We start from the raw sequence: 72,089 nt of genomic DNA, 5'->3' as shown, positions 1-72,089 counted from the left end.
CTGCCTGTAGTCCAGACATTGAAAATGTGTGCAGGCTAAAATATGAGGCAGGAGACTGTTGAACAACTTAAGCTGTACATCAAGCAAGAATGGGAAAGAATTCCACTACAAAAATGTGTCTCCTCACTTCCCAAACCTGCACTGAGTGTTGTTCAAAGGAAAGGCCATGTAACACACTGGTAAAAATGCCGTCTTTGCAATGTGTTGCAGGCATCAGATTCCAAATGAGCTAATATTTGCAAAGAATACCAAAGTTTGTCAGTGTGAAGATGAAATATCTTGTCTTTGCAGTCTATTCAATTGAATATAAGTTGAAAAGGATTTGTTGTATTCTCTTTTTATTTAGCATTTACACAAGGTGACAACTTCACTGCTTTTAGCTTGTAGTAAAACCTATTGGAAATGCCGTTTCACACGCCCGCAGCTTTAAAAGTGTATTTTCCACATTCAGTATGTTCTTGTGGTCCACAGAACATGTCATGGTGGTTCTTTTGTCCAAATTTTGCACGGATCATTTTTTACAGACCACCTTCAAGCAGCTCCCTGACCATCTCACCAGGACGCACACTTTTGTGGCTGCTCTTTCTTACGTGCCTCCACTTTGAATGCATCTTCTCCCCCGTCAGCCATGTTGTAGTTTTAGTGCTTTCATGCGGATAAAAGTTAAGAACTTGGCGCTAATTTCACATTAGAAACGGCAACGGCGGAGGGAAAACAAGAATCTTTTTGAATGCAAAGGTAGACTCACGCAAAGCTCTTTGGGTAAAATGTGGCCTTATATGGAGATATTTGATGACATCACAAATTGGGCAAATTCCAAATGGCTTGTTTGAAAAAAGTATGAAAGAGGCAAGATTGTTTTATAAGTATTGTTTTACCATGATTCATTTCCAAATGTTGGGAAGAGGTGTGAGGAAAATTGATTCGAATACGATTCTAATTTTTAAAAAAAAATCGATTTTTTTTAAAGATTTTAATTCTTTCTTTTTTTTTAACCAGTCCAACAAAACACTACACAGCAATACCATAACAATGCAATCCAATTCCAAAAGCAAAGCTGAGCCAGCAACACTCAGAACTGCAATAAACAGAACAATTGAGAGGAGACACAAACACCACACAGAACAAAACAAAAGTAGTGAATATTATCAACAACGGTATCAATATTAGTTATCATTTCAGCATAGCAGTGATTAAAAATCCCTCATTGACATTATCATTAGACATTTATAAAAATAATCAAAAAGAACAATAGTGTCACAGTGGCTTACACTTGCATGGCATCTCATAAGCTGGACAACACACTGTGTCCAATGTTTTCACAAAGATAAAATAAGTCATGTTTTTGCTTCCTTTAATACATTATTGCAATCAGTTGATAAAACATTGTCCTTTACAATTATAAAAGCTTTTTTTTTTTTTAAATCTACTCCTCTGCTAGCATGTGATCAGACTGGGGTAGATCCTGCTGAAATCTATGTATTGAATGAATACACAATCCTTTTGAATCGGGAAAATATCCTTTTTGAATCGAGAATTGAATCGAATCGAAAAAATTGATATATCATCGAATCGTGACCCTAGAATCAATATTAAATCAAATCGTGGGACACCCAAAGATTCACAGCCCTACTTATGTGTCCCAAATACACAACAACATAAGTAAGATTTGTTGGTTTTGCATAGCAGGTTTAAAGTGTGTTAGTCTGCGAGAAGTAGGAGTGTGGACAACTCTGCACGTGTCTAAAGGTAGCATTAAGAAGCCGGAGAGGAGACAAACAGTAGCAACACAGGCATAGCTCTGGGAGCTAGCGTGCTAACATGACACTCACATTGCAACATCCGTGGTTTGTTAGCCTATTTGCTGAAAAGTAATATATATCAAACTTGCAGCTTCAAGGAGAGTTGGCTGAGCTCCTGGCTTCATTTTAAGATGTGTAGTGAAGTATATTTGTTTCTCTCTTTTTTGGAAGATGTGTGTTTATACATGTAGAGGTGAAAGTAAAACAAATATCTATGATATCGTGAGCAGGGTACAAGGTGAGACTAATACCACATAACATGCAACTCAAGATATTTCAAGCCTTCTTTGGATATGATTTTGATGATCCTGGCTCAACAACATAGAATTATATCTCAGAGAATTTGGGGTTTTCAAAAATTGTAACAAATAAATCTCACTTTGCAAGTATTGTAATGACTTTATGTCACATATTAGTTGAATTACTGACATAAATTAACTTTTGCACGATTACATTTTTTTTTACTTCTCATGAGTGTATATATATATATATATACACACAAATATATATGTATGTATGTATGTATGTATATATATGTGTGTGTATATATACATGTATATGTATTTATGTATACTTGTATGTGTGTGTATATGCACTATATTGCCAAAAGTATTTGGCCACCTGCCTAGACTCACACAGGAAGTTGAAGTTCCTAACCCATAGGGCTCAATATGACCTTTTGCAGCTATTACAGCTTCAACTCTTCTGGGAAGGCTGTCCACAAGGTTGCAGAGTGTGTTTATAGCAATTTTCCACCATTCTTCCAAAAGTGCATTGGTGAGGTCACACAGAAGGCCTGGTTCTCAGTCTCCCTTCTAATTCATCCTGAAGGGGTTTTATCAGGTTCAGGTCAAGACTCTGTGCAGGCCAGTCAAGTTCATCCACACCAGACTCTGTCATCTATGTCTTTATGGACCTTGCTTTGTGCACTGGTGGACAGTCATGTTAGAAGAGGAAGGGGCCCGCTCCAAACTGTTCCCACAAGGTTGGGAGCATGGAATTGTCAAAATGTTTTAGTATCCTGGAGCATTCAATGTTCCTTTCACTGGAACTAAGGGGCCTGAAAACAACCCCACACCATAATTCCTCCTCCACCAAATTTCACACTCGGCACAATGCAGTTTGAAATGTAGCGTTCTCCTGGCAACCTCCAAACCCAGACTGGTCCATCAGATTGCCAGATGGAAAAGTGTGATTCATCAGTCCAGAGAAGGCGTCTCCCCTGCTCTAGAGTCCCGTGGTGATGTCCTTTACGCTTTGCATTGGACTTGCTGATGTATGGCTTAGATGCAGCTGCTCGGCCATGGAAACCCATTCCATGAAGCTCTCTGCGTACTGTACGTGGGCTAATTGGAAGGTGACATGAAGTTTGGAGCTGTGTAGCAAGTGACTGTGCAGAAAGTCTTTGCACTATGCTGACCTCTCTGTCACTTTACCTGGCCTACCACTTGCTGGCTGATCTTCCATTTTCTTATAATAAAGTTGACTTTGGAATATTTAGAAGGGAGGAAATGTCAGGACTGGATTTGTTGCAGAGGTGGCATCTCATGACAGTTGCAGCCTACCACTTGCTGGCTGATCTTCCATTTTCTTATAATAAAGTTGACTTTGGAATATTTAGAAGGGAGGAAATGTCAGGACTGGATTTGTTGCAGAGGTGGCATCTCATGACAGTTGCATGCTGGAAATCACTGAGAGCGGCCCATTCTTTCACAAATGTTTGTAGAAACAGTCTCCGTGCCTAAGTGCTGGATTTGATACACCGGGCCAAGTGATTAGAGCACCTGGTTCTCATCATTTGGATGGATGGCCACCATACTTTTGGCAATATAGTGTACGTGTGTGTATGTATTTGTGTGCAATGTACTGTATATGTATGTGTGTGTATGTATGTATGTATGTACATATATGTGTGTATACATAAATATGTATATGTGTGTATATATGTATATATATTTATTATAAATACATATATATGTGTGTGTGTGTGTGTATGCATAGACATATATGTATGTCTGGGGTGTATATATAGACATATTCACACACATATATATATGCTAATCTATCTCAAAGCAGAGGTTATTTTCTTCCTGACGTCATGAAAACCCAGGAGCTCAAATGCAAGCGGCAGAAGTGGAGCAAACACGTGAGATAGTTTATGTTTGGTTCCCATAAACACGGCGTATGGACACATTACTTTTAGAGCATCCTTCAAAACCTCCATTTCTGTCCAACAGGGGGACATGTCAATATTAGAATGTAGAATGTCAACTTGACCTTCCTCCTCTTCCGCGTGTGCAGTCCCACTTTGTTTCTCAAAGACTTTGCTGGCCAAATAAGACTATTGACTTATTTCAAGGAACAAGCTGCAGTTGTTGAGAAAGTGTAGACAATGGCCAGCATTCTCCTTGAAGCTTGAGAGAGGAAGCAATGGAGTCTTTCTTTTTTTTTTTCTGGATATAACCATGAAGGCACAGGGACTGCAGGTCAGCTCCATTTATGTGTGCTGCTCTTCACTTTTGTGAATGGAACACACACACACACACACACACACACACACACACACACACACACACACACACACACACACACACACACACACACACACCTGCACTTGTCACACAGAGATGTGCCCCATCCACAGCCCAAAAGTGTTATTTCATAGAGAAAGGTGGGATACTAAATCATGTTGAGCATTTATTGTTACTGTATTAGCTTCAAACTTACTGACTGATGTGTGTGTGTGTGTGTGTGTGTGTGTGTGTGTGTGTGTGTGTGTGTGTGTGTGTGTGTGTGTGTGTGTGTGTGTTGTTTTTGGCAACTAGGGTTGCAAACTTTCGAGGAATATTCAAAGTTGGAAACTTTCCATGGGAATAAACATTGAATGCAACATGCTAGCTCTTGCAGCAATATTATTAGCTAAAACAAGCTGATTTCATGCACATTCAGTAGAATTTCAACCCTTCACTGTGCATTCCTCATCCTCACCATCACATGTGCAGATCATTCCCAGCATGCTACACACTACAATTTTCTCTATGTTAAATCCCATTCATTTATGCTAACAACGTTAGCGATCCAAATTGACCTTGTTTGTGATGTGTAAAGTTGAAGTAGCAAATAATAAAAGAAAAGTTGTACTTTCCTCTGCCTTCTGTCCTGCTAGCCATTCTGTTGGCAGACAAGAATGTAGCTTATAGTTGGATTTAGCATGCTGATTGACTCTTCATTTATTTATCTAGCCTATTTCTCTTCATTTGTCCATCAGTCAAATATTTTTAAAGACTAATCCCATTGTTCAGCTGACTATTTATATCTGTGTGGCATTGCATTAGTCTTTTACAAGAATAAATAAACACAAAGAGAATAATGCCACGTACGCCATCTGATGTGTGGAGACATTTCCCCCCCACCAAAGTAGGCAGAAAGGTGGTGTACATTTGCACATAGTGTGCAAAGAGCTACGTCAGGTATGCTACAAAGATGCAGCAGCATATAGACAAGTGCACAATAATATATCAGTATTGTCATTCCACACCCATTCCCATATATTCCCATTAATTCACATTAATTCCATATATTACCATTAATTTCCATATATTCCAATTTATTCTCATTAATTCCCAAAAAATCACATATATTCCCATTAATTCTCATATATTCCAATTTATTCCCCATTAATTCCCATATATTTCCATCAACTCCCATTAACTCCCATATATTCCCATTCATTCCCATGGATGATGTCCAACTTTGAATAATCCAAAAAATGGTCAGTATTTCCTAACTTCCCGTGGTAAATTTCCGGAAAGTTTCTGGAAATTTGCTGTAAACTTTTCACCCCTTTGTGACCCTATTGGGAACAATCACAAGTCTTAAGAGTTGTTTTGCATTTGTTTCCTCTCTGCAATGCCCGCTCTTTCTCTGTGGGTTCAGTATTTGTGCCATTACCTCTTTTTCTTTGCTAATGGACACACACACACACACACACAGACACACTCACACACACACACACACACACACACACACACACACACAGGCAGGTATTAGGAAGCATTGTCCAGCTATGGTTTCACCACAAACGTGTACAAAAACAAAGAGAACTTCTTTACCTCATTGTTTGTATTAATTTCAAATTACGGCGACGTTGGCCCGCTCTTAGTTTGTTTTTTGCCTCAACGGGATGTCGACACACACCACCAGCCTGTGACCGTAGGACGTTATTTATCACTCAATAAAATGAAGAAACTGAACTGATGGACTTTGCCGTGTCATTGTTCTCACACTCTCATCTGATAGCGGTCACCCCCCCCCCCCCCCCCCCCCCCCCCCACACACACACACCCACACCCACCCTCCATTGTGACTGTGTCAGGTTCAAACACCAAACTATTTCTTAAACGAGACAAGAAACAAGGAATCGGGCAGAGACAGAGTTCATTTTTGTTTATGAGGAGAAACGCATTGGGCTCCAGTCTCCCACTACGCTCTAAGGTACAGCCCACGCGCTCCTCTATTTATTCACAACAGCCGAGTTGTGAGCGTTCCAGCTGTGGTAGTCACCTGCCAAAGCTATTTTTGCGCTTGCTTTTTCTGAATATAAACAGCTTCATGGGGGAAAAATGCACTTTTTCTGCAGACTTCAAATACGGCAAAGGAAGAGGAAACAGACACTATTGCTAGCGATGAAGAATGTATAACCCACATGAAATAAATGCGGTTTACACTAAAGTGAAGTCATTTACATATATATATATATATATATATATTATAACCACCAGGTTTAGTGGCCTAGTGGTTAGAGAGTGTCCGCCCTGAGATGGGTCGGTCGTGAGTTCAAACCCCCGCCGAATCATACCAAAGACTATAAAAATGGGAGCCATTACCCCCCTGCTTGCCACTCTGCATCACGGGTTGGAATTGGGGGTTAAATCACCCAAAATTATTCCCAGTCGCAACCACTGCTACCGCTCACTACTCCCCTCACCTCCCAGGGGGTGATCAAGGGTGATGGGTCAAATGCAGAGAATAATTTTGCCACACCTTAACTTATATATATATATATATATATATATATATATATATATATATACATATATATATTAGGGATGCACCGAAATGAAAATTTGTGGCCGAAGCCGAATAAAATTTAAACGCTTGGCCGAAGATCGAATACCGAATAATGAATGCAGTTTTTCACAAATTTTTTTATATTGCATAAATAGCCTAGAATAAATATTTAGACATGTTTTTCAAATAAAGTAATTTTTTATTGAATATTGACATTTTTTTAATATTCCAGTAGCCTTTGCTTTTCAAAAAAAGCACAGTTTTTCATTTATATTAGGCCTTCAAACAAAACATGCATTCCCCCCAAAAAATAAAGTGCATTAAAGTGGATAAACCCACAACAAATGAATTCTTGTCCTTTTGGCAAAAGTCTGCTTAGCCACAGTAGATATGCTAATAATGTAAACAGAAGGCTCAAGTAAATCTCAATAAGTGTGTGCTTGTAACCTCATACACTTATACAGGTACACAACATTGTAACCTCATACACTTATACAGGTACACAACATTGTAACCTCATACACTTATACAGGTAGCCTACACAACAGGCTAATAATGTAAACAGAGGCCCCACTAAATCTCAATAAGTGTGTGCATGTAACCTCATACACTTATACAGGTACACAACATATCCCAACGTCACCGCGTCACCGCGTCAAAAAATTGCGTCACACGCCACTATTCGGCCTTGTTTTTAACTCATTCCACCGAAGGCCGAATGTGGCTTTTTTTGCCATATTCGGCCAAATATATTCGGTGACCGATTAATCGGTGCATCCCTAATATATATATAGATATATATATATCTATATATATATATATAGATATATATATATATAGATATATATATATATACACACACACACACACACACACACACACACACACACACATCCCCAGCGGACATTTTGAATATCTCCCTAACTCTGAGATCTGAAGGTTGGCAAGCATGGCTACCAGGGCCTTGAGAGATTTGTTTGAAATGACATACATCTAACTTTTGGTCTTTTTGGTACTTATTTTGCAAGAGTCCACACATCGAGCTACATCCATCCCTGTCAAGGTAAGCTAGCCAAACAAATATAAAAGTGTTGGTCCTGGACTCTGCATGAAGTCAGGTGGGGTTTATTTGATGTGATAATACTGTCATGACTGCTGTGTGTGGGAGACTTGAATAGTTCCCCTTCTTTATTAATATTATTTTGCTACGCCGCCCTCCACCCACACCCTGCGGTATCTGACTATATTCTAATCTGAAGGATGTATTGCATCAATGTAGCCAAATAGGGGCATCTTGATATTTGAAACGCCACCACAACGTTTTAATACACAAAGCAGATTATTATGAGTATTATTCAAAAAGACAATCCTATTAATCCAGTTTGCTTTAGAGCTCAATGTGTATTGTTGTTATCTGGCGCCCTCTGCTGGATGGTCACATGTGATGCAAGTGTTTATGTTGCACAATATGGCAGTAGAATTGTCAACTTCTATATATCAATATGATATTAACACATATGCATATATTAGTAGATATACAGACACAAATGTGATATACAACTAAATAGTTTTCATAAAAAATGCATATTTGTAAATATATTTTTGTAATATGAATATAAACATGCTTGATTTTGTATTTGTATTGAATTTGCGTTTGTGGATCGCTTATTTGCTTTTGTGTCACATTTATTTTGTGCACAATCAAATGTGAGCTACACACTCCCCTGAACAACCAGCAGAGGGCACTGCAGCCAGAGCGGTCTGGGTCACAGACATGGTCAGACATCGGTGAGCCAATCAGAGGCACACGAAGGCGGGGTCATATGATGATTGATATGTGAAGATGATTTGACACACATTGCACTGATAAGAGCTCAGTATCTTCATCGGGACAAGGTCATTAAACGGCATTGATACAATAAAATAAGAAGCTAACACCTTTTTTTTTTTAGATTAACTAAATGAATTATCATTAGCTATTACAACGCTAACGTTAGCAAGCTCAGGCCTGTCGTGCGTTCTTTCTGTAAAGACGTGGATTGTTTTTGTGTGCAGAGAACTCCGGGGCATTTTGCATAAAATGCTGTGTGACCCAGACCGCTCTGGCTGCAGTGCCCTCTGCTGGTTGTTCAGGGGAGTGTGTAGCTCACATTTATTTGTGCATCTGCTTTGTGGGAGGAATGTCTCACCCACACAAAAGCAAAAAAAAAAAGCGATCCACATATGCAAATTCAATACAAATACAAAATCAAGCATATTTATATTCCAATCTCAAAAATATATTTACAAATGCACGTTTATTCGCATAGCTCGGTTGGTAAAGTGGCCATGTCAGTGACTTGAGGGTTGCCTGTTCAATTCCCGCCTGTGCCATCCTAGTTACTGCCGTTGTGTCCTTGGGCAAGACACTTGACCCACCTGCTCCCAGTGCCACCCACACAGCTTTAAATGGAACTTAGATATTGGGTTTCACTATGTAAAGCACTTTGAGTCACTTGAGAAAAGTGCTATATAAATATAGTTCACTTCACTATTTATACTAATGCTTGATTTATTCGTATGTCACATTATTTATTTTTATACATTTTATTTGTATATTGTTTCAAATCTTAAAAATATATTTCCAAATACGCGTTTATTTATACAAATTATGTATTTATTTGTATGTTTATTAATATATGCATATGTATTGATGTCATATTGATGTATAAAAGCTGATGTGAGACATTTCTACTTCCATACAGGTGGGCCGACGTCTCCCTGGAGACTGATGAACGTGCAAAAGTAACATTTATTGGTCAAATGTCATCCATCCAGCACTAAATGTGTTGTCTCCTAAATAAAAGAAGATGCTTGTGATTCCAAGTTTGCAGAGGATGAGTCTCCTGCCTGCCAGGTGTCATGTCCCAGGTGTCAATGTTGCGTTATTTCACCTGCAAGACCAGCTCTTTTTTTTTTTTCCAGTCATCTTTTTCCCCCTGCAGAAATCAGCCCCATCAAAGAGGTTGCGCGTTGTTTTCATGCATTACGGTCGCAGGGCTTCCAGCTGGAGGTGCAGGTATTGTGCAGGTGAGATGTGAAAGACAACTGCACCAGGATGTAAGCGGCGGGACGACAGCTCGGTAAGTTCATCTGTAAATAAAGGTTTTCTGTACTTTTAGTAATTATTCAACTTGGATGTTTTGGTAGAATTTTAAGTCAAATTAGTCTAATTAAATGTTATTATAACGTCAGCACACTTGCTTATCTTTTGCATTGTTTTTAATAGAGTGGATGTTTTATTTTATTGGATTATTCCAATTATTGTCCTTATAGACCGGGGGTCGGCAACATGGGGCTCTTTAGCGCCGCCCTAGTGGCTCTATGGAGCTTTTTCAAAAATGTATGAAAAATGGAAAAACAAGGGAAAAAAATACATTTTTTGTTCTAATATAGTTGGTGTAGGAGGACAAACATGACACAAAGCTCCCTAATTGTTATAAAGCACACTGTTTGTATTAAACATACTTCACTGATTCCAGTATTTGGCGAGCGCCGTTTTGTCCTACTAATTTTGGCGGTCCTTGAACTCACCCTAGTTTGTTTACATGTACAACTTTCTCCGACTTTCTAAGACGTGTTTTATGCCACTTCTTTTTCCGTCTCATTTCGTCCACCAAACTTTTAATGTTGTGCCTGAATGCACAAAGGTGAGTTTTGTTGATGTTATTGACTTGTGTGGAGTGCTAATCAGACATATTTGGTCACTGCAAGCTAATCGATGCTAACATGCTAATTAGGCTAGCTATATGTACATATTGCATCATTATGTCTCATTTGTAGCTATATTTGAGCTCATTTAGTTTCCTTTAAGTCCTCTTAATTCAATTTATATCTCATGACATGTAATATGTCTGTAATATGGCTTTTAATTTTTTGAAGCTCCAGACAGATTTGTTTTTGTAATTTTGGTCCAATATGGCTCTTTCAACATTTTGAGTTGCCGACCCCTGCTGTAGACACTTGTCAGGCCATATCTCCCTATTAGGCTTGTCCCGATAACACCATTTTTGTATGGGTACCAAAATGTGTTGCGATGCTTTTCTAAACAACAGGCTCCACAAAAAAACATAATTTTTAGCTTTATTATGGAGAAAAAAAATGTTAGTGTACATGAAACATATGTTTATTATTGCAATTTAGTCTTGAAATAAAATGTTGAACATACTAGACAACTTGTCTTTTAGTAGTAAGTAAACAAACAAAGATTCCTAATTAGTCTGCACTATCATATTGTGTACTTTATACACCTATTATTTTCAACACATTATGAGGGACAAACTCTAAAAATGATTCTAAATCTACTTGTTCATTTACTGTTAATATCTTCTTATTTTCTGTTTGAACATGTTCTATCTACACTTCTGTTCAAATGTAATAATCACTTATTCTTCTCTTCTTTGATACCACACATTAGTTTTGGATGATACCACACATTTAGGTATGGATGCGATACCAAGTAGTTACAGGTTCATACAATAAAATACAATACCTAATAAACCAGAAGTAATATGGTTGAGAAATACCGATGTAAAGGGTAGGTGTCTCACAGTTTTCAGTTTTAACATGTTCTATCTACACTTCTGTTCGAATGTAATAATCACTTATTCTTCTCTTCTTTGATACCACACATTAGTTTTGGATGATACCACACATTTAAGTATGGATGCGATACCAAGTAGTTACAGGTTCATACAATAAAATACAATACCTAATAAACCACTACTGATGAAGAAATACTGATGTACAGGGTAGGTGTCGCGCTATTTTCTGTTTTAACATGTTCTATCTACACTTCTTGTGAGGCTTGTCCGTGACAATGTGGCCATGTTCTAGTTTTTCCTGCCTGTTTCCTGTCAGCGCTCTTATTTTGTCTGTTTCCTGTTTTTTTCCCTCAGCGCTGTTTCCCCTCAGCTGCGGCTGATTGGCTCCTGGCCACACCTGGTGTCAATCAGCTCGCTCCTATTTAGACCTTTTTTCTCCTTCAGTCTGTGCTGGATTATTGTGACTTCTGTCTTGTTGCTTCTGTCGTGTCGTGTCTTTGTAGCGTAGCGATAAGCTATATTCGTTAGATGTTTGTAGCTTACTGTTTTTTCTTCCCTGCTTCCAGTTTGTTTTCATATTACAAGTATGACTTCTGTTTTCCTGCTCGCTACTTGCTAGCTTCCACGCTAGGCCCTTTTGTTTTTGCTAGCTTCCATGCTAAGCTCCTTTTGTTTTCTAGCTCCAACGCTAGCTCTTTTAGTTTGTTATGTGCCTCGGGCACGCTTTTTGTTTGTACCCTTTTGGTTTGTTCTTATTTTAGTGTTTTATTAAATCATGTTTTACCACGCAATGCCTGCCTCCATCTCTACATCTTGGGGTTCGTCACAAAGTAACTGAGACTTCTGTTAAAATGTAATAATCACTTATTCTTCTCTTCTTTGATACTTGACATTAGTTTTGGATGATACCACTCATTTAGGTATTGATCTGATATCAAGTAGTTACAGGATCATACAATAAAATATGATACCTAATATACCAATACTGATGAAGAAATATTGATGTAAAGGGTAGGTGTCGCGCTATTTTCTGTTTTAACATGTTCTGTCTACACTTCTGTTCAAATGTAATAATCACTTATTTTTCTCTTCTTTCATACCACACATTACTTTTGAATGATACCACACATTTAGGTATCGATCTGATATCAAGTAGTTACAGGATCATACAATAAAATATGATACCTAATAAACCAATACTGATGAAGAAATATTGATGTAAAGGGTAGGTGTCGCGCTATTTTCTGTTTTAACATGTTCTATCTACACTTCTGTTCAAATGTAATAAACACTTATTCTTCTGTTTTGATACCACACATTAGTTTTGGATGATACCACACATTTAGGTATGGATCAGATACCAAGTAGTTACAGGTTCATACATTGGTCATATTCAAAGTCCTCATGTATTTCCTGACTTTATAAAGATACTGTAAATAAAAACAAAAATGGAAAAATATTTTGTGTCGCTAAAACTATATTGATGTAATCATTGTAGTATCGACTACATACGCTCCTGCACTTGGTATCATTTCAGTGGATGTCAGGTGTACTAGTTTTTGTAGAGAACAGGGACTCGTGTTTATTGATAATTGGCCCTCTTTCAAGCGCCATCACTCTTTGCACACAGCATTTCTGGTAGAATAATCCATAACTCACATGAAAGTGAAACTGACCAACATTATTGTTGAACATAATGCTGTTGATGAGAGAATATTATTGCTATTAAGTAGGAACATGGAAGGTGAAAGTATGCTTGATCCATCTTGTGTTTCTATTCCAACACCTGCAGGGCGTCCACGATGCAGCTGTGTGGCCCCAACAGCAGTGAGCGTGGAGGCTCCTCCTACCAGCTGCGGCAGCTTCGCCGCCATGTTGTCTCACATTGCCGCCTTCAGGCCGGCGGGCCACCTCCTTCCCCTCGCACCCGGTCCCAGTCCTCTTGGGTCCACCAAGCGTCCTCCTCTCCGCCACCCCGGCTAAATGTCGCCCTGAGCCCAGAGCGTGTGGCCTCCTCTGCAGGGAAGGTTCTGGTCACAGGAGGCGGGGGATACTTTGGCTTCAGGCTAGGGAGGACACTGGCCGGTCAGGGCATGTCTGTCATCCTCCTGGACCTCAGGAAGCCTCCACACGACATCCCTGACGGAGCCATCTTCTATCAGGTACAGCTCACAAAATGCTTCATTCAGTACTGTACTTTTGGACCATAGGGCACGCAGGACTATGAGGCTCACTGCACATGAGGGGGTCTATTCAGCTCTGTTTCCATAGGACATGGGCACCGTGTTAAAGGCCTCATATTAGGATTGTTTTTATTTCTACACTTCTTTGTGGTCTACATCAGGGTTCCCCAACCAGGGACCGGTTTAATGTATGCGGTGGCAGAGGGGTTAGTGCATGTGCCTCACACTACCAAGGTCCTGGGTTAGATCCCGGTCTCAGGATCTTCCTGTGTGGAGTTTGCATGTTCTCCCCGTGACTGCGTGGGTTCTACTTCAGCTTCCTCCCACCTCCAAAGACATGCACCTGGAGATAGGCCCCTCCCACCTCCATAGACATGCACCCGGGGTTAGGCCCCTCCCACTTCCAAAACATGCACCTGGGGATAGGCCCCTCCCACCTCCAAAGACATGCACCTGGGGATAGGTCCCTCCCACCTCCAAAACATGCACCTGGGGATAGGCCCCTCCCTCCTCCAAAGACGTGCACCTGGGGATAGGCCCCTCCCACCTCCACAGAAATGCACCTGGAGATAGGCCCCTCCCACCTCCAAAGACATGCACCTGGGGAGAGGCCCCTCCCACCTCCGAAGACATGCACCTGGGTATAAGCCCCTCCCACCTCCACAGACTTGCACCTGGGGATAGGCCCCTCCCACCTCCACAGACGTGGACCTGGGGATAGGCCCCTCCCACCTCCAAAGACATGCACCTGGGGATAGGCCCCTCCCACCTCCATAGACATGCACCGGGGTTAGGCCCCTCCCACCTCCAAAGACATGCACCTGGGGAGAGGCCCCTCCCACCTCCGAAGACATGCACCTGGGTATAAGCCCCTCCCACCTCCACAGACTTGCACCTGGGGATAGGCCCCTCCCACCTCCACAGACGTGGACCTGGGGATAGGCCCCTCCCACTTCCAAAGACATGCACCTGGGGATAGGCCCCTCCCACCTCCATAGACATGCACCCGGGGTTAGGCCCCTCCCACTTCCAAAACATGCACCTGGGGATAGGCCCCTCCCACCTCCAAAGACATGCACCTGGGGATAGGTCCCTCCCACCTCCAAAACATGCACCTGGGGATAGGCCCCTCCCTCCTCCAAAGACGTGCACCTGGGGATAGGCCCCTCCCACCTCCAAAGACATGCACCTGGGGGTAGGCCCCTCCCACCTCCAAAGACATGCACCTGGGGATAGGCCCCTCCCACCTCCAAAGACATGCACCTGGGGATAGGCCCCTCTCACCTCCAAAGACATGCACCTGGGGATAGGCCCCTCCCACCTCCAAAAACATGCACCTGGGGATAGGCCCCTCCCACCTCCAAAGACATGCACCTGGGGATAGGCCCCTCCCACCTCCAAAGACATGCACCTGGGATAGGTCCCTCCCACCTCCAAAGACATGCACCTGGGGATAGGCCCCTCCCACCTCCAAAACATGCACCTGGGAATAGGCCCCTCCCACCTCCAAAGACATGCACCTGGGGATAGGCCCCTCCCTCCTCCAAAGACGTGCACCTGGGGATAGGCCCCTCCCACCTCCAAAGACATGCACCTGGGGATAGGCCCCTCCCACCTCCAAAGACATGCACCTGGGGAGAGGCCCCTCCCACCTCCGAAGACATGCACCTGGGTATAAGCCCCTCCCACCTCCACAGACGTGGACCTGGGGATAGGCCCCTCCCACCTCCAAAGACGTGCACCTGGAATATAGACTGATTGGCAACACTAAAATTGGCCCTTAAATGTTTTATGGTGATTTTCTGCCTACACAGCTGCCAGTATAGTACAGTACTTAACAGTACTGTACAGTAAGTTAACCTGTACAGGTTAATTATGCATCAATTTTTTATAGTCATTTGCCACAGGCCAAAACAGTTCTCAACTGTAAAATTCAGTCATTCATCAACATCAACATATCTTAGTGTCTTATACATCGTGACTGTATTTTTCTACGGAATCTCGCATTTAATATGGGATTATCTGATATTATCAATCAATCAATGTTTATTTATATAGCCCCAAATCACAAATGTCTCAAAGGACTGCACAAATCATTACGACTACAACATCCTCGGAAGAACCCACAAAAGGGCAAGGAAAACTCACACCCAGTGGGCAGGGAGAATTCACATCCAGTGGGACGCCAGTGACAATGCTGACTATGAGAAACCTTGGAGAGGACCTCAGATGTGGGCAACCCCCCCCCCCCCCCCCCCCCCCCCCCTCTAGGGGACCGAAAGCAATGGATGTGGAGCGGGTCTAACATGATACTGTGAAAGTTCAATCCATAGTGGCTCCAACACAGCCGTGAGAGTTCAGTTCAAAGCGGATCCAACACAGCAGCGAGAGTCCCGTCCACAGGAAACCATCTCAAGCGGAGGCGGATCAGCAGCGTAGAGATGTCCCCAACCGATACACAGGCGAGCGGTCCATCCTGGGTCCCGACGAGCGGTCCATCCTGGGTCTCGACTCTGGACAGCCAGTACTTCATCCATGGTCATCGGACCGGACCCCCTCCACAAGGGAGGGGGGGACTTAGGAGAATCATTTAATAATCACAGGGATTTTTTTCAAACAAAATGTTGAATGTTTAATTATTGGATTCAAGTAAATTTAGGTTCCATGGATCGGTGATGATAACAAATAGAATACAAAAGTGCCTAAAAATGACCGAGGCCTCATTGTAAGCAAGTAGAAGCGTGCAGCCAATCACTTAGCAAATGTATGGCTAATATTATATTTACAGAAGCTGTAATTCAATATTTTAAACGAAATGTATGTTTTACAGACATGTTTGGGATCTTTTTTTGTTTAAGTTATGTTCTGTTTAGTTTTTGGACTCTTTTTAGTTCCTGCTTTTTCACTCTCTAGTCTAGTTTTCATGGTTACCCATTAGTTTCACCTGTTCCACACACCTGTCACCAATCATGTCACTGTTAATTAAAGCCTGTCTTTTTCTGTTGGTGGTGTTGGACTTCTGCTACCCGTGCTACTGTAGTTCCATGCCAAGGGAGTTTTGTCTATTTTCCTGTCACTGGAAGTGTTTTCCTTTTAACGTCCAAAGTTTTTGCCCAAGTGCTAGTTTATTGTTTTCAAAGCCAAGTTTGTTCTCTGCCTTGTGTGCGCCTTTTGTTTGCACTTTTGTTCCTTTGTTATGGTAAAATTGAATGATGTCCACTTCTACTCTTGCATCTGCGGGAAACAAACACCCCATAGTCCATGTCCGGACACATATATTATTAGTAGAAACCCTGCAATGTTCTACAACCCTTTCCCATGTTTCAAATGTGGAATTAAGCTATATAAACTAAAAGTTAGCTACGCCCTCCGTTAAGGATATTCTACAATGAGAACATGACACCAGTTTCCTTTTCATTTCCTCTTTCTGCTTTGGCCGACAGCAAAGAATGCATTTGTGTTGTGTGTTTAGTGCATGAACTTGTGAACATCAAGCCCACTTAGTAAGTTGTTCCTTGCATGGAGATGTGGTCGGCCTGGACAGACATGCATCTGCCTTGTGAGCGTCACCAAGGTCTGAGACATGATCCGGCTTTCAGTCTCAGTTTCATTTGACGCCCCAGGCCAGAGTCTACTCCCGCTCCCCTGCCACCCACAAAAGTTTCCCCGCCCAATCCTCGGGAGAAATGTCTATATGCAGTAATTATTTATTCCACATGTTAAGACAAAGAAATATAAGCCATTTAAATAATTTCCCTGTGAATAAAACATTAATTTACCACCTACACACCCTGTTTCCATATGAGTTGGGAAATGGTGTTAGATGTAAATATAAACACAATACAATTATTTGCAAATCCTTTTCAACCCATATTCAGTTGAATATGCTACAAAGACAACATATTTGATGTTCAAACTCATAAACCTTATTTTTTTTGCAAATAATAATTAACTTAGAATTTCATGGCTGCAACACGTGCCAAAGTAGTTCAATCTCTCTCCTGTGCTTATTTGAAGCTGACATGACAAATGGACACAGAGGAGATCATGTTGGAAAATAAGTGACATTTTTTACCCAACTTTTGTATTGAAACTTCCTGTTTAGTTTATCTGGGTGTTGTCAGTGTATGAAATATAGGTCTAAGTGAGACCTACATAGAGGTTTTTTGTTTCATGTGTCTACGACATTCCTACTGGGAGTTAGAGGCAGTTGTGTCTGTGTTTTCTTCCGAGGGGGCGCTAAAGCGCAATTTTGAGTTTTGGGGTTTGGTTTTTTCGATTAGATTGTAATTTTCCCCAGTCGTGATGTGTGTGTCCAATTTGGTGAGTTTTGAAGCATGTTAAGGGGGTCAAATTTCAGCTCAAAAAGGCGGCGGTATACTAATAAAGAATAATAATAAAATGCTAGAAATTCAATAGGGTCCTCTGTCACTAATTACAAACTAAATGTGGGATATACATAATAATGGAAGTATAATTGTTGGCATATAATTGGTACAAAGGTTTAACTAAGACGTGTACAAGGATATTTCACATGTCTTTACTGCGTATATAACTGAACAGTGTTTATGTTGTGTATTTATAATATGTTGTGTACAAGGTGTATTTCTAATATGTTGTGTACAAGGTGTATTTATAATATGTTGTGTACAAGGTGTATTTATAATATGTTGTGTACAAGGTGTATTTCTAATATGTTGTGTACAAGGTGTATTTATAATATGTTGTGTACAAGGTGTATTTATAATATGTTGTGCAAAGGAAATGTCATCATTTTTGGAAGCTCATCTTGTATTTGACATTGTTTATATAGTTAAGTCCAATACGTATTCAACTTCAGCCTAAACCCTTTCGCTCTGCAACATTTTCCATTTATGAATGTAATGTCTGTTTATTTTGTTGACCACTGACTGTAGAAATAATAATAAACCCAACTAAATTATGATCATGTCTTTTTGCAGCATAGTCCCTGAATGGAGTGTTAAAATGTGTCTTCTTTTGTTCTTGCAGAGCGACATCCGGGATTACTCTTCTCTCTTTGACTTGTGTGACGGCGTGGACTGCATCTTCCACGCCGCGGCTTACGGCATGTCCGGCCCAGAGCAGGTGACTTGACACGTCAACATCACTCTTTTCATGTGTCATTATGGAGAAATAAACACACCTCCTTACCATTCTTTTTTTTCAACTCTAAACATGATAACACACACAGAGGGCTTGAAAGTGTGACGTGGAAACACAATGCATCATGGGTTTTACTGCATCGTGACCGCCTCTTTACGTTGGCTTCAATGCAAGACTGTCATGCAGTTGATCCAAAGAGGGGAACACAGTTGTTAGCGCTCCTGCCTCACAGCGAAAAGGTCCTGGGTTTTATTCCCAGGCTTTTTTGCATGTTCTCTCTGGGTACTTCAGCGTCCTCCCACCTCCAAAGACATGCACCTGGGGATAGGCCCCTCCCACCTCCAAAGACATGCACCTGGGAATAGGCCCCTCCCACCTCCAAAGACATGCACCTGGGGATAGGCCCCTCCCACCTCCAAAGACATGAACCAGGAAGGCACTATCCTCTTGTCTCGGAACATAGATTTTGCATTGAGCCACATTTGACTAACTGCACTAGAGCAAGCCCGGTCACAGGCAATTACAGAGCCTGCTAGGCTGGGTATGGAGTCAGTTAAGCTAGAACTAGCCAGCGCCAGGCTGGATAATCCCTGTACACATAGCAATTTTATTAGAATAATACACAACTCACATAATGTTTTTTCTGCTATGACTATGACTACGTCTGAGTTAGACATGCGTTCTACTGAGGTGGCAAATTATGATGCGTTCAGTTTATCGCAGCACCAAGTAGACAATCTGAAAATTCCCGTCATATCAATTCCTAGATATGGTCGTAATTATTTTAAGTACACTGCGCATAATAAACGCAACATTATTGATATTGCTACTACGGATAATTTGATCAAAAACTCCTTAAAACAGCCCACTACCTATAATATGGGCTTTCTAAACATCAGGTCATTGTCTCCCAAGACGTTATTAGTTAATGAAGTTGTTAGAGACAACAATCTTAACGTCATCGGTCTTAGCGAAATCTGGCTTAAACCAGACGACTTTTTTGCGACAAATGAGGCATCTCCTCCTAACTATACGAATGCGCATATTGCCCATTCCCTTAAAAGGGGTGGGGGGGGTCGCACTAATATACAACGAAAACTTTAACTTTATTCCTAACTTAAATAATAAATATAAATCGTTTGAACTGCTTTCTATGAAGTCTCCCACACTGCTGCCTCTTTGCCTGGCTGTTATCTACCGCCCCCCAGGGCCCTATTCAGACTTTATCAGTGAATTCAGTTTGTTGCTGATCTAGTGACGCACGCCGATGATATAATTATAATGGGGGACTTTAATATCCATATGAATACCCCATCGGACCCACTGTGCATAGCGCTCCAGACTATAATTGATAGCTGTGGTCTTACACAAATAATAAATGAACCGACGCATCGCAGCGGTAATACGATAGACCTAGTGCTTGTCAGAGGTATCAGCCGCAACATTAATGCTGCCACAACGACGACTCTTGCTGGCCTACTGCCCTCGGTAATGGCACCATTCCCAAAGTATGTGGGCTCTATTGAAAACCTCACTAACAACTTTAACGACGCCCTGCGCGAAACCATTGATAACATAGCACCGCTAAAGTTAAAAAAGGCTCCAAAAAAGCGCACCCCGTGGTTTACAGAAGAAAGTAGAGCTCAGAAATTATTATGTAGAAAGCTGGAACGCAAATGGCGCACGACTAAACTTGAGGTGCACCATCAAGCATGGAGTGATAGTTTAATAACTTATAAACGCATGCTTACCTTAGCTAAAACTAATTATTACTCAAATCTCATCCACCGTAATAAAAACAATCCAAAATTTTTGTTTAGTACGGTAGCATCGCTAACCCAACAAGGGACTCCTTCCAGTAGCTCCACCCACTCAGCTGATGACTTTATGCAATTCTTTAGTAAGAAAATTGAAGTAATTAGAAAGGAGATTAAAGACAATGCGTCCCAGCTACAACGGGGTTCTATTAACACTGACACGATTGTATATACGGCGGATACTGCCCTCCAAAATAGTTTCTCTCGTTTTGAGGAAATAACATTAGAGGAATTGTTACAACGTGTAAATGGAATAAAACAAACAACATGTTTACTTGACCCACTTCCTGGGAAACTTATCAAGGAGCTTTTTGTATTATTAGGTCCATCAGTGCTAAATATTATAAACGTATCACTTTCCTCGGGCACTGTTCCCCTAGCATTCCAAAAAGCGGTTATTCATCCTCTCCTTAAAAGACCTAACCTCGATCCTGACCTCATGGTAAACTACCGACCGGTGTCTCACCTTCCCTTTATTTCGAAAATCCTCGAAAAAATTGTTGCAGAGCAGCTAAATGAACACTTAGCGTTTAACAAGCTATGTCAGTGGTAGGGAACCTATGGCTCTAGAGCCAGATGTGGCTCTTTTGATGACTGCATATGGCTCTCAGATAAATCTTTGCTGACATTGCTTAACACAATAGGTTATGAATAATTTTGCTGGTAATCATAGTGTTAAAAATAATGTTCCAAATATAAAACATTTTCCTGCATTTTAATCTATCCATCCATTTTCTACCGCAACTGTTCAAGAAGTCGCATTATTGGTAAGAAGTATTTTATTTATTATTGGTTAACTTCAGAATAAAAATATTAAAAATAATAAGAGACTAAAATGCATGCATTTAGTTGTATTCAGTGTTAAAAAATATTGTATGGCTCTCACAGAAATACATTTTGAAATATTTGGCTTTCATGGCTCTCTCAGCCAAAAAGGTTCCCGACCCCTGATCTATGTGAAACCTTTCAATCCGGTTTCAGGGCAAATCACTCCACGGAGACAGCCCTCGCAAAAATGACTAATGATCTATTGCTAACGATGGATTCTGATGCGTCATCTATGTTGCTGCTCCTCCATCTTAGCGCTGCTTTCGATACCGTCGATCATAATATTTTATTAGAGCGTATCAAAACACGAATTGGTATGTCAGACTCAGCCCTGTCTTGGTTTAACTCTTATCTTACTGATAGGATGCAGTGCGTCTCCCATAACAATGTGACCTCGGACTACGTTAAGGTAACGTGTGGAGTTCCCCAGGGTTCGGTCCTTGGCCCTGCACTCTTCAGCATCTACATGCTGCCGCTAGGTGACATCATACGCAAATACGGTATTAGCTTTCACTGTTATGCTGATGACACCCAACTCTACATGCCCCTAAAGCTGACCAACACGCCGGATTGTAGTCAGCTGGAGGCGTGTCTTAATGAAATTAAACAATGGATGTCCGCTAACTTTTTGCAACTCAACGCCAAATAAAACGGAAATGCTGATTATCGGTCCTGCTAGACACCAAACTCTATTTAATAATACAACTTTAACATTTGACAACCAAACAATTAAACAAGGCGACACAGTAAAGAATCTGGGTATTATCTTCCACCCAACTCTCTCCTTTAAGTCACACATTAAAAGCGTTACTAAAACGGCCTTCTTTCATCTCCGTAATATCGCTAAAATTCGCTCCATTTTGCCCACTAAAGACGCCGAGATCATTATCCATGCGTTTGTTACGTCTCGTCTCGATTACTGTAACGTATTATTTTCGGGTCTCCTCATGTCTAGCATTAAAAGATTACAGTTGGTACAAAATGCGGCTGCTAGACTTTTGACAAGAACAAGAATGTTTGATCACATTACGCCTGTACTGTATATACCTTTATATACATATATACATACATATATACCTATACTGTATATACCTTTATATACATATATACATACATATATACTGTATATACCTTTATATACATATATACATACATATATACTGTATATACCTTTATATACATATATACATACATATATACTGTATATACCTTTATATACATATATACATACATATATACCTATACTGTATATACCTTTATATACATATATACATACATATATACCTATACTGTATATACCTTTATATACATATATACATACATATATACCTATACTGTATATACCTTTATATACATATATACATACATATATACCTATACTGTATATACCTTTATATACATATATACATACATATATACCTATACTGTAATCAGAGGTGGGACCAAGTCATTGTTTTGCAAGTCACAAGTAAGTCTCAAGTCTTTCACCTCGAGTCTCGAGTCAAGTCCCAAGTCAAGACAGGCAAGTCCCGAGTCAAGTCCCAAGTCCTGCATTTTGAGTTTTGAGTCATTTCAAGTCCTTTTAACCACAGACTAATACATTTACACAGATTGTGTATGCTTTTAAAATGCTGTATGTATTTACAGTATAATAAAAAAATTGTACTATTAACCAGTTATTTTAAACATTTAACTCATTCCTTTACAGAATGAACACATTTGAAAAAACAAGTGCAACTGTACTTATTTGCACAAAGGTGTTAACATTGTATTTCCATGGAATATAGCATTGTAACTTGTTCCACAGCACTTTCTATCCTGTTCTTACCTTATCTCATTGATCTCATCTCATACTGTATGTGTGTTTATGTGTGCGTACACATGGAAAACATAACAAATACATGAACATAACAAGGAACAGAGTTGTACTTTTTAGAATTCACGGCCCTATGGAAATTTAACCAGCCGCCACTGATTATGATGCATTCCCATTTTAGGCAAAATATAAGACAATACTTTCTTAACAGTATAACTGTAATCAGGAATAAGTCTTCTAGTAACAATATTCAAATACTAACTTTGTTGGGTAAGACAGAATTTGCTGTTATTCTGAATCCAGGGAAACAGATTACTGGTTTTATATACGTTTATGTTTAAGTTGGCAGACACTTTTATCCAAAGCAACATACATGAAAAATACATTTAAAACAATCACTGTAAAAATGATCATTTAAGGGAAGAATGTAATAGAAAATATTAATACAAAGTGTCAAGACAGAATAAACTCTCTGCTGTTGCAGCAACAGAAATACAATCTATAAGCTATATAGATATCTAATGTATTCATACATTGTTAATGTATGATATACGCATGTATATATAACACAATCATATTGTTTCTTCAACTTAGAAATAGCTGACCGTTATTTTTCCCCCTTTTTGGGATTATTATTCCAAGTTTTGATCTTGGACGTCTGGCTACTTATAGCATGTGAGAATATTCTATTACTGTTAAGCAAACTTTGAACACGCCCAAAAAATTGTCCTATCATAGTTACACGTATGACAAAAAGCGCGTAAATATATCGGTGGTATTCAGTGAGGTAAAATGAACTAAATGCACTGACAGTTCATTGCTCCTGCCAAATGAATTGCACTGAGTGGAGCGGATCACCACTCCAAGATGGCGGCCCCGCGTCATGTCAGCGGCAATAGGCAGTAGCGCTCGATGCTGCGTCTACTTAAAATATGTCTATGGTTCTAATGTTGGCAGTGAGTTTACAGCCTCACTGATTTAACTACACAGCAAATAAAAGTCACGTTACTCAGCCAATAAACGTTAGCTTACATTCAAAACTTACCCTTCTTTGTGCATCTTCAAATGTCGAACGAAGTTGGAAGTTGTTGCGTCTCCGTCTGTAATCTTCCAACAAACCGCAGGCTTTGCATACGGCAATTCGTTTTTTGTTGACCAAGTCATTGTTTTTATACCCGAACCAAACAATTTTTGGCATAGCTTTTCCTCACTGGCGTGTTGTTTGAGAGCTTTTTCGTTGGTTTTCCTGCAATTTGATTGGCTGAATGCTGTGTGACGAAAATAACGTGGTTGTAATTTGATTGGTGGTTGTTCTGACAGGTAGCGCACACACTGTCATCGCACACACGCTGACAGATACGGAGCGCTCTCGAATAACTTTTTAATCGTTGGGTTTTGGGGAAAGTAGCAAGTCATGTCAAGTCAAAAGGCTCAAGTCCAAGTCAAGTCACAAGTCATTGATGTTAAAGTCAAAGTCGAGTCGCAAGTCTTTTTACATTTTGTCAAGTCGAGTCTAAAGTCATCAAATTCATGACTCGAGTCTGACTCGAGTCCAAGTCATGTGACTAGAGTCCACACCTCTGCTGTATATACCTTTATATACATACATATATACCTATACTGTATATACCTTTATATACATATATACATACATATATATACCTATACTGGCTCACCTGCACTGGTTTCCTGTGCACTTAAGATGTGACTTTAAGGTTTTACTACTTACGTATAAAATACTACACGGTCTAGCTCCATCCTATCTTGCCGATTGTATTGTACCATATGTCCCGGCAAGAAATCTGCCTTCAAAGGACTCCGGCTTATTAGTGATTCGCAAAGCCCAAAAAAAGTCTACGGTCTATAGAGCGTTTTCCGTTCGGGCTCCAGTACTCTGGAATGCCCTCCCGGTAACAGTTGGAGATGCTACCTCAGTAGAAGCATTTAAGTCTCACCTTAAAACTCATCTGTATACTCTAGCTTTTAACCCAGGATGGACCGCTCGCCTGTGTATCGGTCGGGGACATCTCTACGATGCTGATCCGACTGCGCTTGGGATGGTTTCCTGTGGACGGGACTCTCGCTGCTGTCTTGGATCCGCTTGAACTGAACTCTCGCGGTTGTGTTGGATCCATTGTGGATTGAACTTTCACAGTATCATGTTAGACCCGCTCGACATCCATTGCTTTCGGTCCCCTAGAGGGGGGGGGGGGTTGCCCACATTTGAAGTCCTCTCCAAGGTTTCTCATAGTCAGCATTGTCCCTGGCGTCCCACTGGGTGTGAATTCTCCCTGCCCACTGGGTGTGAGTTTTCCTTGCCCTTTTGTGGGTTCTTCCGAGGATGTCGTAGTCGTAGTGGTTTTTGCAGTCCTTTGAGACATTTGTGATTTAGGGCTATGTAAATAAACATTGATTGATTAATTGATTGAACTTTCACAGTATCATGTTAGACCCGCTCGACACTGGTTCAAACGACCAGTGTGTGTGTGTGTGTGTGTGTGTGGACGCTGATATGGTTAGGTGGGATTTACCTTGGATAAGCTTATCCGCCTAAGGTTTCCTATTTCACAATTCTAGCTAAAAAAAAAAGTTTTTCTCAAGCTGCTGCACCACTCGTGATAAACTTTCTGAGCAATTATCCCTGGGTGAGCCACCATCTGAGAATCACTGTTCTGCCAGTCTACTGATGACGCTCTTCTTCCTTTTTGGTGGCAGCTGAGGAAAAAGCAGGTGGAGTCAGTCAATGTGGGCGGGACCAACAATGTCATAACTGGTAAGAAGAGCTGCAGTGTCTTCTTGTTCCCCAAGTGGAGTAACGCTTGTCTGTGTCAGTGTGCAAAGAAAGGAGCGTCCCCCGCCTGGTCTACACCAGCACCATCAACGCCGTCTTTGCAGGACAGCCCATTGAGGACGGAGACGAGGCGTCCGTCCCCCCTGTGCCGCCCCACATGGTCAGACTTCACCTCCAGTGTCGTCCAACTGTGTGTGATCACCACTTTGTCTCCTCCAGCACATGGATCACTACTCCAGGACCAAAGCCATCGCCGAGCAGATGGTGCTGTCGGCCAACAGGTGCGCCCTCAAAGGTGCGGAAGGTCGCAAGTTAGTCAAAGTCTTGTGGTGCAGTTGTAGCCACAATATTAAATGACACCTTGTATTGGATGTCCTGACTTCTGCACCACAAAGAGACTTTAGTTACATTATTTTTACATCCACAGGTGTAAAGCCTCCCCTTTCCTTGCCACGCAACACTACACCTTATCAGCACTCGCCTCCTTATAAATTCAATCAAGCTTAGAGCCTTCAGGTTAAAGATCATGTGGCCGCCTCAGAGGCTCGAGTGCTTCAACCTGTTCTTGGCTACATTAGGAGGCTTTTGCACCCAATGTAGAAAATGGATGGAAAGGTGGATGCTTCAATTGGATTGTCGATTTTGTGGCAAATTTGGCATTTTTCTTATTATTCATGTTTTCAAAGCAATACTGAGGTCATAATCCCCTCTATTTCCCCCCAAAAATGGATGAAATGGCTGCAATATAAAGACAATATAACATACATCCATAAACCTGGATGCATATGCAAAAGTGCAATATTTTATCCTGCACTGCTATTGGCTAATGCAACCAATTGTCATTCTTATTAGGGACCGAATGTCCCTTTGGGACAGAGGACCCTATTGAACGTTTTATTCATTCTTCAATATTATTCTGCAGCTTTGAGCTGTAATTTGACCCCCTTAACATGCTTCAAAACTCACCAAATTTGACACACACATCAGGACTGGCAAACATTGCGATTTAATAAAATAAACCTAACCCCAAAAATAAAAATTGCGCTTTAGCGCCCCCTAGGAAGAAAACAGACAAAACTGCCTGTAACTTCCAGTAGGAATGTCGAAGCGACATGAAACAAAAACTTCTATGTAGGTCTCACTTAGACCTATATTTCATACACTAACATCAACAGGAATTTTACAATTCTCCCTTCAAAACAAAAGTTTTGTAAAAACACTCACCTTTGCCTCTTTGAGTTGTAATTTGACCCCCTTAACATGCTTCAAAACTAACCAAACTGGACACACACATCAGGACTGGCAAAAATTGTTATCTAATCAAAAAAAACCTAACCCCAAAACTCAAAATTGCGCTCTAGCGCCCCCTAGGAATAAAACACAGAAAAAACTGCTCCTAGGAAGAAAACACAGACAAAACTGCCTGTAACTTCCAGTAGGAAGGTTGTAGAGTCATGAAACAAAAACCTCTATGTAGGTCTCACTTAGACCTACATTTCATATATTAAATAGGTCGAGCAAAAATTAAAAGGAAGTTTGCAATTCCCCCTTCAAAACTAAAGTTTTGAAAAACCAGTCACCTTCTTTCAAACATTATCTCCTCTGAGCGCGTTTGTCGTGTCGGCTTCAAACTACCACAGGATTGAACCCTTCTGATTAAAAGTTGATGAAAGAGTTTTTATTACTGCTACAGTTTTGATTTTATCAGCCTTCAAAGAACAGCTGCGCTGAAAACCATTTCAAAGATGGCCGCCGTGCGCAGACGCAGTGAGGGAGACGTTTTTTTTTGTGTTTTTTTTTCCCGTACCGTCTGCTGCTGGTGCGCACGCACCAATATTCCTGAGGGAGGGGCTGTGATCGTCTATACCAAGATGGCTGCCAGGTGCCGTAGCTAAGCTGGTATGTTTTAAAGTTGTCGTTTGCCTGCATATCGTAAAAACAACCGTCCGACATTTTACAACTAATTGTAAACTTCTAGGTGCCGACCATCAGGGCCGAGTTGCGACGAGAGAGTGTGTCGATGTTAAGATATTACGCCAACTTGGTAAGTCTATCTGTTTGCGAATAGTAGCTACTAGCCGTACCCATGTATTTTCAATGGGCGGTTAGCATCAGGTTTTAATCCCGTTTCCTCCTATGTTTCTGCTCCGATTGAATTTCTTTGTATGTCGAGTCTTTATTTTGGGTACTTGCATATGGTGCCTGACTGTTGTGGCGTATCTGCACTTTTTATGCGCGAGTTGGTAGGTCTATCTGTTTGCTAATAGTAGCTACTAGCCGTACCCATGTATTTTCAATGGGCGGTTAGCATCGGGTTTTTGTAACTTATATCTGTCAGTAGACACGTTACGGAAGGTAAAAATTACAATATAATACAAAGTAGTGTGTTGTTCTAACTTATATCTGGTAAGCCCAGACTTCCCTCTCCTCAGCCACTTCCATATATACTCGGTCCCGTCCATCACTTCTTGCAGCTTTAATTTGTACTGTTTTTCAATTTTGAATGACAATAAAAAGAAAGTTTAAGTCTAAGTCTAAATTTGATGTGGAAAACTAAACTCTTATTTACATTTAAAGCTCTCTTATGTGTCCTTATTTTCCCTGACATTTGCTGTAGACAGACTTCATACTTTTCTGTACTAAATAATACATATATTTAAATCAGGTGTCTCACACTGCAAACTATGTCTTAGATCACAGGTGTCAAACTCAAAGCCCGGGTACCAAATATGGCCCACCGCGTTATTTGATGTATAAAGTTGTAGACACGTGTATTATACATCAGTCTCTTAGATTCGTTATAAACTCTTTCATCATCTTTTAATCAGAAGGGTTCAATCTGTCTCCTGTGCTTATTTGAAGCCGACACGACAAACGGCCTCAGAGGAGATCATGTTTGAAAAAAAGTGAAATTTTTTTACCCAACTTTTGTATTGAAGGGGGAATTACAAACTTCCTGTTGATTTTAGCTGGGTGTTGTCAGTGTATGAAATATAGGTCTAAGTGAGACCTACATAGAAGATTTTGTTTCGTGTGTCTACGACATTTCTACTGGGAGTTAGAGGCAGTTTTGTGTGTGTTTTCTTCCTAGGGGGCGCTAGAGCGCAGTTTTGGGGTTTGGTTTTTTTGATTAGATCGCAATTTTTGCCAGTCCTAATGTGTGTGTCCAATTTGGTGAGTTTTGAACCATGTTAAGGAGGTCAAATTACAACTCAAAGAGGCGGCGGTATAATAAAGAATAAATGATAATAATAAAACGCTAGAAATTCAATAGGGTCCTCTGTCCCAAAGGGACATTGGTCCCTAAAAACATTAAACAACAAGATTTTATGGTAAAAACTAACAACTCCGTTGCTTGAATTTTACCACCAAAAACTGTGGTTTTGTTTCTCCATTCCAGTCCATTTTTTTTATGCTGTAAAAAACACACCGTAAAATTCTGGTGACTGAGCTGACAGTTTTTAAGTATGATTTAAATATATTTTTTGCACTTTATGTAAAAAAATATATTGTTACTGTATTATTAATATGCATGTATATTCATATATTTCTCATTGTTAAAAGTGGCCCTCTGAGGGCAACCAAACCTGCCATTGTGGCCCTCAATGAAAACCACTTTGACAGCCCTGTCTGCAATCATTCCTTTTTTTAATCCAAATGTTATAAATCCTTGATCTCTTCTGCTATTTCTTACTATTTCTATCTCACAGATGTAATAGGGTTGTGTTTCCCGCTTCTTCTGACTCAAAAAGGAGTAGGAAGAAGCAGATCTTATTTAAGATGACTGCTTTTTTTACATTTTCCAGCAATAACTTCAACCAGCGTTCACTTCTTGTACTCAATGTGGAACACAAACAACAATTTAATAAGGAAGTCTAAACAATACACTGTATTAAATCTAAAAATATAGATTGTTACAAGCAAGCCATCTGCACTTTCTCTCCAGCCCAAATACACGCACTGTGGTGTAGGCTTCTACGCTATACCACCATCAGTATAGTACCGCCAGACTAATCAATCATTTTTTTGGTACTATACTGTCTCTGAAACATACCGGTCCCGCCACCCGCCACGCCCATGTCGGAGTCACGTGGTCACATTGCTGGTTTTAGGAGCAGAGGAGCATGTTCGGCAGCGCACACACACAGAGTACTTACAAGCAGAGACAGTGTGTAGACAGAAAAAGGAGAGCGGACGCATTTTGGTGTAAAAAAGTCAAGATAAAAGTGAAGTTATAACACTGAAACACCCTCAGGAAGAGCTGCTTTAAGACCAGCGGCTAACATCCATCCACAGTGTTTTAGCTACTTCTAAATCACTAATCCTTTTCTCCATGGCAACAAATAAAGTAAGTTTCTCACAAGTAGTATTATCACTGGAGGATGAGGAACAGCTATGCATGCTTCACTACACACCGTAACTCACCCGCATCAAAATGTAAACAAACGCCATGGGCGGATCTATCCCTGACATCCACTGTAATGATATCAAGTACAGGCACATATCTAGTCGATATTACTATGATTACGTTGTAATTTTTTGGCATCACAACATCTTCTTTAGTTATTTTTTAAATTTATATTATGTTCATAAAGTCAGTAAATATGTCCCCGGACACATGAGGACTTTGAATATGACCAATGTATGATCCTGGAACTACTTGGTATCGGATTGATTGATTAAAACTTTTATTAGTAGATTGCTAAGTACAGTACATATTCTGTACAATTGACCACTAAATAGTTACATCGCAATAAGTTTTTCAACTTGTTTAAGTCAGGGTCCACCTTCATCAATTCATGGTATCGGATCCATACCTAAATGTGTGGTATCATCCAAAACTAATGTGTGGTATCAAAAAAGAGAAGAATAAGTGATTATTACATTTGAACAGAAGTGTAGGTAGAACATGTTAAAACTGAAATTGTGAGACACCTACCCTTTACATCGGTATTTCTTAACCATATTACTTCTGGTTTATTAAGTATTCTGTTTTATTGTACGATCCTGTAACTACTTGGTATCACATTGATTGATTAAAACTTGTATTAGTAGATTGCACAGTACAGTACATATTCCGTACAATTGACCACTAAATAGTTACATCGCAATAAGTTGTTCAACTTGTTTAAGTCGGGGTCCACCTTCATCAATTCATGGTATCGGATCCATACCTAAATGTGTGGTATCATCCAAAACTAATGTGTGGTATCAAAAAAGAGAAGAATAAGTGATTATTACATTTGAACAGAAGTGTAGATAGAACATGTTAAAACTGAAATTGTGAGACACCTACCCTTTACATCGGTATTTCTTAACCATATTACTTCTGGTTTATTAAGTATTCTGTTTTATTGTACGATCCTGTAACTACTTGGTATCACATTGATTGATTAAAACTTGTATTAGTAGATTGCACAGTACAGTACATATTCCGTACAATTGACCACTAAATAGTTACATCGCAATAAGTTGTTCAACTTGTTTAAGTCGGGGTCCACCTTCATCAATTCATGGTATCGGATCCATACCTAAATGTGTGGTATCATCCAAAACTAATGTGTGGTATCAAAAAAGAGAAGAATAAGTGATTATTACATTTGAACAGAAGTGTAGGTAGAACATGTTAAAACTGAAAACTGTGAGACACCTACCCTTTACATCGGTATTTCTCAACCATATTACTTCTGGTTTATTAGGTATTATATTTTATTGTATGAACCTGTAACTACTTGGTATCGGATCCATACTTAAATGTGTGGTATCATCCAAAACTAATGTGTGGTATCATCCAAAACTAATGTGTGGTATCAAAGAAGAGAAGAATAAGTGATTATTACATTTGAACAGCAGTGTAGATAGAACATGTTAAAACAGAAAATAAGCAGATATTAACACTAAATGTACGAGTAGATTAATAATCCATTTTTACAGTTTGTCCCTCTTAATGTGTAGAAAATAGTAGGTGTATAAATGACACAATATGTTAGTGCAGACTAATTAGGAGTCTTTGTTTACTTCCTACTAAAAGACAAGTTGTCTAGTATGTTCAACATTTTATTGAAGGACAAAATGACAATAATAAACATATTTTTCATCTACACTAACATTTTTTGTTCAAATAAAGCCAATAATTTCATTTTTTTGTGGTGCCCTTTATTTTAGAAAAATACCGAAAAGTATGGAAATAATTTTAGTAGCGGTATCAAAATATTGGTGTGTTTCCAACACTGCTGTGATGACTTGATGACTAGAAGCTGTCTAAACCTTCTTTGCTGCCCACAAAGGTGGAGGTCTGTTGAGGACCTGCGTCCTGCGCCCTTGCGGCATTTACGGCCCCGAGGAGCGGAGACACCTGCACAGAGTGATGGTGAACAACACACACACACACACACACACACACACACACTCCTGTGTTACCGCCCTAAAGGTTTGCATTATTGATGGCGCTCTCCTCCAGGTGTCCAGTTACACTCCGCCTTTCTTGCAGCGTTACCTGCGGGGCGCAGTGGGGATGCACGCCACCTTCATGGTTGCTGAGAGAGGCTCCCAACACAACAATAGATTGGATGTGAACTGCACATAAGATGGCAGTAGGGCAGGGTTTTGCAAACTTTTTTGAGCAAAGGCATATTTTTGCATTGAAAAAATGCGGAGGCAGACCAGCAGCAGAAATCATTAAACAAAAGGAAACTCAGTTGACAGTAAAAAGTGGTCGTGGCGATTGTTGGATATGACTTTAAAGCATAAGCAAGCATGCAGGACTATAGCTCTTGTCTCAAAGTAGGTGTACTGTCACCACCTGTCACATCACACCCTGATGCATCTGCACTTTTTTGCTCTTTTCCTGTGTGTAGTCTTTTACTTCTTGTCTTGCGCTCCTGTTTTGTTGCCTTTTTCTCTTTTTTTTGGTATTTTCCTGTAGCAGTTTCATGTCTTTTTTTGAGCGATATTCCCCGCATCTACTTTGTTTTAGCGATCAAGAATATTTCGGTTGTTTTTATCCTTCTTTGTGGGGACATTGTTGATTGTCATGTCATGTTCGGATGTACTTTGTGGACGCCGTCTTTGCTCCACAGAAAGTCTTTGCTGTCGTCCAGCATTCTGTTTTTGTTTACTTTGTCGCCAGTTCAGTTTTAGTTTCATTCTGCATAGCCTTCCCTAAGCTTCAATGCCGTTTCTTAGGGGCACTCACCTTTTGTTTATTTTTGATTTAAGCATTAGACACCTTTTTACCTGCACCCTGCCTCCCGCTGTTTCCAACATCTACAAATCAATTAGCTAGTGGCTGCCACCTACTGATATGGAAGAGTATTACAGGGTTACTCTGCCGAGCTCTAGACAGCAGCAACACTCAACAACAACACATCATTTGCAGACTATATTCACTAGGGGTGTAACAGTACACAGACATTTTGCTTCGGTACGTACCTCGGTTTAGAGGTCACAGTCCGGTTCATTTTCTGTACAGTAAGAAAACAACAAAATATACATTTTTTGGTTATTTATTCACCAAATTTATAAACAATGACATAACATGCATATACACACAGGTTCCATTGCCAGGGTTAATGTGGTCAACATATATAAAGTAAAAACTAAATAAGATAAGGCTCAGAATGGTTTCTTATACAAAACCTTTCTACATATAAAGTGCTTTTTTTGATTGATTTATTGATTGAGACTTTTATTAGTGTTGTCGTAACCCCCCCAGCCTGGCTAAATTGGCAGTAAGAGGATATATGGGCTTATTGTTCTTCCACCATAGAAGTGGGTCAAAATCTAGTTTTTAATGCAATACAGCAACCCCTTGCGACCCCAAACGGGACAAGCGGTAAAAAACGGATGGATGGATGGATGGTCTTAAATCTGCTGCTACAAAAACATTTGTTATTGCTTCAGCCCTGCCTGACTTGTCGATGAGAGGCTGTTTTAACGCGGTGGTGCTGCTTCGAAGGGGTTAGCATGTTTGACGTGGTGGCAGAAGCCTACCCCACTGCTGCTGAACAATGTCAGAAAACCTCTGTCCTCCATTGTTGTATCGCACCGTGCAGCCAAAGTATTCCCAAAGGTGCGATGTGAACGAGGCAGGAGGGTCTTCCAGCTCTGGCTTTTACATGTTGTCCTAGCCCGGTCGCTGCTAGCCTGCCCTGTGTTGTGCCTCACTCTGCATTGTTTACACAACCTGCAGTGAGCTAACTAATATGTCCGTGTGGAAACTCGTTCTGTACACCGCCGAACCGAACCGAAACCCCCGTACCGAAACAGTTCAATACAAATACACGTACCGTTACACCCCTAATATTTACTGCTTTGCAAAAAATATTTTGAACCCAAATAGGTGAAACTGGATAATCTCCCACGGCACACCAGACTGTATCTCACAGCACACTAGTGTGCCGCGGTACATTGGCTGAGAAGCACTGCCCTATGGAACAATACTTTGTTACTGGATGTCTAACATTATTGGACTTCAACTGTGGCTCATCAGGTGAACGTGGAGCGCCGCTTGTTCAGTTTCAGGCTGGGCGACCCGCGGGCCAGAATGAACTGGGTCCATGTTGACAACCTGGTTCTGGCCCACACGCTCGCTGCTGAGGCGCTCACCCTGAAGAAGAACTGTATCGCTGTGAGTCTATACAAATACTCTACAAGTCTGCCTTTCAAAGTCCCTGATGGGACGCCATTGGAACATCAACTATTGTTTATTATACATATTTTATTGTACTTTATTATACCATACCTTATTGTACTGTATGGATTCATATATTGTACTGTATTTAGATGTAAGATGTAGTATGATACCATGTTGTACTGTGTCACTTTGTGGTATCATATTACACAGTATCATAGTATAATATGCCATATTATACTGTACCCAATCATACTGTACGACATAGTATTATGTTATTTGTCACATTGCTGTATTGTATCGAACCGTATCGCATAGCACATTATGATTTACATTATTGTTTATTGTATGATATCATATTATATTGAACAGTAATGTATCATGCCATTTTGTACCTATTGTATAATACGGTATTGTGTTTCGTCATACAGTATTCTATGATATCGTACTGTATTATAAAAGCCAAAAGCAGTGAAGTTGTCACCTTGTGTAAATGCTAAATAAAAAGAGAATACAACGAATCCTTTTCAACTTATATTCAATTAAAATGACTGCAAAGACAAGATATTTCATCTTCACACTGAGAAACTTCATTTTTTTTGCAAATCATCATGAACTCTAAAGGCTTAGTGTCCACATGCGTGGACAGCACCTTGTAGCTCTTAGTTCCAAACTGGTGTACACTACTGAATTGGGGTCTTATGGACACTTATGTGGACACTTATACTGCCATCTAGTGGTGTCAGAAGAGTATAACATACAATGGAAGTTGGGAAGAAAGTGTAAAAATAAGAGTTAGCGTGTCACTACACATGACGTACACTTTTGTGTACTTATGGACTAAGTACATCATATCAAAAGATGATTCTTAGTTTTGATTCTGATTAGCGTCCAATAAGCATAAATAGTAAAGAGAAATTAGCTTTATCAACAATGTATGAAAAATGGAAAAAGATGAAGGGAAAAAATATAAAAGATATATTTTTGTTTTAATATAGTTTCTGTAGGAGGACAAACATGACACAAAGCTCCCTAATTGTTATAAAGCACACTGTTTATATTAAACATGCTTCACTGATTCCAGTATTTGGCGAGCGCCGTTTTGTCCTACTCATTTTGGCGGTCCTTGAACTCACCCTAGTTTGTTTACATGTATAACTTTCTCCGACTTTCTAAGACGTGTTTTATGCCACTTCTTTTTCTGTCTCATTTTGTCCACCAAACTTTTAATGTTGTGCATGAATGCACAAAGGTGAGTTTTGTTGATGTTATTGACTTGTGTGGAGTGCTAATCAGACATATTTGGTCACTGCAAGCTAATCGATGCTAACATGCTATTTAGGCTAGCTATATGTACATATTGCATCATTATGTCTCATTTGTAGCTATATTTGAGCTTATTTAGTTTCCTTTATGTCCTCTTAATTCAATTTATATCTCATGACACACTATCTGTATGTAATATGGCTTTTAAATTTTTGCGGCTCCAGACGGATTTGTTTTTGTATTTTTGGTCCAATATGGCTCTTTCAACATTTTGAGTTGCCGACCCCTGATAAAGATCATATTCTAGCCTTACTACATCTTAATTGCCGTTGCAGTTTTTTATGTTTTTTCTTGCAGAGTGGGCAGACTTACTTCATCAACGACGGACTTTCTGTGAATCTCTTCGAGTGGCTAACGCCTCTGGTGAGATATTAGAATTAATGGAAGAGCATGTTTTGCTATTTGAAAGTTGGATATGTGTCTCTTGGAGTTCTTCCCAGATAGAACGTGACCCCCTGCTGTTTGCATTTCTGCCAAACATTCGCAATCCTTATGTGAGACAAGCATGAAGGTTTTTCCAGCGAGGGGATGTTCCCGCGTCTCAAGAGGTAGCTTCTGTAGCCAAGGGTCAGACCGCCCAGGTGTGGTCCCTGTTGGTCTTGGGAGACCCGACCAGGGATTATAGAAGCCCTCGGACAACGTAGCTCCGAGGATCCATTGGACACACAAAGTCCTCCGTGGATGGATCACAATGTTCGCTATTTCCTTCAGCAACAACTATTAATCATGAGGGCCAACAAAGACTACTGTGGGAGAAATTAGGATTCCTTCATCATCCATCTATCTTCTTCCACTCATCCAGGGTCGGGTTGCGGGGACAGCAGCCTAAGCAGGGAAGCCCAGACTTCCCCGTGTGTCCTGGGTCTTCCCCGTGGTCTCCTACTGGTCGGACATGCCCTAAACACCTCCTTAGGGAGGCGTTTGGGTGGCATCCTGACCAGATGCCTCCGGCTGTACTTTGAGTTCCCCCCGGATGGCACAGCTTCTCACCCTATCTCTAAGGGAGAGACCCCTTTGGCTACTCATTTGGGCCGCTTGTACCCATGACCTTGTTCTATCGGTCATGACCCAAAGCTCATGACCATAGGTGAGGATGGGAACGTAGATCGATTGGTAAATATAGAGCTTTGCCTTCCGGCTCAGCTCCTTCTTCACCACAATGGATCGATACAGCGTCCGCATTACTGAAGACGCCGCACCGATCCGCCTGTCCATCTCACCATCCACTCTTCCCTCACTCGTGAACAAGACTCCTAGGTACTTGAACTCCTCCACTTGGGGCAGGGTCTCCTCCCCAACCCGGAGATGGCACTCCACCCTTTTCCGGGCGAGAACCATGGACTCGGATTTGGAGGTGCTGATTCTCATCCCAGTCGCTTCACACTCGGCCATGAACCGATCCAGTGAGAGCTGAAGATCCCGGCCAGATGAAGCCATCAGGACCACATCATCTGCAAAAAGCAGAGACCTAATCCCACGGTCACCAAACCAGAACCCCTCAACGCCTTGACTGCGCCTAGAAATTCTGTCCATAAAAGTTATGAACAGAATGGGTGACAAAGGACAGCCTTGGTGGAGTCCAACCCTCACTGGAAATGTGTCCGACTTACTGCCAGCAATGCGGACCAAGTTCTGGCACTGATCATACAGGGAGTGGACCGCCACAATAAGACAGTCCGGTACCCCATATTAATATAAATTATGATCCAGAACCTTATAATTTAGAGCCTGAATATTCCTAGGACTATTGCTGAGTACTAAACAGGAAATAGAAACTACAAACATAAAACAATCACTTACAGAACAATGTCTGCTCGCACTGGGATGTCGCCTGATGGGATGTTGATATCTTCCCATGTCCTTCTCGCCGTCTTCAGGTCTAAGTTGAACGTCTAAGTTGTCTTACTTAGTTTGTGGCAACAACTTTTCTCTGTGAGAGACGTGATCTATGGTCTAGAAATATATATCTAATAACAATATTCTAATATAGTCTAATAACAATACTCATCTCAGGAGATGTAAATGAAGTATGTTTGGATGTTTTTAAATACTTTTATGGGATTGTTCACTTGCTCAATATTAGCAGTTAGAGTGCATAGAAAAAGAAAGACATTTTAGTTCTTGTCTTACACAAGACTTGGGATTGATAGGAACAATTGAAGTTCTCACACTATTATCTTAGATCCACTATGGACTGGACTCTCACTATTATGTTAGATCCACTATGGACTGGACTCTCACACTATTATGTTAGATCCACTATGGACTGGACTCTCACTATTATGTTAGATCCACTATGGACTGGACTCTCACTATTATGTTAGATCCACTATGGACTGGACTCTCACTATTATGTTAGATCCACTATGGACTGGACTCTCACACTATTATGTTAGATCCACTATGGACTGGACTCTCACTATTATGTTAGATCCACTATGGACTGGACTCTCACACTATTATGTTAGATCCACTATGGACTGGACTCTCACACTATTATGTTAGATCCACTATGGACTGGACTCTCACACTATTATGTTAGATCCACTATGGACTGGACTCTCACTATTATGTTAGATCCACTATGGACTGGACTCTCACTATTATGTTAGATCCACTATGGACTGGACTCTCACTATTATGTTAGATCCACTATGGACTGGACTCTCACTATTATGTTAGATCCACTATGGACTGGACTCTCACTATTATGTTAGATCCACTATGGACTGGACTCTCACTATTATGCTAGATCCACTGGACGTCCATTACATCGGTCTTCAGGATTGGGTGTCCCCACATCTGCAGTCCCCTCCAAGGTTCCTCATTGTCATCCCATTGGGTTGAGTTTTTCCTTGCCCTGATGTGGGATCTGAGCGGAGGATGTGGTTGTGGTTTGTGCAGCCCTTTGAGACACTGGTGATTTTGGGCCATATAAGTAAACACTGACTGACTGATCGAAGCTCCCATGTTGAATTGCAGCAGAGATGAAACTTCCCGTCTTCTTCACAGTTTGAGAAGTTGGGCTCCAGCAGGCCGCTGATAAAGTTGCCAGTGGGTGTGCTCTACTCAGCAGGTACACATCACATCTCTTTTCAACTCCTTCATTTTTGGCAATATGCTGGTTTTATCAACATGTGTTCATGCCACGTTCTTCTTTTTTTTGCAGCCATCCTGGTGGAATATTTGCACCTATTCCTTCGACCTGTGGTAGAAGTGCCTCTCCTGCTCACCAGAAGTGAGGTCACTATGTCTTTTTTTGCACTATTTCACATTGGCAAAGATTTGAACTCCAGAAAGGGAACTTTTCCCTGCCTTTCGGGCCTTTCTTAGCACATGTTTCACTGCAGCAGAAGTGTCAGGTTCAAACACCGATGACATCTATTAAACAGACAAGAAGCAAGGAATCATGCAGAGACAGAGTTCAATTTGGCTCATGAGGAGAGACGTGTTGGGCTGCACACTCAGTTACAGTGCCAACTTACGCTCTAAGGTCCAGTCCTACGTGCTCCTCTATTTATTGGAGAGGTCCCTGTTACATCACTGAGGCTGCTTCTGAAGGAAGGGGGGTCATTTCAGCAGCCCCAGTTAGACACAATATAGGATTATTCCGAAATGCAAATGTGCTGACACTTGTGATATCGCCCTGTCTCTGATACGAGACGATTCGCAATCCAAGATTGCAAGTTGTCCCTTTTGCACAGATAGAAAAGCACAACTTCAGCACAATTGATAACAACTATAGTAACGGCCTTTAAGCATAAGTTTTGTGTGATAACATAATTATTCTAACAAGAACTCAGGCGTGTTCTTTAGAGTTAGCAAACTCATAGACACTTCAGTAGGTACACATGGGGTTGACACTGGCATTGTTTCTAATTGGGATTCAGTTCCTCTCAAATAGTGGACTAGCCCTACAAGCAACTACTACAGCAGTGTTTTTCAACCTTTTTTGGCTTGAAAAAAAGCGGCGCTGCACCAGCAACAGAAATTGTTTAAAAAGTAAACTCAGTTGGCAGTAAAAAAAGTGATTGTGGCAATTGTTGGATATGACTTTAACGCATGGGTGTCAAACTCTGGCCCGCCGTGTAATTTAATTTGGCCCTTGAGGCAATATCAAATTAGCATTAGAGCTGCCCCGCCTGTGTTATAGAGCGTCGGTGCCGCTGTAACACCACATTCACCGCTAATAATCATACTTGCCAACCCTCTTAATTTTCCCGGTAGACTCCCGAAGTTCAGTGCCCCTCCCGAAAATCTCCCGGGGCAACCATTCTCCCGAATTTCTACCGATTTCCACCTGGACAACAATATTGGGGGCGTGCCTTAAAGGCACTGCCTTTAGCGTTCTCTACAACCTGTCGTCACGTCCACTTTTCCTCCATACTAACAGCGTGTCACATAATATTTGTGGCTTTTACACACACACACACACACACACACACACACACACACACACACACGCACAAGTGAATGCAATGCATACTTTGTCAACAGCCATACAGGTCACACTGAGGGTGGCCGTATAAACAACTTTAGCACTGTTACAAATGTGCGCCACACTGTGAACCTACACCAAACAAGAAAGACAAACACATTTCAGGTGAACATCTCCACCGTAACACAACGGAACAAATACCCAGAACCCCTTGCAGCACTAACTCTTCCGGGAAACTTCCAGCAAACTGACCAATAATTAACGTTTTATTCATGCATTTTCTCTGGCTACTTCAAGGCTTGAATCTTTGGTTCATTCATTATTGTTATTTTATTTTCAAATGTATTATTAGCCTGTGGAATTTTTTTTAGATTTACCTCAGAAGATTGCAAATAGAAAAAAAAGGCTAACATTTCAATTTTATTTGACATGCCATTGATATTTTTTTAATTATTATTATTATTATTATTATTTGAAACTGGATTTTGCATGTCACTAAAGATATATAAGCCTTGCTTGTTCAATATTTAATGCAAAACTTGTTTGAGTCCCTAAAAAGGTTAATTTGTTCAACCTTGGCCCGCGGCTTTGTTCCGTTTAAAATTTTGGGCCACTCTGTATTTGAGTTTGACACCCCTGCTTTAAAGCATAAGCAAGCTTGCATGACTATAGCTCTTGTCTCAAAGTAGGTGTACTGTCACCACCTGTCACATCACACCCTGACGCATTTGCACTTTTACTTCTTGTCTTGCGCTCCTATTTTGGTGGCTTTTCTTCTTGTTTTGGTATTTTCCTGTAGCAGTTTCATGTCTTCCTTAGCCTCTTAAGACCTAAGCTGTTTGTTTACATGCTTTTTTAATTTCTCTTTGCTATTTGGGCTCATTGGACCCTAATTACAATAAAAACTAAGAATCATCTTTTGAGATGATGTACTTAGTCCATAAGTACACAAACGTGTACTTCATGTTTAGTGACGTGCTAATTCTTATTTTTACACTTTTTTTTTTCCAAATTCCATTGTATGTTATACTCTTCTGACACCACCAGGTGGCAGTATAATTGATCACATAAGACCCCAATTCAGTAGTGTACACCATTTTGGAAATAAGAGCTAAAAGGTGCTGTCCACGCATGTGGACACTAAGCTTTTAGAAGTTTTTAAAGCAATATTTTGCGTACCTACTTTGTTTTAGCAATCCAGAATATTTCAGTTGTTTTTTATCCTTCTTTGTGGGGACATTGTTGATTGTCATGTCATGTTGGGATGTACTTTGTGGACGCCATCTTTGCTCCACAGTAAGTCTTTGCTGTCGTCCAGCATTCTGTTTTGTTGTCTTTGTAGCCAGTTCAGTTTTACTTTCATTCTGCATAGCCTTCCCTAAGCTTTAATGCCTTTTCTTGTTTTTTTTCCATTTAGAAATAAACAAACCTTTTGTTTATTTTTGGTTTAAGCATTAGACACCTTTTTACCTGCACCCTGCCTCCCGCTGTTTGTGACATCGACATAGCAATTAGCTAGCGGCTGCCACCTACTGATATGAAAGAGTATTACAGGGTTACTCTGCCAGACACTTGACAACAACACATCACTGCTTTACACAAAAAAGGGTTCATGTCCCACAACACACCAGACAATCTCACAGCTGATCCTCAAAAGTGAAAACATCAGCTTGGTATTGCAACACTTGTTGGATTGTGCAGCTAATCAGATGATTGTGCTGCTTGAAAGTGTACCTGGGGCCATGGGGCCGTGTCACATTGCATGTTTCATCCTAAGTCTCGATGAAGACAGACTCCATTAGGACTTTTTCCCTCCTCAGCACTCTGAATTATGCAAAAGCTCCTTTCACACACTCACCAGAAAACATCACTCACTTCAAGTCTTTCTCCTTGACAAGCAAATTGTGTTTGCAGCATCTTCAGTCCCAGCCTGACACACATCACCTGTGTCTCTTCTTCTTTGTGTCCAGGTGAGGAACATATCAGTGAGCCACACCTTTAAGATAGACAAGGCCAGACGAGAGCTGGGCTACAGTCCCCGGTCCTACAGCCTGGTAGACTCTGTGGACCAGTACCTCCAATCCCAAAAAGCTGGCGGGAAGACCCCCCGGCTGCACGGGCCCCCTGTGGTGCTGCTGCTGCTGGCTTTCAGCTTCATGCTGGTCCTCTTGTTGAGCTGCGTCCAGAGCCGCCTCCTGGCGTGAACACTCTTATGTGGCCGGCCCTAGGGCCACACCCCACTTAGTACACAGGTGGGAGCTCAACATGTGTTCCTAATCCCCTTTTCACACCACATCAAGCCCACAGTCTTACACACCTCAAAAGCAGTGAAGTTGTCACCTTGTGTAAATGCTAAATAAGAAGAGAATTCAACAAATCCTTTTCAACTTATATTCTTATTTTCTGCAAATAATCATGAAGTTAGAATGTAATGGCAGCAACACATTGCAAAGACGGCATTTTTACCAGTGTGTTACATGGCCTTTCCTTTGAACAACACTCAGTGCAGGTTTGGGAAGTGAGGAGACACATTTTTGAAGTGGAATTCTTTCCCATTCTTGCTTGATGTACAGCTTAAGTTGTTCAACAGTCTCCTGCCTCATATTTTAGCCTGCACACATTTTCAATGTCTGGACTACAGGCAGGCCAGTCTAGTACCTGCACTCTCTCACTATGAAGCCACGCTGTTGTAACACCTGGCTTGGCATTGTCTTGCTGGAATAAGCAGGGGCGTCCATGATAACAACATATGTTGCTCCAAAAGCTGTATGTACCTTTCAGCTTTAATGGTGCCTTCACAGATGTGTAAGTTAGTCATGTCTTGGCCACTAATACACCCCCATACCATCACACATGCTGCCTAGAACACTTTCACCCTACAACAATCACTAATACACCCCCATACCATCACACATGCTGCCTAGAACACTTTCACCCTACAACAATCACTAATACACCCCCATACCATCACACATGCTGCCTAGAACACTTTCACCCTACAACAATCACTAATACACCCCCATACCATCACACATGCTGCCTAGAACACTTTCACCCTACAACAATCACTAATACACCCCCATACTATCACACATGCTGCCTAGAACACTTTCACCCTACAACAATCACTAATACACCCCCATACCATCACACATGCTGCCTAGAACACTTTCACCCTACAACAATCACTAATACACCCCCATACCATCACACATGCTGCCTAGAACACTTTCACCCTACAACAATCACTAATACACCCCCATACCATCACACATGCTGCCTAGAACACTTTCACCCTACAACAACCCCTATGGTTATTTTTCTCTTTAGCCCGGAGGACACAACATCCACAGTTTCCAAAAACAATTTAAAAAGTGGACTGGTCAGACCACAGAACACTTTTCCACTTTGCATCAGTCCATCTTGGATAAACTCGGGCCCAGAGAAGCCGGCTGCATTTCTGGGTGTTGTTGATAAATGGCTTTGGCTTTGCATAGTAGAGTTTTAACTTGCGCTTATAGTTGTAGCGACCAACTGTAGTTACTGACAGTGGTTTTCTGAAGTGTTCCTGAGCCCATGTGGTGATATCCTTTACACACTCATGTTTGTTAGCGCCTGAGGGATGCAAGGTGTGTAATATCATGGCTTACATGCAGTGATTTCTCCACATTCTCAGAACCTTTTGATGATTTTCTGGAATGTATACGTGAAATCCTTAAATTCCTTGCAATAGCTGCTTGAAAAATGTTGTTTTTAATTTGCTCATGCATTTGTTGACAAATGGTGACCGTCGCCTCATCCTTGTTTGTGAATGAGTGAGCATTTCATGGAAGCTGCTTTTATAGCCAATCATGGCACCCACCTGTTCCCAATTAGCCTATTCACCTGTGGGATGTGTTTGAAATAAGGGTTTGATGAGCATTCCTCAACTTTCTCACTCTTTTTTGCCACTTGTGCCAGCTTTTTTGAAATATGTTGCAGTCATCCAATTCCAAATGAGCTAATATTTGCAAAAAATGAAGTTTGTCAGTGTGAAGATGAAATATCTTGTCTTTGCAGTCTATTCAATTGAATATAAGTTGAAAAGGATTTGTTGTATTCTCTTTTTATTTAACATTTACACAAGGTGACAACTTCACTGCTTTTGGCTTTTTTACATTTCTAAAATTCTTCCTGATTTTTATTTTTTATTTTATGCAGTTATTGTGTTTGAGATGCTGTGCAGGTACCTAATAAAGTGTCCGTTGATTGTGACATGACTGCTGTGCAAAAAAAAAAAAGGATATGCTAAACCTTTTTTTTTTTTTTTTGAATAATGCTTCTGGTTTTAGGGGACGGGCGTTGTGAATAAATAGAATCTTATCTTAATGAATCTATCAGATGTGTTTATTCTAATATTGCGACTACTTTTCACTTCTTTAGATTCTAATTGTGTTTTTATTGCTTTTGTACACACACACATATATATATATATATATGTAGTTTTTTTTTTTTTTTCCCCAACAAGAATAAAAGATGTGTTTCTGAGAAGTCATCCTCCAGCCTTCCTGTAATGTGGGATTAGTTGAGGTTTGTCCAATGAAACAAGAACTCCTAACTTTCATTATGTTCACAAGACCAGTAAGTTGTTAATTTTCTGTCGTGATTTTAAAGTAGCAGTCGAGCGGAAAAACAAGTTGCCTCTTTAGTGCAGCTATTGTGGTAATAATCCGATGTATGACACTTGGAGACTTCCGAAGTTTGCCGAATAAATAGACACGATGGAAAGTATCACGGAGATTGCCGAGTCGTGACGAGAGCTATTGCGGAAACCAGTCACGTGGGTGTGTGACGTCACGCTGGGACCGGAAGAAAATGCCTGGGTGCGTTTCCACAAACCACCAGAGGGGGGCGCGCCTGCACCGTGAGTCTTCTCAATGACGTCAGGTAGTTTGTAGGCGTGGCATGAACACCTGGCGACATTCTCCCTCTGGCAGGTGTACGCAATCATGACGCAGCAGGCTAAGAAACAAGTTTGTGTGACTCATTACCCACAAATGTGCACCTTTTTGAGGCTTTCTTCACAGGTGTGGTTCCTCATGTTGTCCGCTAGTAGTAACTCTGTTTTTGTTGTGTTAACGGGACAAACGGTAGAAAGATGAGACGTCTTCGCTCAGGAGTTTGCTTGCTTTTAGTCAAAATGAAGGAATGTGACATAAAGCTTGTGGCAGCGGTGGGATTCGAACCCACGCCATCGAAATGACTGGAGCCTAAATCCAGCGCCTTAGACCACTCGGCCACGCTACCTTAATGACGGCGAGTATTGCAGTTATAATCTATCTACCTTATTGTTGTTTTTTGTGTTTCTCCTGTAACATTTGTGTCCATCTTGTCCGAAAGAAGGTTGGTGGGTCACTGAGACGATGACGACATGCAGTATGTTCCACTTCATCACAAAGGTGAGGAAGTGCAGCAAGAATTGTGATTATTGCTGTGAGCATTGATTGATTGATTGATACTTTTATTAGTAGATTGCACAGTTCAGTACATATTCCCTACAATTGACCACTAAATGGTAACACCCCAATAAGTTTTTCAACTTGTTTAAGTCGGGGTCCACCTTCATCAATTCATGGTCAACACATGAATTGTTTCTGTAAAGTTCACAGCAAACAAGCGCCAGGACTGCAAAACTACAGTTTGCTCAATTTTTATATTCTTTATTGCAGGTTTCTGTATTTGTAAAGTCCATCAGCTGATAGGCTCCACCCCCAAGCTGTTCTGTAATAGTAATATCCATCAGCTGATAGGCTCCACCCCCAAGCTGTTCTGTAATAGTAATATCCATCAACTGATAGGCTCCACCCCCAAGCTGTTCTGTAATAGTAGTCCATTGGCTGATAGGCTCCACCCCCAAACTGTTCTGTAATAGTAATATCCATCAGCTGATAGGCTCCACCCCCAAGCTGTTCTGTAATAGTAATATCCATCAGATGATAGGCTCCACCCCCAAGCTGTTCTGTAATAGTAGTCCATTGGCTGATAGGCTCCTCCACCCCCAAAGTGTCCTGTAATAGTAATATCCATCAGCTGATAGGCTCCACCCCCAAGCTGTTCCTAATAGTAAAGTCCATCTGCTGATAGGCTCCACCCCCAAGCTGTTCCTAATAGTAAAGTCCATCTGCTGATAGGCTCCACCCCCAAGCTGTTCCTAATAGTAATCTCCATCAGCTCATTGGCTCCACCCCAAGCTGTTCTGTAATAGTAGTCCATCAGCTGATAGGCTCCACCCCCAAGCTGTTCTGTAATAGTAGTCCATCAGCTGATAGGCTCCACCCCAAGCTGTTCTGTAATAGTAGTCCATCAGCTGATAGGCTCCACCCCCAAGCTGTTCCTAATAGTAAAGTCCATCTGCTGATAGGCTCCACCCCCAAGCTGTTCCTAATAGTAATCTCCATCAGCTCATAGGCTCCACCCCAAGCTGTTCTGTAATAGTAGTCCATCAGCTGATAGGCTCCACCCCCAAGCTGTTCTGTAATAGTAGTCCATCAGCTGATAGGCTCCACCCCAAGCTGTTCTGTAATAGTAGTCCATCAGCTGATAGGCTCCACCCCCAAGCTGTTCCTAATAGTAAAGTCCATCAGCTGATAGGCTCCACCCCCAAACTGTAGAAACTGGATAGATAGAATAAACATTGTTGTGGGAACTACATTAAATTAGACTTTAGATTCACATTCACACAAAAATGATCAAATTTCCACTACAGAAAGTGAGATTCTAAACTAGATTAAATATCTGAAATCAAGGTTTCAAGTGATTTTTTTTGTTCCATTTGTTTTTGTTATCAGGCACCTTTTTTTGTTCCATAAAAGTGCTTGTCGTCGGAAATATTAAACATCCCAAGTTATTTTTAGCTAAAAACAACAACATTGATCTCAGACATTTAAGCGACTTCAGCTTTTCACTTTTTTGTGCACATTTTCACTTCTAAATCCTGAATGTTTTCAAAAATAAACATCTCTACTTTATGAAAAGAAAGGTATAAATAACATTTCATCTTGTGAAAAATAAGCAACACATGAATCTGTTGATAAAAGTGCTCACGTGTCTTAGGGGAGGCACAACAAACAAACAGCCCTCTGTGCTAAAGTCGGGTTCAAGTCTGCACTTAAAAGATTTTCATCCTATTATGACATTTCGACATTCTTTTTGCATAAATCCTACATACTGTAGAGGCTTCAACACTTATGCATGGACATAATACTGTACATACTGTAGAGGCTTCAACACTTATGCATGGACATAATACTGTACATACTGTAGAGGCTTCAACACTTATGCATGGACATAATACTGTACATACTGTAGAGGCTTCAACACTTATGCATGGACATAATACTTGCACATTTGCAGTTGCATGGAATATTTGGAACAATTTCAATACGACATACAAACAAAAAGCATCAGTGTTGACTGACTAAAGCAAAGTGGCGTTTACATAAAAGACACACACGCACGCACACAAACACACACGCGTGCGTACACACACACACACACACACACACACACACACACACACACACACACACACACACACACACTTCCAGGATGAGGACTGATACAATCACATACTAAGAGAACTGTCGCTGACTAAAAAGTCTGTTGTCCTGCAGGTCGTCTTTGGTCTTTTGGATGCAGGTGAAGATCTCCTTGAAGAGAACTTTGTACTCCGGCTCCTCTGAGACCGCCATGAAGCCTCGGGCCGAGCGCCGACAGGGTCCATCGCCGGCTAGGGGTCTGCAGGACGTCTGGACGGACTTGTGGGTGAGCCCCTCGCTTGCTTGCTGACAGCGCTGTAGGAGCTGCTCATATTTCACCTAAACAACATGCACATCACAGGCTTTACACTTCAAATAAACACCCGCCCAGCAGACTTGGCACCTCTAAAACTTGAGGGCTTAAGTGACCTGCTCAGTGGCCGAGTGGATAGGTAGGTTGTGAGTTCAAACCCTGGCTGAGTCATACCACCATGCTAGTCACTGTCGTTGTGTCCTTGGGCAAGACACTTGACCCACCTGCTCCCAGTGCCACCCACACTGGTTTAAATGTAATTTACATATTGTGTTTCACTATGTAAAGTGCTTTGAGTCACTCAAGAAAAGTGCTATATAAATATAATTCCCCACCACCTCACGGTCTAATGTTTGTCATCAAAGTGCAACAGCATGACAATACTCCGCCGTAAAGTTCAATTCCAAATAAATGTTCAGTTAAAACATTCAACCTGTGAATCCAAGTCCTGCGTTTCAACAAGTAGCATTTAAAAAAAAGTGAAATGCTCAAAACCCCACTTACATAAGCACCAGTTCAGCATGGGAATGTGTAGTGATTTATATTCATATAGCACTTTTCTCTAGTGCAGAACTCGGGGGGCACATTGAGAGTATAAAATGTGTCTGAGGGGGCCAAGCTGTATGTGTGTATAAATGATATATAGTGTAAAAACAAGCTGTATGTGTGTATAAATGATATATAGTGTAAAAACAAGCTGTATGTGTGTATAAATGATATATAGTGTCAAAACAAGCTGTATGTGTGTATAAATGATATATAGTGTCAAAACAAGGTGTATGTGTGTATAAATGATATATAGTGTCAAAACAAGCTGTATGTGTGTATAAATGATATATAGTGTCAAAACAAGCTGTATGTGTGTATAAATGATATATAGTGTCAAAACAAGGTGTATGTGTGTATAAATGATATATAGTGTAAAAACAAGCTTTATGTGTGTATAAATGATATATAGTGTAAAAACAAGCTGTATGTGTGTATAAATGATATATAGTGTAAAAACAAGCTGTATGTGTGTATAAATGATAACAAGCTGTATGTGTGTATAAATGATATATAGTGTCAAAACAAGCTGTATGTGTGTATAAATGATATATAGTGTCAAAACAAGCTGTATGTGTGTATAAATGATATATAGTGTCAAAACAAGGTGTATGTGTGTATAAATGATATATAGTGTCAAAACAAGGTGTATGTGTGTATAAATGATATATAGTGTAAAAACAAGGTGTATGTGTGTATAAATGATATATAGTGTCAAAACAAGCTGTATGTGTGTATAAATGATATATAGTGTAAAAACAAGCTGTATGTGTGTATAAATGATATATAGTGTCAAAACAAGCTGTATGTGTGTATAAATGATATATAGTGTAAAAACAAGCTGTATGTGTGTATAAATGATAGTGTAAAAACAAGGTGTATGTGTGTATAAATGATATATAGTGTCAAAACAAGGTGTATGTGTGTATAAATGATATATAGTGTAAAAACAAGCTGTATGTGTGTATAAATGATATATAGTGTCAAAACAAGCTGTATGTGTGTATAAATGATATATAGTGTAAAAACAAGCTGTATGTGTGTATAAATGATATATAGTGTAAAAACAAGCTGTATGTGTGTATAAATGATATATAGTGTAAAAACAAGCTGTATGTGTGTATAAATGATAGTGTAAAAACAAGCTGTATGTGTGTATAAATGATAGTGTAAAAACAAGGTGTATGTGTGTATAAATGATATATAGTGTCAAAACAAGCTGTATGTGTGTATAAATGATATATAGTGTCAAAACAAGCTGTATGTGTGTATAAATGATATATAGTGTCAAAACAAGGTGTATGTGTGTATAAATGATATATAGTGTAAAAACAAGGTGTATGTGTGTATAAATGATATATAGTGTCAAAACAAGCTGTATGTGTGTATAAATGATATATAGTGTAAAAACAAGCTGTATGCGTGTATAAATGATAGTGTAAAAACAAGGTGTATGTGTGTATAAATGATAGTGTAAAAACAAGGTGTATGTGTGTATAAATGATATATAGTGTAAAAACAAGGTGTATGTGTGTATAAATGATATATAGTGTCAAAACAAGCTGTATGTGTGTATAAATGATAGTGTAAAAACAAGGTGTATGTGTGTATAAATGATAGTGTAAAAACAAGGTGTATGTGTGTATAAATGATATATAGTGTAAAAACAAGGTGTATGTGTGTATAAATGATATATAGTGTAAAAACAAGGTGTATGTGTGTATAAATGATATATAGTGTCAAAACAAGCTGTATGTGTGTATAAATGATATATAGTGTAAAAACAAGCTGTATGCGTGTATAAATGATATATAGTGTCAAAACAAGCTGTATGTGTGTATAAATGATATATAGTGTAAAAACAAGCTGTATGTGTGTATAAATGATAGTGTAAAAACAAGGTGTATGTGTGTATAAATGATATATAGTGTCAAAACAAGGTGTATGTGTGTATAAATGATATATAGTGTAAAAACAAGGTGTATGTGTGTATAAATGATATATAGTGTAAAAACAAGGTGTATGTGTGTATAAATGATATATAGTGTAAAAACAAGCTGTATGTGTGTATAAATGATATAAAGTGTCAAAAGCTGCTGTACAGTATGTGTGTTTGAGTCCCTTTTTCCAGGAACACTAAAACCAAAAGTCACAATGTCCCATAGAGTTCTAAAAACGTCATGACAGACCACTTCAAAAATACGAATTTGAATTTTACAGTTTTTTACCGAATGGGACACCCAGAATGTACCAGAAAATAAAGAAAGTGGGATTGACAATATTAACTATGAACAATAAAAGACTGAATATTAACAACATCTTTGACTTGTCAGAGCAGCTCCTCCATAGTTGTGTATCTTTTACAGTCAAGCAGGACACAACACACATGGAACACACAGCAAAATATGAATGCAAAGTCTAATAATAAAAACCTACAATATGATATATTAGCACGTAAAAATCTGTTCCTGACACATGTGTTTGGGGCTGGCTGCGCTGTAAACAAGCCCCGCCCACTCTGCTCCGCTCCTGGTCTGAGCTGCTGTGACCTAGATGACCTAATAACTCCTAGAACACTCCAAAGTGCAGATTTGCTATAGTTGAAGACTTGAGAGCATCACTGCACATCATAATGGTGACTACACTTTGGATGTTAAAGGTTTAAAAATATGATATAAAAATACGATGTAGAACGTCCAGCTGGCCGGATTGAAAATCTTCATTAAGGCCCAAGCTGTTTGTTTACATGCTTTTTTTTATTTATCTTTGCTATTTGGGCTTATTGGACTCTAATTAGAATAAAAACTAAGAATCATCTTTTAATATGATGTACTTAGTCCATAAGTACACAAATGTGTACCGTATTTTTCAGACTATAAGTCACAGTTTTATTTCATAGTTTGGGTGCGACATATACTACGGAGCGACTTGTGTGTGGAATTATTAACACATTACCATAAAATATTAAATAATATTATTTATCTCATTCGCGGAAGAGACAAAGAAAATGTCAGCAATCGTCACACAAACGTCAACCAATAAGAACTCAGCGGGGGAGGGTCATGGAAGAAGTGCATTGTGGGTCATGGAATGCTCACTGTTATATGCTATATGCTACTGCTGTAGCTATTAAAATGGATCATTTCATGGTTGGCGGTAACTTATAAAAAGTGAGAAGGGCTGAACAAAAATGGCGTTGAAAAGGAGATCATGAAGTGCAGATTACAAGCTGGACGTAGTGAAATATGCAGCAGAAAAGGACAAGAGGAAGCGGCGCATACCTTTGGAGATGGCAGAGTTGTTTAGAAGCCACATCCAGGAAGAAGATTTATGGATTAGGAGTGAGAGATAGTTTGGTAAAGGTATAGCATGTTCTATATGTTATAGTTATTTGAATGACTCTTAGGTTAACATAGCAGTTGCTTATTTATGCCTCATATAACCTACACTTATTCAGCCTGTTCTTCACTATTCTTTATTTATTTTAAATTGCCTTTCAAATGTCTATTTTTGGTTTTGGGTTTTATCAAATAAATTTCCCCCAAAAATGCGACTTATACTCCAGTGCGACTTATATATGTTTTTTTCCTTCTGTATTATGCATTTTCAGCAGGTGCAATTTATACTCCGGAGTGATTTATAATCCGAAAAATACGGTACTTCATGTTTAGTGACAAGCTAATTCTTATTTTTACACTTTTTTTTTCCAAAATCAATTGTATGTTATACTCTTCTGACACCACCAGATGGCAGTATAAGTGTCCACATAAGCGGCCATAAGACCCCAATTCAGTAGTGCACACCATTTTGGAATTAAGAGCTAAAAGGTGCTGTCCATGCATGTGGACACTAAGCCTTTAGAGCAGGGGTCAGCAACCTTTTTGAAAGCAAGAGCTACTTCTTGGGTACTGATTCATGCCAAGGGCTACCAGTTTGATACACACTTCAATAAATTGCCAGAAATAGCCAATTTGCTCAATTTACCTTTAATATATAAATCTATATATATGTATAAAAAATGGGTATTTCTCTCTGTCATTCCGTCGTACATTTTTTTTACTTTTTACAGAAGGTTTTTTGTAGAGAATAAATTATTTAAAAAAAAAACACTTAATTGAACAGTTTAAAAGAAGATAAAACACAAAAAAAATTAAAATAAAATTTTGAAACAGTTTATCTTCAATTTCGACTCTTTAAAATTCAAAATTCAACTGAAATAAATGAATAGAAAAACTTGCTAATTTGAATCTCTTTGAAAAAAATAAAAAAAGAATTCATGGAACATCATTAGTAATTTTTCCTGATTAAGATTAATTTTAGAATGTTGATGACATGTTTTAAATAGGTTAAAATCCAATCTGCACTTTGTTAGAATATATAACAAATTGGACCAAGCTATATTTCTCACAAAGACAAATCATTATTTCTTCTAGATTTTCCAGAACAAATTTTTTTGAAGAAATTCAAAAGACTTTGAAATAAGATTTAAATTTGATTCCACAGATTTTCTAGATTTGCCCAATTAACTTTTTTGAATTTTAAACATAATAAGTTTGAAGAAATATTTCACAAATATTCTTCATCGAAAAAACAGAAGCTAAAATGAAGAATTAAATTAAAATGTATTTATTTTTCTTTACAATAAAAAAATAAATAAAATTACTTGAACATTGATTTAAATTGTCAGGAAAGAAGAGGAAGGGATTTAAAAGATAAAAAGGTATATGTGTTTAAAAATACTAAAATCATTTTTAAGGTTGTATTTTTTCTCTAAAATTGTCTTTCTGAAAGTTATAAGAAGTAAAGTAAAAAAAATGAAAGAATTTATTTAAAGAAGTGAAGACCAAGTCTTTCAAATATTTTCTCGGATTTTCAAATTCTATTTGAGTTTTGTCTCTCTTAGAATTAAAAATGTGGAGCAAAGCGAGACCAGCTTGCTAGTAAATAAATACAATTTAAAAAATAGAGGCAGCTCACTGGTAAGTGCTGCTATTTGAGCTATTTTTAGAACAGGCCAGCGGGCGACTCATCTGGTCCCTATGGGCCACCTGGTGTTGGTGACCCCTGCTTAGAGGTTTTAATGGACAGGCTGTACTTTGGTGACTCAAAGCCCTTCACATAGTGGAAGCCATGATCTAGCAGCGTGGCTGCAGGTGGGTCAAGTATCTTGCCCAAGGACATAACAGCAGTGACTAGGATGGCAGAAGCGGGGTTCAAACCAGGAACCCCCAAGTTGTTGTCCCTCCTACTGACCTGCAGTGCGTTGTACTGTGCGTCCACCTCGTTGAGGAGAGAGATGCCCCTCTGCTTCACCACCTCTGCCCGCCTCACGCACATCCTGTCATGGTCGTCCATGTCCACCTCCCTGGCGCACACCTCGCTGTTGCGTCCCGCCTCCTCCGTTTCAGCTTGACCCTCTTCGGGGTTTTCCTCCGGGGTGAAGAGGACGGCGTCAGGCGGGGGCAGCTCACGGGGGGGCGTCCTGGTGCAGGTAGAATGAGAGGGGTGCATGCAAGGACCGGCAGGTGTGCGTGGCACTCACCTGGCGGCACAGTCGGCGCGCCACAGGAGCCTCATCCGCTCCACCTGGGCCTGCAGCTGGGTGTGCCTGGCGGGACAAACCTCCAGCCGCAGCAGCTGCTGCTCCAGGTCTCGCTTCTCCTTGCTGGTCAGATCCTTCTCGCGCTCCACCGCCTCCCTCAGGCCCTTCTCAGCCGCCAACTGAGCCTCCAGAGTCCGGAGCGAGCGCAGAAGGGCGGCGTGCTCCTCTTCTGGCTCGCCTTCCGGCCACCTGAGTTCCTTCATTTGTCTCGTGTTGCGAAATACACACCTGACCCAAGACAAGAAAAAACTGAATATTATTGTCACGATACATGTTGGAAATATGCACTCCCGCAACCCCAGACCATGATGCTACCACCCCAAGCTTGACTGTGGGCAAGACACCATTATCTAACTACTCACTACTGTTTATGTAACTATGCTACCTGTCCTGGTGCGAGTGGTAGATAGAACTATGCTACCTGTCCTGGTGCAAGTGGTAGATATAACTATGCTACCTGTCCTGGTGCAAGTGGTAGATATAACTATGCTACCTGTCTTGGTGCAAGTGGTAGATAGAACTATGCTACCTGTCCTGGTGCAAGTGGTAGATAGAACTATGCTACCTGTCCTCGTGCAAATGGTAGATAGAACTATGCTACCTGTCCTGATGCAAGTGGTATATATAAATATGATACTTGTCCTGGTGCAAGTGGTAGATAGAACTATGCTACCTGTCCTGGTGCAAGTGGTAGATATAACTATGCTACCTGTCCTGGTGAAAATGGTAGATATAACTATGCTACCTGTCCTCGTGCAAATGGTAGATAGAACTATGCTACCTGTCCTGATGCAAGTGGTATATATAACTATGCTACCTGTCCTGGTGCAAGTGGTAGATATAACTATGCTACCTGTCCTGGTGCAAGTGGTAGATAGAACTATGCTACCTGTCCTGGTGCAAGTGGTAGATAGAACTATGCTACCTGTCTTGGTGCAAGTGGTAGATAGAACTATGCTACCTGTCCTGGTGCAAGTGGTAGATAGAACTATGCTACCTGTCCTCGTGCAAATGGTAGATAGAACTATGCTACCTGTCCTGATGCAAGTGGTATATATAAATATGATACTTGTCCTGGTGCAAGTGGTAGATAGAACTATGCTACCTATCCTGGTGCAAGAGGTAGATATAACTATGCTACCTGTCCTGGTGCAAGTGGTAGATAGAACTATGCTACCTATCCTGGTGCAAGTGGTAGATATAACTATGCTACCTGTCCTGGTGCAAGTGGTAGATATAACTATGCTACCTGTCCTGGTGCAAGTGGTAGATATAACTATGCTACCTGTCCTGGTGCAAGTGGTAGATATAACTATGCTACCTGTCCTGGTGCAAGTGGTAGATATAACTATGCTACCTGTCCTGGTGCAAGTGGTAGAGCTCCTTCAGACAGGAAAGGCTCTGTGCTCCCAAGCTGCGTCGCTGCTCTGTGTTCGCCTCTTGTTTGTTTCGCTCCACCTGGGCGGACATGAGCGCCTCCACCTGGTTTTGCAGGTCCTCCACGTGGGTTTGTAGCGCGTCTGTTGACTCAGTTAAACTGCAAAGAAGTCAGAAAGCCAGAATAATGTCATGTTGAGTCCAAAGTTAGCATTTTGGATGGCGTCACTGACCTGTGGATCTTGTTGTAGGCCAGGCGGTTGTCCTGCACCAGTCTCTGGTTCCCCCGTTCCAAATCCCTGGTGGACAGGTCTAGCGTCTCATAAACTTTGGCGTGTTGGTCGTTCATCTGTCGCAACATCTCCACCTGCTTGGCCAGGTACTGGTGACACACCAGCCCAAACAATTGGTACACCAGCGGTAGACACACGTCATAAAAGATAACAATGCTTCATTTGCCACCAGTGTGACTAATCAGTGTTTTCCAAACTCTCCTTTACTTGTGGTGATGAATGCCAATCATCTTCCACAGAACATTGGCTATGTTATGCGTTTTAAAATCAGACTGAAGATAGCAGTCAATACTTCGTTTAGTTGAGTCTTTATTTGAAGAGACAATGCACAGAGACAATGAGCTCAGAGAGACAGTTACGTGGTCGGGGGGGCCGTAGGTGCAAACTGGCTGCCTCGCTTCCGTCAGTCTACCCCAGGGCAGCTGTTGCTGCAAATGTAGCTTACCACCACCAGCTGTGAATGAATCATGGGTTCCCACTTCTCTGTGAGCGCTTTAAGTATTTAATAATAGGAAAGCACGATATAAAACCGAATCCATTATTATTATTATTATCAGATATGTTCTGCACCAGATTATAGCTAAAGAGCTCATTTCCATCTGCAGTCCCTGGCTACCTACATTAAAGGGATACAAAATTCATGCAATACAATTATAACAATAAAATCATAACATAGCATGTAATCAAATTAAGAAAAGTCATAAAATGCCCTTTCATTGACACATACTTTATATACAATACAAGTTCTTACCAGAGTTTGGTGACAATATGCCTGAGAGTTTAAATGCACTTGCTGTTTTAGATAAATATTTATTTCATTACAATCTCATTTGTTAATCATTCGTACAAGTTAAAAAGTATCACAATGCTCATTTCCATTCACTTGTCCACTTTATGTCCGCATTAGCACATCAACCTGTATGTTTTTTTGTTGTTTATACCAAACTGTATTGTTTACCTAACATGTATTGGCACTTGATGTTCATTCTAATGTACTTTCCTTTGTGTGCATAGTTTTACTGCATTTCATTGGGAGACTATCAATGAACAACTCCAAATCTGGAGTTGTTCCTCTCTAATTTAAAGTGCCAGTTGAGTAGAAAAACAAGTTGCCTCTATAATGAAGCTAGTATCATATATACAGTGGTGGTCAAAAGTGTAGGTACACTTGTAAAGAACATCATGTCATGGCTGTCTTGACTTTCCAATCATTTCTACAACTCTTATTTTTTTGTGATGTAGTGATTGGAGCACATACTTGTTGATCACAAAAAACATTCATGAAGTTTGCTTCTTTTACGAATTTTTTATGGTTCTACTGAAAATGTGAGCAATGTTAATATTTGCTTACATGTCCCTTGGCAAGTTTACCTGCAATAAGGCGCTTTTGGTAGCCATCCACAAGCTTCTGCTTACATTTTGTACCACAAAATTGCTGCAGTTCAGCTAAATGTGTTGCTTTTCTGACATGGACTTGTTTCTTCAGCATTGTCCACACCTTTAATTCAGGACTTTGGGAAGGCCATTCTAAAACCTTCATTCTAGCCTGATTTAGCCATTCTTTTACCACTTTTGAGGTGTGTTTGGGGTCATTGTCCTGTTGGAACACCCAACTGTGCCCAAGACCCAACCTCCCCCCTGACAATTTTAGCTTGTCCTGAACAATTTGGCGCTGATCCTCCTTTTTTATTGTTCCATTTAAAGCAGCTGTTCCATTGGCAGCAAAACAGGCCCAGAGCATAATACTACCACCACCATGCTTGACGGTAGGCTTGGTTTTCCTGGGATTAAAGGCCTCACCTTTTCTCCTCCAAACATATTGCTGGCTATTGTGGCCAAACAGCTCTATTTTTGTTTCATCTGAGCACAGAACTTTCCTCCAGAAGGTCTTCTCTTTGTCCATGTGATGTCAGATGAAACAAAAAGGGAGCTGTTTGGCCACAATACCCAACAATATGTTTGGAGGAAAAAAGGTGAGGCCTTTAATCCCAGGAACACCACTCCTAACGTCAAGCATGGTGGTGGTAGTATTATGCTCTGGGCCTTTTTTGCTGCCAATGGAACTGCTGCTTTAAATGGGACAATGAAAAAGGAGGATTATCTCCAAATTGTTCAGGACAAGCTAAAATCATCAGCCCGCAGGTCACTTTACCTGGGGGCCACTGGATGCATAGTCTGGGTAAGGCTGGGCCGCAAGAAAAGATTCCTTAAAAATATTTAGCAAATCCCCCTTTAGCATGTCTAGTTGTATAATGACGTTTCAAATTGTATCCCTTGTGCACCGCAACTTTCTCCGTGCTCAAAAAAGAAATATTGCATCTCCCACTTTTCCTGGAATTGTCTTTGCTCATTACTAACCTTCCTCTTTACTGCAGGCTTTGAAAAAGACATGTTTGGGGTTGTGGAATATGCCGACGAAGGGAAAAAAGTTATTTTCGCAATGTGTGTCGTTCTGCATTTCCTTCCTACAACAACACGGCGGTGGGCGGAAAGTAGCCGGGAAAGTACCGGGATAGCGAGCGCAAAAAAGTGAGGGCTCCTGCAGTGTTATTCGGCGTCATATAGAAATATATGTAGTGTTAATCGTGCGAGGCAATGCAAATTAAACAATAAAATACAAACAAATAACGGTTTGAATTGGTCTAGGTCAGGGGTCGGCAACCTGCAGTAAACATATTAAGGCTCTTATCTTTGTTGACCCGTTGTTACTATGCTCATCAATTAGTTACTATGGTAATGTAATGAGTTACTATGGTCATCGAATTAATTACTATGGTCATCTAATTAGTTACTATGCTCATCTAATTACTTACTATGGTCATCTAGTTAGTTACTATGGTCATCTAATGAGTTACTATGGTTGTCTAATTATTTACTATGGTCATCTAATTATTTACTATGGTCATCTAATTATTTACTATGGTCATCTAATTATTTACTATGGTCATCTAATTAATTACTATGGTCATCTAAGTCAGACGAGGTACCAAGCAGTGTGGGTGGAGAGTGTTTCCACAGAGTGTGAAATGTGGGTGTCAGGGACAGACGTAGAAGGAGATTTTTACAACCAAGTTGTACATCTTAGTGATATATCACATATATCAGATTGTAGCTGGGTTTATTTTACCCTTCATGTTCATATTTCACATTTTTGTTGTGTTTAACCTGATTGTAAAATATGTGTATGGAGAGGGGGTGTGACCTTCATATGTTTGTCATTATTCAGTGTCGTATTTTACGCTTCATAATGCACCACACATTTTCCATGGGAGACAGGTCTGGACTGCAGGCGGGCCAGGAAAGTACCCGCACTCTTTTTTTTGCGAAGCCACGCTGTTGTAACGTGCTGAATGTGGCTTGGCATTGTCTTGCTGAAATAAGCAGGGGTGTCCATGAAAAAGACGGCGCTTAGATGGCAGCATATGTTGTTCCAAAAGCTGTATGTACCTTTCAGCATTAATGGTGCCTTCACAGATGTGTAAGTTACCCATGCCTTTGGCACTCATGGACCCCCATACCATCACACATGCTGGCTTTTCAACTTCGCGCCTATAACAGTCTGGATGGTTCGCTTCCCCTTTGGTCTGGATGACACAATGTCGAATATGTCCAAAAACAATTTGAAATGTGGACTCGTCAGACCACAGAACACTTTTCCACTATGCATCAGTCCATCTAAGATGATCTCGATCCCAGTGAAGCTGGCGGCGTTTCTGGATGTTGTTGATAAATGGCTTTCGCTTTGCATAGTAGAGTTTAAACTTGCACTTACAGATGTAGCGACCAACTGTATTTAGTGACAGTGGTTTTATGAAGTGTTCCTGAGCCCATGTGGTGATATCCTTTAGAGACTGGTGTCGGTTTTTGATACAGTGCCGTCTGAGGGATGGAAGGTCACGGTCATTCAATGTTGGTTTCCGGCCATGCCGCTTACGTGGAGTGATTTCTCCAGATTCTCTGAACCTTTTGATGATATTATGGAGCGTAGATGTTGAAATCCCTCAATTTCAATTGCACTTTGAGAAAGGTTGTTCTTAAACTGTTTGACTATTTGCTCACGCGGTTGTGGACAAAGGGGTGTACCTCGCCCCATCCTTTCTTGTGAAAGACTCAGCATTTTTTGGGAAGCTGTTTTTATAGCCAATCATGGCACCCACCTGTTCCCAATTAGCCTGCACACCTGTGGGATGTTCCAAATAAGTGCTTGATGAGCATTCCTCAACTTTATCAGTATTTTTTGCCACCCTTCCCAACTTATTTGTCACGTTTTGCTGGCATCAAATTCTAAAGTTAATGATTTGCAAAAAAAAAAAAATGTTTATGAGTTTGAACATCAAATATGTTGTCTTTGTAGCATATTCAACTGAATATGGGTTGAAAAGGATTTGCAAATCATTGTATTCTGTTTATATTTACATCTGACACAATTTCCCAACTCATGTACATTGTAGATAGTCACATCAGAACTATGAATGAACACATGTGGAGTTATGTACTTAACGAAAAAAAAGGTGAAATAACTGAAAACATGTTTTATATTCTAGTTCCTTCAAAATAGCCACACTTTGCTCTGATTACTGCTTCGCACACTCTTGGCATTCTCTCCATGAGCTTCAAGACGTAGTCACCTGAGGTGGTTTTCCCTTCACAGGTGTGTCTTATCTGGGTTGATTAGTGGAATGTCTTGCTTTTATCAATGGGGTTGGGACCATCAGTTGTGTTGGGAATGAGAAGGTGTGTCCAAACTGTACTGTTGTTTATTACCTGACTTAATTAGGCTCCTAAAGTAAAAAAAAGGAATATGTTGAGTTCCAGCGTACAACGAACTAAAACATATTTGGTGCCTAGAGTTCGGTGGCTCATGCTGCTGGATTAGTGTTTACTCTTTATCCTCTTAAGAAAATGTACACCTCGGTACAGTGGAAAAACTCTTTCCTCCGGTCTGGTGAATGCTCTCATTCATAACATCACATGTTGATGTTGGCTGGCTAAGCAGAACATGTGTCATGTCACCTCCATCTCCTGCAGCTGCTCCTGGTTGGTGGTGTACATCTGCTGGAGACCCTGCTCCAGATCGCGGTTACGGTCTAAGAGGGTTTTCCCCAGCTTGGCGGCCAAATGGAGATCTGTACAAACACAGGAAGGGCAGACAACAAGTGGATGTAGAAGACACACATCCTGCTGAATGAGAGGAACGTGAGGGCTGCAAGGACACTTCCATGGTTTTGTACAAAGAACCTCAAGCACAATCCCGTAGTCTTGTCCTATTATGCTTTTGATACAAATAGTACTGGCCTCATACTTGCAAGTAGTGATACAACCCCTTCTACATGGTGTATATCATGGATATTCAACTAAATGGTTCTAGGGGCCACATTTACAGAAAGCTTAAAACCGGTGCTCCGGACTTCTCCCTTCATGATTGGCCTTGTTTTGTACATTCCAGAGAACCAGTTTTACATCCACTGTGCCACAGCCGAGAGATACAGACTGGTGAGCGTGGGAGATGATCTCATTTCACCTATTTGGGTTTAAAATATTTTTTGCAAAGCAGTAATTATAATCTGCAAATGATGTGTTGTTGTTGAGTGTCGCTGCTGTCTAGAGCTCGGCAGAGTAACCCTGTAATACTCTTCCATATCAGTAGGTGGCAGCAGGTAGCTAATTGCTTTGTAGATGTCGGAAACAGCGGGAGGCAGGGTGCAGGTAAAAAGGTGTCTAATGCTTAAACCAAAAGTAAACAAAAGGTGAGTGCCACTAAGAAAAGGCATTGAAGCTTAGGGAAGGCTATGCAAAAGGAATAAAACTGAAAGGCTACAAAGTAAACAAAAACAGAATGCTGGATGACAGCAAAGACGGCGAACATGACGTGTCAATCAACAATGTCCCAACAAAGAAAGATAACAACAACTGAAATATTCTTGATTGCTAAAACAAAGTAGAAGTGGGGAATATCACTCAAAAAAAGACATGAAACTGCTACTGGGAAATACTAAATAAACACAAAAAGCTACCAAAATAGGAGTGCAGGACAAGAAGTAAAACACTACACACAGGAAATGAGCAAAAAAAGTGCAAATAAGTCAGGGTGTGATGTGACAGGTGGTGACAGTACAGAGCTATAGTCATGCATGCTTGCTTATGCTTTAAAGTCAAATCCAACAATTCTTACTGCCAACTGAGTTTCCTTTTTTAATGATTTCTGCTGGTGGTGTGCCTCTGCATTTTTTCAACGCGAAAGATGTGCCTTGGCTCAAAAAAGGATGAAAAACACCGCTCTACTGTAGACATGTCATTGTCGTCAATTTTAATAGTTCTCAACCCCATCAGTACCACCTCAGAAAAAACCTGGCTCTCCGAGCACCACCCTAACAACCCACAGTAAAATACAGTAGCATACTAGGCCTAAGTATTCATTAAAAACCAGACAGAGGTTTTATTTAACTGTATGTTTCATATTTTTGGCCTCTGTAACATTACGCATGGTTTGAATATAGGAAAGTAAAACACTGTACTTTCACCAAGTAATACTTTGGCGTATCACTGGTGGTACACAGGGACAGTGTGGTGCTGTTGGGAGAATGGCTGTGCCAGCAACCTGAGGGTTCGTGGTTCAATCCCCACCTTCTACCATCCCAGTCACGTTCGTCGTGTCCTTGAGCAAGACACCTCACCCTTGCTCCTGATGGGTGCTGGTTAGCGCCGTGCATGGCAGCTCCCACCATCAGTGTGAACGTGTGTGTGAATGGGTGAATGTGGATATAGTGTCAAAAGGCTTTGAGTACCTTGAAGGTAGAAAAGCACTGTACAAGTATAACCCATTTACAATTTACATGTTCTACAGTTTGACAATCGCTGGTCTATTTATTTCTTCAGACTTACAAGAGCGCTTTGCCTTTTTGAGGACCATTTGCAAAAAAAGCTAAGTCACAGATAATCTATACTGAAAATATTTAGCAAAAATGTGAGTCTCTCGCAAGTTTTTGGAACTTGCAGGTTACCACTTGAATAACCCAAATGAGGAATAGGAGAGGCCTAAAATAGAACCTTGAGGAACGCCACTAGTATAACTAAAGATGTCGAACAAATGACTACTAAATAGTAAATGGGTTATAATTGTATAGAGCTTTTCTACCTTCAAAGTACTCAAATGTTGACAGTATTTCCACATTCACACACTGATGGTGGGAGCTGCCATGCACGGCTCTAACCACCACCCATCAGGAGCAAGGGTGAAGTGTCTTGCTCAAGGACACAACGGACGTGACTACGATGGCGAAAGCCGGGGATCGAACAAGGAACCCTCAGGTTGCTGGCACGACCACGCTACCAACTGAGCCACGTCATCTCCCGTCCTGACTACTATTTGATTTTACCAACCAATTCTATTAATTTTTGGTTACTTGAGTGAGTGAGTTTGTGTTTATTTGGAACATGCATGCATACAACATGATACATCACACATGCATGCATACATGATACATCACACATGCATGCATACAACATGATACATCACACATGCACGCATACAACATGATGCATCACACATGCATGCATACAACATGATACATCACACATGCATGCATACATGATACATCACACATGCATGCATACAACATGATGCATCACACATGCATGCATACATGATACATCACACATGCATGCATACAACATGATGCATCACACATGCATGCATACATGATACATCACACATGCACGCATACAACATGATACATCACACATGCATGCATACAACATGATACATCACACATGCATGCATACAACATGATACATCACACATGCATGCATACAACATGATACATCACACATGCACGCATACAACATGATACATCACACATGCACGCATACAACATGATACATCACACATGCACGCATACAACATGATACATCACACATACATGCATACAACATGATACATCACACATGCACGCATACAACATGATACATCACACATGCATGCATACAACATGATACATCACACATGCATGCATACAACATGATACATCACACATGCATGCATACAACATGATACATCACACATGCGTGCATACAACATGATACATCACACATGCGTGCATACAACATGATACATCACACATGCATGCATACAACATGATACATCACACATGCACGCATACAACATGATACATCACACATGCACGCATACAACATGATACATCACACATGCACGCATACAACATGATACATCACACATGCACGCATACAACATGATACATCACACATGCATGCATACAACATGATACATCACACATGCACGCATACAACATGATACATCACACATGCACGCATACAACATGATACATCACACATGCACGCATACAACATGATACATCACACATGCATGCATACAACATGATACATCACACATGCATGCATACAACATGATACATCACACATGCATGCATACAACATGATACATCACACATGCATGCATACAACATGATACATCACACATGCACGCATACAACATGATACATCACACGTGCACGCATACAACATGATACATCACACGTGCATGCATACAACATGATACATCACACATGCATGCATACAACATGATACATCACACATGCATGCATACAACATGATACATCACACATGCATGCATACAACATGATACATCACACATACAACATGATACATCACACATGCATGCATACAACATGATACATCACACATGCACGCATACAACATGATACATCACACGTGCACGCATACAACATGATACATCACACGTGCACGCATACAACATGATACATCACACGTGCACGCATACAACATGATACATCACACATGCATGCATACAACATGATACATCACACATGCACGCATACAACATGATACATCACACATGCACGCATACAACATGATACATCACACATACACGCATACAACATGATACATCACACATGCACGCATACAACATGATACATCACACATGCACGCATACAACATGATACATCACACATGCACGCATACAACATGATACATCACACATGCACGCATACAACATGATACATCACACATGCACGCATACAACATGATACATCACACATGCATGCATACAACATGATACATCACACATGCATGCATACAACATGATACATCACACATGCATGCATACAACATGATACATCACACATGCATGCATACAACATGATACATCACACATGCACGCATACAACATGATACATCACACGTGCACGCATACAACATGATACATCACACGTGCATGCATACAACATGATACATCACACGTGCATGCATACAACATGATACATCACACATGCATGCATACAACATGATACATCACACATGCATGCATACAACATGATACATCACACATGCATGCATACAACATGATACATCACACAAACAACATGATACATCACACATGCATGCATACAACATGATACATCACACATGCACGCATACAACATGATACATCACACATGCATGCATACAACATGATACATCACACATGCATGCATACAACATGATACATCACACATGCATGCATACAACATGATACATCACACATACAACATGATACATCACACATGCATGCATACAACATGATACATCACACATGCATGCATACAACATGATACATCACACATGCATGCATACAACATGATACATCACACATGCATGCATACAACATGATACATCACACATGCACGCATACAACATGATACATCACACATGCATGCATACAACATGATACATCACACATACAACATGATACATCACACATGCATGCATACAACATGATACATCACACATGCACGCATACAACATGATACATCACACATGCATGCATACAACATGATACATCACACATGCATGCATACAACATGATACATCACACATGCATGCATACAACATGATACATCACACATGCACGCATACAACATGATACATCACACATGCATGCATACAACATGATACATCACACATGCATGCATACATGATACATCACACATGCATGCATACAACATGATGCATCACACATGCATGCATACAACATGATACATCACACATGCATGCATACAACATGATACATCACACATGCATGCATACAACATGATACATCACACATGCATGCATACAACATGATACATCACACATGCATGCATACAACATGATACATCACACATGCATGCATACAACATGATACATCACACATGCATGCATACAACATGATACATCACACATGCATGCATACAACATGATACATCACACATGCATGCATACAACATGATACATCACACATGCATGCATACAACATGATACATCACACATGCATGCATACAACATGATACATCACACATGCATGCATACAACATGATACATCACACATGCATGCATACAACATGATACATCACACATGCATGCATACAACATGATACATCACACATGCATGCATACAACATGATACATCACACATGCATGCATACAACATGATGCATCACACATGCATGCATACAACATGATACATCACACATGCATGCATACAACATGATACATCACACATGCACGCATACAACATGATACATCACACATGCACGCATACAACATGATACATCACACATGCACGCATACAACATGATACATCACACATGCACGCATACAACATGATACATCACACATGCCTGCATACAACATGATACATCACACATACAACATGATACATCACACATGCACGCATACAACATGATACATCACACATGCATGTATACAACATGATACATCACACATGCATGCATACAACATGATACATCACACATGCATGCATACAACATGATACATCACACATGCATGCATACAACATGATACATCACACATGCATGCATACAACACGATACATCACACATGCATGCATACAACATGATGCATCACACATGCATGCATACAACATGATACATCACACATACAACATGATACATCACACATACAACATGATACATCACACATGCATGCATACAACATGATACATCACACATGCATGCATACAACATGATACATCACACATGCATGCATACAACATGATACATCACACATGCATGCATACAACATGATACATCACACATGCATGCATACAACACGATACATCACACATGCATGCATACAACATGATGCATCACACATGCACGCATACAACATGATACATCACACATGCATGCATACAACATGATACATCACACATGCATGCATACAACATGATACATCACACATGCATGCATACATGATACATCACACATACAACATGATACATCACACATGCATGCATACAACATGATACATCACACATGCATGTATACAACATGATACATCCCAATTTCCAGTTTCTCTATTCAACATGTTGGAAAAGGAGTAGGAAGAAGCAGAGCTTATTCAATCCTACCCATTTTCTTTTACATCACAGTTGTTAAAACTTTTGCTCACTTCCTTTTCTCAGTCTATTCACAATATACTCCACAAGTAATCACAATAAAAATAAACAAATAAATAAATAATACTCGGTGAAGAAAGTTACATTTCATATGGTGAGATGAGCAAGATTATTCTGAAAATGAACGGATGGATTTGTTTGACTTTTTTTCGATCACAGGTAAAATGCTCTAAGGCGGGGGTCGGCAACCCGCGGGTCTAGATCCACATGCGGCTCTTTAGCGCCGCCCAAGTGGCTTTCTGAAGCTTTTTCCAAAATATATGAAAAATGGAAAAAGATGAGAGGAAAAAACATTTTTTGCTTTATTATGGTTTCTGTAGGAGGACAAACATGACACAAAGCTCCCTAATTGTTATAAAGCACACTGTTTATATTAAACATGCTTCACTGATTCCAGTATTTGGCGAGCGCCGTTTTGTCCTACTAATTTTGGCGGTCCTTGAACTCACCCTAGTTTGTTTACATGTATAACTTTCTCCGACTTTCTAAGACGTGTTTTATGCCACTTCTTTTTCTGTCTCATTTTGTCCACCAAACTTTTAACGTTGTGCATGAATGCACAAAGGTGAGTTTTGTTGATGTTATTGACTTGTGTGGAGTGCTAATCAGACATATTTGGTCACTGCAAGCTAATCGATTCTAACATGCTATTTAGGCTAGCTATATGTACATATTGCATCATTATGTCTCATTTGTAGCTATATTTGAGCTCATTTGGTTTCCTTTAAGTCCTCTTAATTCAATTTATATCGACACATTATCTGTATGTATTATGGCTTTTATTTTTTTGCGGCGCCAGATGGATTTGTTTTTGTATTTTTGGTCCAATACGGCTCTTTCAACACTTTAGCTTGCCGACCCCTGCACTATCTATACAACTTTGACAAGGTAAAGGGAAGAAGGCAAAGCAGGAGGAAGCAAAATCTTGAAATGTTCTGCCCCGTCCCTCAGAGATAGTACTCTGATTTATTTTAAACAACAAAAAAATAGACGTGACTTTAACAATATTCATTTAGTATACATTAGTATATCACTACAGAATACATCATTACACCCACTAATACTCAAATCGAATAAAAATAATAAGGAAAATAAACACAAATTTCATCAAATGTAGTTTGTGGATGAATATATATCAACAATATTGTTTGTATTTCTTTTTTAAGTTAGTTGGATATGTAAAAACAGAAACATGGTGCAATAATGAATACAAACAAAATAAGCTTATTATTAAAACTATAACAATGACAAAGAAAATGCTTTATCAAGCAACCGTTATATGTTTATTAGATAGCACTAAAGTGTCAGACATTGACTTAAAGTGCCCTAAAAAGCAGCATCAACAATGATTAAAAAGCAGCAGAGTTGCAGTAATGAAATGGGAGTTTGCGGGTGCAGTTCTCACCGTTTTCCAGTTCATGTCTGCTGCACCACTGCGCTGCATCGTCCTCACAAATCCTGTCTGTTAGCATTTTTTCACCTGACACAAAGTCTCTAAGGCGCAGCACGACCTTGTCAGCAGCTGCTCCCCGCCCGACTGAGCACTAAACCCAGCTCACTAAACCCAGCTCATTAAACCCAGCTCATTAAACCCAGCTCATTAAACCCAGCTCACTAAATCCAGCTCCCGCCCTCCGCTGGTCCCGGTGTTGTGCCGAATAATGCACCCCTGCCATAAAGTGCCCCCCCTGGCAAACACCGGCCTGTTGACTACAGCCACGTGGCACCTGGCTAGTGCGCAACAACATCCGCTAGGTGGCGACAGATCTAAAATAACTCCATCAAATGAAACCCACAGTGGTCATCCCGAATCAATTACGCTTACAAACCGATACGTGTAACGCATTGTGTACTACATAAAAAAAAGTGTTCAATAGTTGTATCTCAATTCGCTCATTTCCATACTCACACTTTTGAGTGCATTTTGGTGAATAATGAGTGCGTAAGTGCGTTTTTCTCTCTGAGAAAAAAATGGTGTGAGTTGCCAGTACCCGGATGTTGCACTCAAACACCTCAAATAGCGAGTGTGCAGCGACAGACCCGAACCACTATAAATTATAAAAATATGGTACGAAAGTCAGAAATTCCAGTACACTCATATATTTAAAACATGTTCCAAAACACTAATATTCACCATCTTGACGTCGCAGAAAGGGAGGTTTTGGTCTACAATCACAAATGCTGTAGGCGGAAGCAGAAAATACTGCCAGCGTCATTTCCGGTAGGTGAGCGACAACTGGTGTTTGGGATAGCATTACCCTGTCAAATTTATCGTAGCTTAATAAGCGTCATATATAATATAAATATATATGTATGTGTTGTCTGTCAAATTGTAATAAAGCCGTGTTGGCTGAGTTCTCAACGTTTACTCACACAGCGTGCTCACCACCACATTCGAGCTGCCGCCAAGGCGACCGCGCATGCTCGTCCCTGCTGTTGCATGCTGGGTAGTGTAGTTGTTTTATTCCCTAGCTCAGTGGTTCTCAAACTTTGTTCAGTGATGTACCCCCTGTGAACATTTAAATAATTCAAGTACCCCCTAATCAGAGCAAAGCATTTTTGGTTGAAAAAAAGAGATAATGAGGTAAATTACAGCACTATGTATTCAGTTTGTGATTTATTAAATTGTATAACAGTGCAAAAAATTGCTCATTTGTAGTGATTTTTTCTTGAACTATTTGGAAAAAAAGATATGTGAAAATAACTAAAAACGTGTTGAAAGACAAACAAGGGATTCAATTATAAATAAAAAAAATTACACATAGAAGTAATCATCAACTTAAAGTGCCCTCTTTGGGGATTGTAATAGAGATCCATCTGGTTTCATGAACTTAATTCTAAACATTTCTTCACAAAAAAAATCAATCTTTAACATCAATATTTATGGAACATGTCCACAAAGAAATCTAGCTGTCAACACTGAATATTGCATTGTTGCATTTTTTTTTCCACAGTTTATGAACTTACATTCATATTCTGTTGAAGTATTATTCAATATTTATATTTGTAAAGGATTTTTGAATTGTTGCTATTTTTAGAATATTTAAAAAAAATCTCCCGTACCCCTTGGCATACCTTCAAATACCCCCAGGGGTACACGTACCCCCATTTGAGAACAAATGCCCTAGCTCATAACATCAGTATATATATATATATATATATATATATATATATATCCATCCATCCATTTTCTACCGCTTATTCCCTTTCGGGGTCGCGGGGGGCGCTGGCGCCTATCTCAGCTACAATCTCAGCTACAATATATTTATATATATATATATATATATATATATATATATGGCTTCACGGTGGCAGAGGGGTTAGTGCGTCTGCCTCACAATACGAAGGTCCTGCAGTCCTGGGTTCAAATCCAGGCTCAGGATCTTTCTGTGTGGAGTTTGCATGTTCTCCCCGTGAATGCGTGGGTTCCCTCCGGGTACTCCGGCTTCCTCCCACCTCCAAAGACATGCACCTGGGTATAGGTTGATTGGCAACACTAAATTGGCCCTAGTGTGTGAATGTGAGTGTGAATGTTGTCTGTCTATCTGTGTTGGCCCTGCGATGAGGTGGCGACTTGTCCAGGGTGTACCCCGCCTTCCGCCCGATTGTAACTGAGATAGGCGCCAGCGCCCCCCGCGACCCCAAAAGGGAATAAGCGGTAGAAAATGGATGGATGGATGGATGGATATATATATATATATATATGTATATATATATATGTATATATATAATATTATTTGTAAACACAGAGTCAACATAGATCTATGTGTGGGCGCATCCAATTTTGAGCTAAATTTGGTTTCCATCGGTGGGAACACGAGTCCCACGCTTTCTTCGTACGTAAACACTGAGTTACGTCTTTAAAATGTGACATTTTTGGCCGTGTCTGTGTGATATTTATGATCTCAAACATTTATTAAAGTACTGCATTCTGTATTTATCATTTTTAACCAGCTACCAGATACAAATAGCTGGTTTGATTGATTGATACTTTTATTAGTAGATTGCACAGTACAGTACATATTCCGTACAATTGACCACTAAATGGTAACACCCCAATAAGTTTTTAAACTTGTTTAAGTCGGGGTCCATGTTAATCAATTCTAGATGATGGAGAGTTTAAAAAAAAAAAAAAAACAACAACAATAAGCTAGATCTCCTCTGTTCTGTACATCATTGTCCAAGTTACATTTTACTGTCATCTTCCTCTTTACGCCATTTCCTCCAGGTGACAGAAAAACATTATAAAACCTTTCATGTATGATTCTACCATGTTGGTAGAATACAAACACACAATACATATACATATATGACATAATACATTTGTTATTATACTTAATATACCAAACATTTGTGATTTATTGTCCTTTCAATGACAATAAATCAAGATACAGCTGTTTGTTATTATACATTTTTACCAGCAGGTAAAGTCTTGTGCCGAAGCATGTTCAGTTCAGTTCAGTTTCAGTTTCAGTTCAGTTCAGTTCAGTTCAGTTCAGTTCAGTTTATTTCGTGCGTACGATACAATGTAATG

The 72,089-nt window shown here is 40.2% G+C and overlaps 2 protein-coding genes and 1 non-coding gene across 7 annotated transcripts; 1 reads left to right on the top strand and 2 right to left on the bottom strand.

Moving 5' to 3' along the window:
* Positions 1-12,750: 12,750 nt before the first annotated feature.
* Positions 12,751-43,364, top strand: sdr42e2 (short chain dehydrogenase/reductase family 42E, member 2). Its single transcript, XM_061884699.1, has 11 exons — positions 12,751-13,617; positions 18,649-18,744; positions 25,939-25,996; positions 26,056-26,174; positions 26,234-26,309; positions 32,302-32,384; positions 34,506-34,643; positions 36,270-36,335; positions 38,985-39,048; positions 39,142-39,215; positions 42,381-43,364. Exons 1-11 carry the CDS (start codon positions 13,258-13,260, stop codon positions 42,612-42,614), a joined length of 1,368 nt encoding a protein of 455 aa, XP_061740683.1. The 5' UTR covers positions 12,751-13,257; the 3' UTR covers positions 42,615-43,364.
* A 2,250-nt stretch (positions 43,365-45,614) lies between these two features.
* On the bottom strand, positions 45,615-45,696 carry trnal-uag (transfer RNA leucine (anticodon UAG)). Its single transcript has one exon. It is a non-coding gene; the product is annotated as a tRNA-Leu (tRNA).
* Positions 45,697-47,308: 1,612 nt separating this feature from the next.
* cdr2a (cerebellar degeneration-related protein 2a) lies at positions 47,309-70,010 on the bottom strand. Of its 5 annotated transcripts, none has more exons than XM_061884697.1 (7): positions 69,929-70,010; positions 61,072-61,184; positions 55,999-56,147; positions 55,746-55,925; positions 54,329-54,616; positions 54,040-54,268; positions 47,309-48,266 (listed from the first exon to the last, which is right to left on the bottom strand). In XM_061884697.1, exons 1-7 carry the CDS (start codon positions 69,975-69,977, stop codon positions 48,021-48,023), a joined length of 1,254 nt encoding a protein of 417 aa, XP_061740681.1. In that variant the 5' UTR covers positions 69,978-70,010; the 3' UTR covers positions 47,309-48,020. The 5 variants fall into 5 exon arrangements, with proteins under 5 accessions (XP_061740681.1, XP_061740678.1, XP_061740677.1 ...); XM_061884694.1 differs by lacking the exon at positions 69,929-70,010 and adding an exon at positions 69,690-69,888 and having other exon boundaries at positions 55,999-56,132; XM_061884693.1 differs by lacking the exon at positions 69,929-70,010 and adding an exon at positions 69,690-69,879.
* Positions 70,011-72,089: the final 2,079 nt, after the last annotated feature.

The sequence above is a fragment of the Nerophis ophidion genome, linkage group LG23, assembly GCF_033978795.1.
Source record: "Nerophis ophidion isolate RoL-2023_Sa linkage group LG23, RoL_Noph_v1.0, whole genome shotgun sequence".
Classification (NCBI taxonomy): domain Eukaryota; kingdom Metazoa; phylum Chordata; class Actinopteri; order Syngnathiformes; family Syngnathidae; genus Nerophis; species Nerophis ophidion.
Note: the sequence above shows the minus strand (reverse complement) of the source record. Positions and strands in the feature narration are given on the sequence as shown.

Coding starts and splice junctions, on each gene's coding strand:
- sdr42e2 (XM_061884699.1), top strand. CDS start 13,258: ATGCAGCTGTGTGGCCCCAACAGCAGTGAGCGTGGAGGCTCCTCCTAC. Junction 18,745..25,938: donor GCATGTCCGGCCCAGAGCAG/GTGACTTGACAC, acceptor TTTTGGTGGCAG/CTGAGGAAAAAGCAGGTGGA. Junction 39,216..42,380: donor TCCTGCTCACCAGAAGTGAG/GTCACTATGTCT, acceptor CTTTGTGTCCAG/GTGAGGAACATATCAGTGAG.
- cdr2a (XM_061884693.1), bottom strand. CDS start 69,810: ATGCTATCCCAAACACCAGTTGTCGCTCACCTACCGGAAATGACGCTG. Junction 56,148..61,071: donor AGCAGCTGCAGGAGATGGAG/GTGACATGACAC, acceptor GTGTGTCACCAG/TACCTGGCCAAGCAGGTGGA. Junction 48,267..54,039: donor CACAGTACAACGCACTGCAG/GTCAGTAGGAGG, acceptor CATGTTGTTTAG/GTGAAATATGAGCAGCTCCT.